General features: G+C 36.2%; 6 protein-coding genes and 1 long non-coding RNA gene across 7 annotated transcripts; all 7 read right to left on the reverse strand.

Moving 5' to 3' along the window:
- Positions 1 to 11,417: 11,417 nt before the first annotated feature.
- On the reverse strand, positions 11,418 to 12,578 carry LOC114533450. Its single transcript, XM_028554968.1, has 2 exons — positions 12,479 to 12,578; positions 11,418 to 12,051 (listed from the first exon to the last, which is right to left on the reverse strand). Exon 2 carries the CDS (start codon positions 12,028 to 12,030, stop codon positions 11,572 to 11,574), a length of 459 nt encoding a protein of 152 aa, XP_028410769.1. The 5' UTR covers positions 12,031 to 12,051; positions 12,479 to 12,578; the 3' UTR covers positions 11,418 to 11,571.
- An 11,775-nt stretch (positions 12,579 to 24,353) lies between these two features.
- LOC114533430 lies at positions 24,354 to 29,523 on the reverse strand. The gene is made up of 7 exons (XR_003688055.1): positions 29,387 to 29,523; positions 29,137 to 29,223; positions 28,684 to 28,793; positions 26,066 to 26,171; positions 25,808 to 25,968; positions 24,627 to 24,672; positions 24,354 to 24,520 (listed from the first exon to the last, which is right to left on the reverse strand). It is a non-coding gene; the product is annotated as an uncharacterized LOC114533430 (long non-coding RNA).
- A 1,543-nt stretch (positions 29,524 to 31,066) lies between these two features.
- Positions 31,067 to 32,086, reverse strand: LOC114533414 (uncharacterized protein K02A2.6-like). The gene has a single exon (XM_028554927.1). The coding sequence runs from the start codon at positions 32,084 to 32,086 to the stop codon at positions 31,067 to 31,069; it is 1,020 nt and encodes a 339-aa protein (XP_028410728.1).
- Positions 32,087 to 42,993: 10,907 nt separating this feature from the next.
- On the reverse strand, positions 42,994 to 43,752 carry LOC114533415. Its single transcript, XM_028554928.1, has one exon. The coding sequence runs from the start codon at positions 43,750 to 43,752 to the stop codon at positions 42,994 to 42,996; it is 759 nt and encodes a 252-aa protein (XP_028410729.1).
- A 255-nt stretch (positions 43,753 to 44,007) lies between these two features.
- LOC114533416 lies at positions 44,008 to 45,033 on the reverse strand. The gene has a single exon (XM_028554929.1). The coding sequence runs from the start codon at positions 45,031 to 45,033 to the stop codon at positions 44,008 to 44,010; it is 1,026 nt and encodes a 341-aa protein (XP_028410730.1).
- A 127-nt stretch (positions 45,034 to 45,160) lies between these two features.
- LOC114533417 lies at positions 45,161 to 46,119 on the reverse strand. The gene has a single exon (XM_028554930.1). The coding sequence runs from the start codon at positions 45,872 to 45,874 to the stop codon at positions 45,161 to 45,163; it is 714 nt and encodes a 237-aa protein (XP_028410731.1). The 5' UTR covers positions 45,875 to 46,119.
- Positions 46,120 to 57,850: 11,731 nt separating this feature from the next.
- Positions 57,851 to 59,294, reverse strand: LOC114533449. Its single transcript, XM_028554967.1, has 2 exons — positions 59,150 to 59,294; positions 57,851 to 58,512 (listed from the first exon to the last, which is right to left on the reverse strand). The coding sequence occupies exons 1-2, from the start codon at positions 59,277 to 59,279 to the stop codon at positions 58,046 to 58,048; spliced, it is 597 nt and encodes a 198-aa protein (XP_028410768.1). The 5' UTR covers positions 59,280 to 59,294; the 3' UTR covers positions 57,851 to 58,045.
- Positions 59,295 to 72,089: the final 12,795 nt, after the last annotated feature.

Below are 72,089 nucleotides of genomic sequence, written 5' to 3' on the forward strand. Positions count from 1 at the left end.
TATATATATATATATATATATATATATATATATATATTTATCACATACTTGTGCCTTTATCAGGGCGATAACAGGGTGACATAAAAACGATATCGTCACTGATATCGCTTTTTGTCACTGATATCGCTTTTTGTCACTGATATCGCTTTTTGTCCCGCTGCATTTGCCGCTGTCAAAACAAAGATGGCTGACTCGAGCAGTTCGAGGTTTGTTTCAGTCGATGTCGATTGCTTTATAGAAAAAAAGGAAGTATGTGATAAACAGGTTATCACAATCGGGACGAGGTGATATCAGTTTTATCGCTTTCAGGACGATATCATAAATGACCCTCGTTCGCTGCGCTCACTCGTGACATTTATGATATCGTCCCTCAAGCGATAAAACTGATATCACCTCGCCCCTCATGTGATAACCTATACATATATATATATATATATATATATAATAGTATATTATATAATATATATATATATATATATATATATATATTAATATATATATATATATATATAGGCTATAGTATATATATAATATGTTAGGTTAACCTGTAACTCAATTGACAAGTTAGTACCTATAATTTGCTTGTTGGTAATATGTTTATTTCAATATATAATAATTTAATATAACAATTTCGTACCAACAGTTTAGCATTTCAATTCGCGAACATCGCGCCATTATAATTACGCTGTTTGTCATTACGCGGTTACGCCATTACCACGCGTTACGCTGATTAAGGCTGCTTTGCACTTAAGGGCTGTTTTCCATTGTCGCGTTTTTCATACGCACGTACACGCACGTAAAAGTCTAAATGCTTATAGCCTATAAGTTATCTTTAAAAAAACGAAATTAATAAATCGAAAGTACTTAGTTTTCCGCGTAGCTTAGTATGCATTTGCTGACCTAGATGTTGAATAATAAAAAATTAAAAGCACTTAAACTTTTACGTGCGTGTACATATATACACGCACGTATATAAAGCCTAAATCCTTATACATGTTACCTTTGAGAAAACTAAGTGAATAAATCGAAGGAACTTAGTTTTCAGCATATTTTGAGTATGCATTAGTCGACCTAGATGTTAAATACTAAAATTTAAAAGCATTTAAAATTCTCCGTTTGTGTGCGTGCGTATAAAAAAGGCTGCTTTCCACTTACACGTTTTTTTATACGGATGTACACGTACGGAAAATTTTAAATGCTTTTAAATTTTTATTATTTAACATCTAGTTCGACTAATGCATACTAAAATATGCAGAAAACTAAATTCCTTCGATTTATACAGGTGTGTATAAGGATTTCGACTTTTACGTGCGTGTACGTGCGTATGAAAAACGCGTAGTGGAAAACAGCCTTAAGGCTGCTTTCCACTGTCGCGTTTTTAGCACGTACGTACGTACACATGCATGCATATTCATATATTCATTTTAACAGACTGTAAAGACAATGGATTTGAAAATAAATTAATCTTGTACAACATGAATATAATTTATGAATATGTGCCCCTTCAAATTATCCTCGTTGGGCACAAAAAAGTTTACTTTTATACAAACTAGACGTTCTCTGTGAAGAAATTTTTGACAAAAGAACAAATAACTGTCATGTTTAAAAACAAAATTTCGTTGGTTGCAATAATATTTGCTTTATTCAAACTATAGTTTCTTGGGCTAAACCCGTTCGCTTCAAGCTTAACGTTTAAAACAATTTTGAATTAGTTTCTCCATCCAACTTTTCCTTAAACGTTAACATCCACGGAGATAACTCGTCTACTACTGTGAAATTGCATGTAAATCGAATTTGCGAGATTCCGAATTCGTTTCGCAAGTTCGTTGGGAAGTTCGTCGCCTTCCGAATTTTACGATGAAAGAACAGCTGAAATAAACTGTAAATTATTATAATATTATTTGAGATGACTTCGACACTTCATGTCCAGACATATACTATGAAAAAAAAAATTCTAAAGAATTGAATAATGATTGAAGTGTGAACATACAACGGCCGCCATGCCACTCATATCTGAAAAATTCAATAAAATATACCTTTATGCTAGGATTGATTGGATAATGCTAGGATTTCGCAATCAAAGATGGCTTCCTTGTAATCCCCGAGCCGGTGCGGAGCACCGTGCGAGGGTACTAATTCCGCTCGGATTATTACACCCAGGATGTGCAAAGGCGATATCAATGTTGTCCGCAATTATGCAATGGCCTCACGCCATGGACGGTCTTCTACGTTATGCAAATGCGCAAGAGTAAACTACTAAGCTCTTGATTGGTCGATACAAATATTTGTATTTTTAAACCTGCATAACTGTCATTTCGCAAAATTTTGAAGAAACTTATAAACATATTTTCATATTATTTATATATTCATAAATATGGAATAATTATATATATATATATATATATATATATATATATATATATATATATATATATAGAAATGCATATAATCACATTTGCATGGGATTTCAATCATATTACACATCATATGCAATTCTAATTAGATTTCGAGTATCTATCTATCAATCTATCTGCGGCCAACGTTTTTGCAAATGGGTGTATATATATATATATATATATATATATATATTTTTGTAATGTGATTTATTTACGCATAGATATATTGCCAGCCATGAATTTTGCATACCCTTTCCGCAGCTCAGTTTTCTGAGCATCAATAAAGACACATTAGATTTTACGCCGTTTTGGGATAATTTTGGCTAGGAGTAATGGTTCTCCTAGCCGCTTTATTTCTGTTAAACAAAACGATATTTATTAATACATTGCATTAAAATTCCAAATATTTACGCTCAGAAAAGGGTGGAGGCAAATTACCGCCAGCACCTGTAGATACGGCTTACGACCATCACTAATTAAGATATAACGTTCCTCCCTCTATATATATATCAGCTATGGTAAATCGTCCAATGTACATAATTGTTAGCGGAGGCTTTGGGGAGGAGGTGGGTTCAACTTTCAAGGAGCTCTGTCTTTTGCGATGTCACGCTTAAACTGACCGTTTGTGGTTTGGGTATTCGGTCTTTGTTAGTTTTCGATTTGCTGTTGGCCATTCACCACCTTTCCCATATTGCGTGCCATCCATTACCTGTCGGTCTTTTAGATAGGACGCACAGCCCATAATATAAGATTTTTAATTATCGTCCCCTTGGGGGTACACCTTGCCTTAGTAGTCTATTTATAAAATCACATTACATAAATTTCTTATTTCCTTCGTAAATATTTTGTTATATATATATATATATAATTATATATATATATATATATATATATATATATATATAAAACTAAACATAAAACTTCGGAAGTCGTATGAGACGTCTGATGTTATATTTCATGGTAGAATCTTATCGTATTTTTGCCTTTTTTTCACAAAAATATGAGGATATAAACTTTGATGATTTGAAAATATACGGCCGCGATGTTGGTTGCGAGTTGCTATGACACATCCACTCTTTGTTTTTTCCTTATAATTCGCTGTCCCTTTTTGACGTGACTCCACGCAGTCCACGAAAGTCCCACGCATTGCTCCAGCAAGTGTTTTTTCGTCGCAAGTCAGTCCGGCCTCCCCGCAAATCAGTCGAGATAAGTCCGGTAAATTCAAACTGACCAATCGTAATGCAAGAAATGGACTGATTTGGCCCCCTTAAGGTGCAAATCAGTCCGGCCACCCCACAAATCAGTCGAGATAAATCCAAATGGCTTATCGACCAATCAAATGAGCCGGCTGACTTACCCGATTCTGCGAGTTTTTTGCGTTTTACCGCTGCTCTGGATAAAAGAATATTGTTTTTCTGAAACTGAACCTGTAAACTGGATATGATTATAATTCTTATTATAATCTTGAATGAGGTTAATTATTCATATTTCAAGATAAATTTGAATATTTAATTGTCATTTTTACTGCCAAAAATACGTCGTCGGGCGACTGACTGGACTTACCCTAGATCCGCCTCTGCTTTCAACAAATCTAAACCTTGATATGTTCAATTAGACACACTCAAGAGCCGTTCTTTGATGGATCACACGTGACAAACCTTGGAATCAATACGACTTAGGGGTGTCAACGAGTGATCTCGTGTCAAATCCAGTGTGGTGACCGGGGTCCAGTCTACCTGAAAAATAAATGGCCGAAGAATCCAGCAGGCAGCTCGATGAATGAAAGTGTAATGAAGGAAACCGTTAAGAACTCGTCCGTTATCGTTCGCTCCCTCATTTAGCAGAATCAAAGAGCCCACGAAGATAAATCTAGACGTAATTATGAATTTTGACCACTTCAGCAGCCTTCCGGGGCTATTGCTAGTAACAGCGTACATTTTGTGATTCATTAATAAGTTAAAATGCAAACTATCATCAAACCACCCGAGAGATATTGAAAATACAGAATCAACAGCGAAAGAGCTGACAGCATAGGAGCTAGCTAGAGGCATTTTTAGCTCGCCTGCACTTTAGTGCAAGAGAGCTATTGCTATAGTCTTGGCGTCCGCGTCCCCGTCCCCGTCCCCGTCCCCGTCCCGTCCCCGTCCCGTCCCGTCCCCGTCCCCGTCCCCCGTCCCCCCCGTCCCCGTCCCCGTCCCCGTCACCGTCACCGTCCCCGTCCGCGTCCACACTACATGATAAGTAGAATGTTAAGATGCCACTTTTATTTTCCCATTATTTTCAACTTATCTACTTAAGGAGTCTATTTGTTGAAAAAGAACCATTTACCAGGGAGGAGTGAACATTATACAACAAAATATAATGATAAGGTCAAATTGTTAACATGCTATATTTTTTCTATACTTTGGCTTTACATCAGAGGAATCATTATCAATATAAGTCATCAATATGCATTGTGACTATTTAGTGCCATTTGGTACGCATTTATACAATAATAAAGAGAGTTTTGCTCAAAATTATCAAATGATAAGGTGAATAGTTAAGCTAATTAGCATAATGATAAGGTCAATGTTAAGATGTTATATTTTTTTTTAAATATTTTGGCTTTGCATTAGATGATTCTTTATAAATATAGCTCATCGATATGTCTTGTGACTATATGGTAACATTTAGTACACATTTACACAAAAATAATGGGAATTTTGTTCAAAATTATCAAATGATAAGGTGAATGTTAAGCTAATTAGCATAATGATAAGGTCAATGTTAAGATGCTATATTTTTTAAATATTATGGCTTTACATCAGAGGAATCATCATAAATATAAGTCATTGATATGCATTGTGACTATTCATTGCCATTTGGTACACATTTATACAATAATAAAGAGAGCTTTGCTCAAAATTATCAAATGATAAGGCAAATGTTAAGCTTATTAGCATCATGATAAGGTCAATGTTAGAGTTATCCAGAGTTATCACGCTCATTACGATTTTCAGGGCTATTGTGTAGCCCTGTCTTTTTTAGTTCAAAGTTGTAGCTGAATCATATTTAACATAAGTATTTGTACAACCCTAAGCCAAATGAGAAACTTTCAAATATTTTCACCTGTATGCTACCATTTGTTTGTATTGTACATGTACAATTATAAATTATGAGATTGTGTTGTGACATGCCGTATCAAAATTCAATCGCTTAATATAGAAATCATTCAGGGAGTGAAAATATATAAAACATAGTCCAACGTTAAAGTTTAAAGAATATTGTCAGATAATTCGCAATTTCGCAATTACAAGCTTTAGCACATAAGTATTTATAAGTAAAGCCGATAGGCTCGGAATGCAAAGGCAAATGGCAACGCATGTGACATATATTTGCATATTATTTATGTAGATACACATGCAAATATATTATTAAAGCCAGTTAAATTGTAGAGAGGGCCCTTTGAACTACCTATAAGATTTATGTACATACCTTTTCGTTGTTTGATGCATAATCCTTTTTTGTGTAGATATAAAAATCCAATCTTGTTTATTTCATAAAGCTAGGCGCACACACGACGATTTTAGTCGGCCGATTCCTGTCTAGATTGTCTAGATTGATGTTTTCATCAAAATGTTGCGACTGGCAATCTATACTTGTCAGATTAGACCAAGTAGACTCGCGTACACGCGCGAGGCGCGAGCGCCGCGAGAAGGAAAACATGTCTGGGCAAGGGCTGCCTATATGACTATGTGCACACGGTAACGTTTTCGAGCGTTTTCATTTTCGTTTTCATGCCAAAACGGTTTGAATTTTGAAACACCGTCAATTTACAATAGAAGTTGAAGCTAACTTATAAGATAAAGCATATTTTTCCCTGGAACGTGTGGACAGGGCGTCAAAACAATAAAATGGGCAAAAACGATTTTGAAAACGCTTGAAAACGACGCTCGTGTGCACATAGCCTATGTCTAAACCTGAATGGACCAACTACCGTAAAATCGTTGTGTGTGCGCCCGGCTTAAAGCAGGGCCTTTTGCCTGGTCCGTTAACTTACCTGTTGATATCACGTGCGCGGATTGCGAGAAACGGAAGAAATATTGGTCACAAATAAAACTAATGTAATTCCGAGGCCAGTTTTGGCCAGTAATTCTGAGGTCACAACTAATATCTGAAGTTTGTGCTTAATATTACCTTCCAAAGCGGATTTTAGCCTTGTAATTTGTAATAAAAAGATCGGTAATTTGTGCTTCATACAGATACCTTTCATACAGAGTTTAGCCTTATTCTAGACAAACAGTGCAGGCGAGCGTTAGGTGATTTCAGCACCTCTCTGGTTATTATTATAATAATGAAATTCAAATCCCAGATATAACATAATTAGAAAGGATCGCACTAGATTTGGGGACGGTGTGGTTGTTTATATTCGGGAGCATCATTCATATTTGGAGAGAAATGTTTTAATTACTGGGTGCCATGAAATGATCTGTGTGGAAATTTCAAAGCCTCATGGGAAATCTTTTATAAGTGTTTGGTATAGACCTCCTCACTCCGAATCTGATTTGTTTGATTTATTTGAAACTTTCCTTAGTAAATGTGATGATGAGAACAAAGTGCTTGGGAATGAGGAGAACTAAACCATTTGTAATGAAAGAAACTTTATTGAATATTTCAAATTCAATAATACTACCGTATTTTGATTATCATGCTCGCCGCTGTGGTATTAATGTTACATTGTGTTAAGAGATAAACTCCAAAAGCTTCAAAACAGAGCTGCAAGAGTTATTTCAGGGGCATCTTATGAAACTCGTTCCTCTGATATCCTCCAGGCTCTGACTTGGAAAAATATTGAAGAAAGACATTACAAAACTATACGACTTACAAGTCTATTTTATTGTTTAAAGTTTTAAGTAACCGCACTGCTCCCAACGTAAGGGCGTCTTTTATTAGAATGAATGATATTCAAAATAACTATGAATTACGAAATAGGGAAACTGATTTGATTATCCCTAAACCTAAGAGCGAATATCTTAAAAAAACCTTTAAGTATAGTGGGGCTTTAACATGGAATTCCCCATCTACAGTTGCAAATAAAGCTATCAACTACTTTAAGTGCTTTTAAAAGGCATCTTGAAACCTAGTTTGATCAATCACTATTATCAAAGACCTTCTAAGAAACCTTCCATTTAAAGTTCAATTTTTTTTTGTAAATATGTTTTTATCTCTGTGACGCTTCTCAGGAAGAACATCAGTTTAAATGGTGATGAGAAATGCGTCAGTAAATAAATTGTTTATGTATGTTTATGTATGTATAAAATGGCGTATTCGACCATGGTCGAGTCCGCTGGAAAACGGCGTATCAGACCATGGGCGAGTCCGCCGGAAAATGGCGTATTCGACCGTGGTCGAGTCCGCCGGAAAATGGGGTATTCGACTATGGTCGAGTGTACTGGAGTCTGAAAAACGGCGTATTGGACCAAAATTTTTTTCTGGGCGCTATGACGTCATGGTTTTAAACATCTGCTAGGCATAAAGTACTTCAAAACGTTGTGCAAAAGTTTTACAAACAAACTTTTTTTACAAACAATATCAACATTATCTTAGAATTTAAAATAACAATGACTGTCACTCGTACTTTCGACTAGTGTGCGAATAATACACTGAGCCCAACATTTTGTAATATTAATGTGTTTTAATTTTAGGTTCTATCTTAAGTCGGGGGGTCCTTCAGGTTTGTGGCCCGTGGCAAAATGCCCCCCTGCCCCCCCCCCCCTCTCGGCGGACTTGCCCAGTTGCCATTTTTCTATTTAGGCTCTTAAAGTGTTTCATCACTATCGGTACAGAAACATGGGCAAATTTAAAAACAGAGTTTGTATGATATTTATCAGGGACAGTTTGGGCCCAAGTGACAACTTTTCTTTAAAAGTTCCAGCAATTGTGGAAAACTGATAAGAGAAACCATTTGCTATGAGCTGTTTATCGAGTACCTTCTCACCGTCTATTAATACCGACGAGCATGTATTCCCTAATGCCTATTTATAGAGCCCCACGCGATATTAAGGTTTGTTTGACACAAACGTTATGACCAAAGCTGATTTTGAACTATCTAATTAGATGTCAAAAAGGCTTTTTGGTGTTCCTTTAACTTCCACTTTTTCTTCTGAGAGACCATGATGTGATGATGAAGTTTCTACACCATGAAGAAAGGATATTTAACTACACGATTTCCCGCGCCAGAAGAGTAGTTGAAAACGCTTTCGGCATCCTGACGAATCGTTTCCAGGTTTTGTTAAATACTATGCAGCATCACCCCTCTGCGGTAAAGCTGATCGTTAAAGCCTGCATTGATTTGCACAATCTCATGAGGATTCGATACGCTACTCTGAATTACAGAACCAGCATCTTGAGCATGCAGAGAACATGAAGAACAACTTCATTCCTGAAGCACGGAGACGAGAAATTTGCTCGACATACATACAGTGGCCGAGAGAAACAAATCCATCAACAAAGGAAAGAAGCTAAGGAATCTCCCGAGGCACTGGGTCAACTCATACAGAGACAGGCGCCGTTCCATGGTAAGGCAGATTGATTTAGATGAAATTATTCGGTAAACGAAATTAAACCACAACAATCCGGGGTATACCAACTGGTGTATACCACAACAAACCGGCTACTTTAACACAACACAACACTGCTCACATGTTAATTATACATTGACTCCAACAGTTAAACTGCAAGATTTTGACTTTAAACAATGTTGTCGTTTAGACATGGGTGTTAATGTGTGTATTATGAAATTACAAAAGATTAAAAAAACTTAGCAAGTTGTTGGAAAAGAGGAATCATATGATTGATGTTGTACAGCATGTAAGCCCTGTGATGCTGAAAGAATCGGTGGTGAAACTGCTGCATGTACTGGATGGGTTGAGGCCCTCTCACTGACGATGCCATGTCATGTTGATATAGGCATGTTGGTAGGTTTCTAACAATGCTCAGAGAAGTTGGTGCTGATGAGTGCTGATCGGAGTATTCAAAATGGCGGCAAGTGAAATACTATAGCGCCTAAATACAGGAAAGCACAGCTCATTTCATTCTATATTGCATGAAGTTTATTAATGTGGATTGATGATAATTGTTTCAGTGAACTGACTGAACTCAATTTCTTTATACGTTTGATGAGAAAAGTGAGCTCACAGAAATGACTGAATTGTTTGATTCGCTGTCCTAATTGTTCACAGTCTTCAATAATATTCACCACTGGTAATTGTTGCACCCAATAATTTTTAAAATATTATGTGAATGTGTAGTTTTTTTCAGTCAGTTTTCTTGTGTTTTAGGTAAATAAGAAAATAGGTAATATCATATGCTAATTAATTCATTTTCTCGGTTTTTACATGACCTCAGTAACTTTAACTGTCTATACAATTGAAATTTAATCAGTTTGTTCATGGTTGACATAGTAATTGCGGTTGAATTTGTTCTACATCCTGTTTAACAGCATGTCAACATGTGACCTAGCACAAGAACATTGATATCAAGCTACCACAAATACAAACAACTCGTCTCGTGCACTTTTACCGGTGTATTATGCACCCGTCAATGGAATCCCCATATCAATGATACCATGACAAAATCAATGAAGGCATATTTTATATGGAGCATGATAGGAGATTCTTTTGCCAACCCGTAGTGGGGGGGGGGGGGGAGTTAGCACTGTTTACCAGGATAATTATTGCTGTCAAACTATCAATTGGATTTTCCAAAAAAGGTGGGGGGATATTATAGGAATTTTAAGAGCTTAGACGAAATATATTGGCCCATATATAGTCAAGCATTTCTTTCTGAGATTTTTCTAATAGTGTGCCCCTGTTTCCTTACAGTGTGATGGGCGGGGGGACAGCCTGGTGACATTCAATTAAAGATCATACTCCCTTGTTTTAATAGCTTTTTTACATAACTCACTTGTTTTCATAACTACAATATGACTGCAGTGTATGCATATATGGGTATTATCAATTATGTCATAATGACTGATGAAGTATATTGAAATAATTGAATTGCAATTAAAACTTTTCAATGATATAAAGTAAAACCTATTTCGAAAAAAAAGTGCATATACTAAAACACTCAAATTTTAATTCAAATTGTTTCGAATGAATTCTCTTGCATAATGGATGACTTGCGCTTTAGACTAACTTTTGATCGAAGTAACTAGAGGAAAATAAATCACCCCAGCTAGAAAGATCTTACTTAAATTAGTAAAACTGCCAAGTTTGGTTGCGAAATTTTGTAAAATACGGAAAATATAGCCATGCGAAGTTGGCAAATTGTTTATACTTTTGTATTATGTGCGGAAATGTGTAACTAATTTAGTTACAAACTTCCGGTCGTAATTCAAAAGTATTGCAAAAATATTTCATCCTGATTATTAACTTTTTAATTTATGCTGATATATTTCCATGAATATAGCAGAGGTGAATACTTGTTAAACTGATAAACGTTATGTTACAAGATGTTATTGCATCATTGCACGTGGGAGCAAAAATTTTAATTCACTTATTTCAGGTGGCTTCAATAACGATAAATCTGTGACGTAATTAACGAGAGGATCTATTAATTTGGATCGATTTTTTATAACAAAAAAATTTTAAAAGGACCTTCTAAATTTTTCTGGGCTTGTTGGTTTCTAAGGAGAGTCTTGCGTAGTATTTGCAAGGATAGCGATCCATCTTATTTTTTTGGTCGTTTTGTTAACTCAATGTTTCTAATATTAATGGCTTGTGGTGATCGTAGCTTTCCGAGAGCATAGCTTTGACATTCTTTGAAAACTACCTTAATTCAAAATAAAAACTTATAGGTACGAAGCATTTAAAGGACACAATCAAAAGTATTTTAAACCTAAGGTAGCTTGCGATATTACATAGGTTAAATTATGCATCAGCAAACACCGCATTTCCCAGTCCTTTATATAATAAATTATGTATTCGTGACGAGACACATTTAATGAAACAAGAACAGTACACGAAGCTTTTTCTATGCAGCTTTTATTAAATCATTACTTAATATTACAATTCTTGTTAATGTGTGAGCAATCACAAGAAATGTTGCCAAGAATCAAAACTACGATAATGTTTGTATATTATGCTGTTTACTTAAGTTTGAAATATGATCAGAAGTGTGGGGTGCCTTTTACTCAATATTCCAGCTCGGTTTCATCATTTGTTTTGTCGTCGCAACCAACGAGCTTACATTCGAATTCTAAACTTGATTTCTTCAACTCGTCGCAAGTGATTTTGTCATCGCCGTTCTTGTCCAAATCCTTGAAAACGGAGGCCACGTCCTGTGATGACAATTTTGTGACTTTCTCGAACTCTTTCTTGCTGATTGATCCATCTTTGTTGAGGTCGTACTCGTTGAAATCGCAGGGGAAACCAACTTCCACTTTGTCTTTGGGCAGAGGAGCGGATCGTTTACGGCCGCAGTAATGCCAGGCTGTGTGACAGAACCGCACTTTCGCTACATGGAGATTATATGGGCAACACTGTGGATACAAATACACTGTCTTCATGGCACAATGTGTGTTGTAGCATACACGAGCAGATCCCATGCCCACAGCGGCCAACACCAGCACAATCACGATTGCAAACCTCATCGTTTTTCTTTGTATACAAAGCTACCAAAAGAAAATATAAATCGCATTCAGAAAAAGGCATGGATGAAACAAAAGCAATTTGTATTGACCAAATGCAAATAGCAACGATTTAAACATTTTGCCTCAAAAATTGACTTCAAATCGCAAATAAGAATCACTAACTATATGCCAAAGACAGTTGAATTCACTGAGCCAATAAATACGAGCATTTAGGCATTTTTCGGTAGCCCAGCCGCAAGCTAACTCTAATGCGAACAATTAGTTGCACTTTTTCAAATAATACATTCTTCACGCCACCGGATTTGAAAAGCAACGAGTAAAATAAGATGGATGGAAGATGACTGAAAATAGCGAATGAGGCAAGGATTATCAGTTATATCCGAGCTTCATCTACACAAAACCTCAAAAATGAAAGGGAAAATTAAATTTTGTATGAAAAACTTCTTACCTTAATGGTATGCTTTGAATGAGCAAAGATTTTCTTTCGGATCTCTTGATTTCTTGATTATCTTCTGTCTCGTAGATATTGTGATCAATTACACGCCAGAACCACTGTTTTATGCTCTCGTGTGATGTCATCACGGAAGGATGAAATGTCCATGTGACTTTAATTTGGCCAATCATATTTTAGAATCAAAATTGTTTGAAAACACAATAGAATGAGTCTTCCTTCAGCTTGGTCCTCAAAGTCCTTCATTTACGCTAATCGAGAGTAAACAGTTTAATGCATTTAGAGACTTAACAACTGTAAAGTTCCAATCAAAATATGCCAAAATTTTGAAGTTTTGATTGCTGAATAGGAATTGAAAGAATGCACAATGTTAGCGGGCAGGAGTCTATACATTTTAACTATAATTTGCACCATTTATATGCAGTATATATGAATTGTGCGACAAAAAGGGGAATAGGGAAGTGAATGATAAAAAAATTAAACAACACATTTCTTCACAAATATATAGTGAACTATATAGATTGTGCGTACACCACGTGTGTATATGTATAATGTTGTATGTTATGTTTGGTAAGATATTATTAAAATATTACGTAACCATAGTATATTTTGATCCATAGCTTCGAAAGTTTCCTCTTAGGGATATTGTTTTTAGCTTATGTTTAGTTTATAACAAATATTAGGCTGGGGTGGAGTAAATTTGTATACAAACGTATTATTTCTCCATAATTATGTACATTGTCTTATGCCTACATTTACGTTCAAATACTTGTTTCATTACAATACAGAAACTGAGATATTTGTTCGTAATCACGAGATTGTCATATTAACGGGGAGACAAATCAAATTACAGCCCTATGTAAACATATATTTTCGTGGCGTAACAGACCGAGTTTTCATAGCAATATAGACATAAGAAATCCCTGCTCTGCACTATGTCTATGCAGAAATTGTGCACAAAAATATAGATATGTTTCAGTTCACATAAAATATTCAATAGTGCTTTATTTTACATTCTTATTCTTCCTAAAAATTAATTTGACTAGTCTTCCTCTAAAAGAATGATATTTTAGAACATTTTTAGTGGAAGCTAACATTGTCTGAGATGCAAAAATACACAATAGTTTCAGCTAAATATTTATTCTAACGAATCACTGTTTATGCAGGAAATGCAATAGCACATAATAACTTATCGTTGGATAAGAAACGTCGTTCTGCATAAAGATATCGCATGGTATTTTAATAACTAATATAATAATTTTTCATTTTTTCATCCATCTTACGGCTCCGACTTTGACTTTTACTAACTGAAGCCTAAACCGCTGTGTAAATAACGTCTGCGTTCGTAGAATTTCTTATTTGTCGTGCATCTTAAGCTCCCTAAAAAGACAACGCAACCACAGCGGCTAAAGTTAAAGTCGTTCATGTTTAAACGAATGTCAGATTTAAAAGGATGAGAGCCGTCGGCATCGCACTAAAAATTGGCGGATTAATAAGCTATTTAATTTTATACATTTATAACGGAAATAAAGAGGAACAGCATGACATAGGCTAAACAAGCGAGCGTAATTTTTATAAATTTCCCAATATACTCTATTGTATTCTACAATACGCGTAAAGTTTTCTCTAGCGAAACGTTGACATCAGGAAAAGTGTTGCCGTCTCTTTTTTAGCTCATCATAAATTCATAAACATTTGTATAATATATAATAGTATATAACATTTGTTTACAAACGTATTATTTCTCCATAATTATATGTGCCTTCTCCTATATGTCCACATTTACGAGCAAATACTTTTTTCAAACTAGCAAATATAAACCGACATTAAAATATGTCCAATTATAGTGCAACCCCGATACATCAAGGTTCAGCCAAAATAATTTGGTCGTATTAACTGAAGACTAATCAAATTACAGCCCCATGCATATGCAAACATATGTTCTCATGGCGTTAACAGAACGAGTTGTTCGTTTCATAATTATATAGACATATATGAAATTCCTGCATATGGTGCAGAAATTGTGCACAAAGATATAGATGTTTCAGTTCACATAAAATATTCAATAGTGCTTTACTTTACATTCTTATTCTTTACTAAAAATTAATTTGGCTAGTCTTCCTCTAAAAGAATGATATTTTAGAACATTTTTAGTGGAGCGAGCATTGTCTGAGATGCCAAAACACACAATAGTTTCAGCTCAATATTTACTCTAATAAATCTCTGTTTATACACTCCCCATGCATGCAGGAAATGCAATTCCATGATAATTATTATTACTCCGCCTGCGTATGCGCAGCGGAGTCTTAAAATGCCATGGTCTTTTTTCCTTTTCGTCGTAGTCGTAGTTTTGGGCGACAGAAGTTGGCATTTCTACAGGTAACCCAAAACATTTTGACCGAGAAGCCCTGGGTTACACGGATTAATTATGTACATCAGTTGGCATTTAGGGAGGTTTTGGGGTGATTTTGTGCAATGTTTATTTTTCTTCGAGTCCTTGTGCCTCGTGTTTGAATCGACGTTCCTCCCTTGTGAAAAATTGAAAAATATGAATGTCGAATTGAAAGAGCTTTCAGAACCATGTTCAACAACTACAAAGGTAAGTTGTTAAGATTTAGATCGTATTCATATGCTGTGGCGGTAATTGCATATTAGTAAACCCAAGATTTTTTGTTTTATAGTTGATTTAGTTATTCACATTGACGTAGTGTTTTAATACAAACTAGGTATATACAAAGTACTGTTTGTTCTCAGAAATTATACATACTACAAGTTTAGCGACACTGCATGCATGTTTAAGAATTCGATATTTCTATTTACTAGAGTCTATTTTAAATGTATAAATGATTATAAACCTGGTCGAATTGTAATCAGGACCCAACATTTTGACAATCCAGTCTTTGGCAGGTGACATCATCCCTTGGGTATCTAAGAAGCTTTGATTCCAGCTTTAGATCACCCCTGATGAAAATAGTAGACTGGACTGTCGAAACATTAGGTCCTGATTACAATTTGACCAGGCTTTGTGATCATTTATATAAACCAGAGTAGCGAGCGATAACAGGGTTAAAAGGGGGTATTAAAACTGTTCCTATTACAGGATTGATTTGCCAAACCTATAAAACTTTATTTTTGATTTTTGTTCTAATTTACAGGTTTTGGTGCTCATTTGCAGGAAGTTGCAAAAAAAAATTAATGTCCCTGAGTGTGAATTCCATGAATGCACATTTGAATACCAAGTCACATTAGAATACCAAGTCACATTTAAATACCAAGTCACATTTGAACTTTAGATGCCAACTTACCTTTGAATGCCAACAATGAAGTTACAATGAAAAAAGTTATATTAATTAATGAAGTTACATCAGTAAACAAAGTTAAGCAACTGAATGAAGTTACATCATTAAATAAAGTTACATCAATGAATAAAGATGCATTAATAAATAATTTCATATTAATGAATACAAAATGTATAACAAAAAATCCCAAAAGTATGACAGATAACAGTTTGACAGGCAACAGTACAAAAAGCACCTCATTTTATAACCTGTATGTTTTCTCACCTGCAGGCGGAGTAACGCCTTGAGCAGGCGTCTTGTTGGATTAGAAACGTCGTTCTGCATAAAGACATCGCATGGTATTTTTAAAAACTAATATAGTAATTTTTAGGTTTGAATTCAATATTTTTTGCCACTTTATCCATCATACGACTCTGACTTTGACTTTTATTCATTGAAGCCTAAACCGCTGTGTAAATAACGTCTGCGTTCGTGGAATTTCTTATTTGTCGTGCATCTTAAGCTCGCTAGAAAGACAGCGCGACCACAGCGGCTAAAGTTAAACTCGTTCATGTTTAAACGAATGCCAGATTTAAAAGAATGAGAGCCATCGGCATCGCACTAAAAATTGGCGGATTAATTGTATTCTACTTATTATTGTATTATTGTATTCTACAATACGCGTAAAGTTTTCTCTAGCGAAACGTTGACATCAGGAAAAGTGTTGCCGTCTCTTTTTTAGTTCATGATAAATTCATAACCATTTGTATAATATATAATTGTATTGTCGTGAATGTTAGTAGCGTCTTAGTTGTTATTAGCAAGGGAACAAGTTAATCGTTAACAAGTTAATTCGTGAGCGAACAAAAACTGACACTTGATTGACATATTAGATAGAGCAAGAGAGAGAGCGTGCGAGCAAGTGAGATTAGAATTAAAATAAACATATCTTAAACAAAAACGTGAAAATACTTCTTCAAACCAATTGTGGGAAACAACAAAATTCCCCACAGTATAAAACATTTGTATACAAACGTATTATTTCTCCATAATTATGTACCTTCTCCTATGTGCACCTTTACGAGCAAATACTTGTTTTAAATATACAGACACTCAACTATCCAATTAAAGTGCAATCGCAATACATCACGGTTAAGCCAAAATAATTTAGTCGTATCAACGGGAGACTAAAAAAATTACAGCCCTTATGCAAACATATGTTTTCGTGGCGTTAACAGAACGAGTTGTTCATTTCATAACTATATAGACATATAATTATGAAATTCCTGAACTTTGGTGCAGAAATTGTGCACAAAGATATAGATGTTTCAGTTCACATAAAATATTCAACAGTGTTTTACTTTACATTTTTATGATATAAAAATTACAGCATAGCTCACAAGCATTTGACTATTCTATTTCTAAAATGATGATATTAAACATTTTCATTAGAAGCATTGTCTGAGATGCCAAAACACACAATAGTTTCAGCTCAATATTGATTCTGTAGTTAAGGCTATTTAAACTTCGATGCATTCAGGACAATCTAAATGCATTTATTATATACACAAGCGCCGGATATGAGGTATGCTGCAATTTCATTGGTAGGCTACTAGACAGATATTAGCTCATATCTGTCTAGTAGAGAAAGTAAACAAAATGGCTGAAAGATTTGGGGAGTTGAGTGAAATAGAAATCCAAGCTTTAGTTGATAATAGCACACCAAAATGCACCGAAAGGGCAACAAAGTTTGTGCATATAATAAAACAGTACGCGCCTCGTCGGCTATCAGCTCATGCATATACGACTCGAGTTCGCAGAATAACTGTTAAATATTATAGGAACGTCGTTCTGAATGCATAAAGTCAAGATACCGCATCGTAATTATTTTGATAACTAATAATTTTTACGTTTAAATTTCATATTTTTTGTCCCATCATCTATCAGACGATTTTGAATTTAAATAACTGTAGCCTACATTGTGTAACTAACGAGACTTTTCACATTTGCATTCGTAGAATTATATATTTGTCGTGCATCTTAAGCTCGCTAGAAAGCTGGCAACACGACCACAGTGGTTTAAGTTAAACTCGTCAGCCGATGAAGTTAAACTCGTCGTCTAACGTGATAAGGCAAGAGATGTCGTACAGGAACGCAGATGAATTAAGTATAGTGTAAACAGCAATATTCAAATACAGAATTTAAGCGCTTTGTTCCGAAATATTCTGGAATCTGGCGGAATACTACCAATGACGAGGCAAATTCTTACGGAATATCACCGAATACGCCGAAATATTGTCAATAATCCGGATAATATTTGGAAATATAGGGCCCAGAATACGTCGCTTTTTGCGCGGCGATCAGAGCCAGCCAATGTCCAGCGATCAGGGCACGGTGAGGCAAATCTGCTATATAACCCTGGATTTTCAATCATTATTGGAAATAATAATCGTAATGATTCCACAAAGACTCTAGATGATAGGATCCAGCTGGGAGATGAATTATGATTCACGTCCATTAATACTATTATGATTATTTTGCTAGGACATGCATGTTTTCCTGTAATTTCGATACTTTCACATTTTCTATGAAATATCCTCGAGCCGGTGCGAAGGGCCGAGCGAGAGTACCAATTCCGCCTGCAGATTTTAATTACGCCCGGGAATGCAAATGCGAATGAAATTGAAGTTGCCCGCCATTATTATTTTCATTAAGGTTGGGCGTTTTTGTAAGTTACGCGCATGCGTGAGTTTAAGACCAGTTGGTAACTAGCGAGTTAAGTAAAATATATAACGTTGCATTCAGGTGTTGTATAGAGGTCAGTTGGAAAGAGCAAGCGCACGGGTTTTTTAGCGAGGAAGCGCCTGGCATTATGTACCTTCTCCTATGTCCACCTTTACGAGCAAATACTTGTTTTAAATATACAGACACTAAACTATCCAATTATAGTGCAATCGCACATGACTATATCGTAGAGCACTCCATAGAGTAATAATATCCTGCCGTATTTGCATACTTACTAGTAGGAAATGCGAACGCATTTTGAGAGGTTTATTCGTATTCCTTCTAGAAGCAGATTATAAATTCATCTGGGCAGACCTCGGTGGTAAGTAAAGGGTCATCATTTGACGCACAGAACTACAATAACTCTAGAATCAAAGAATGATCAGAAGACGGAACTATAGGATTTCCCAATTCCCGATGCTTTACCAAATGATTATCCAAAAGTCCCCTATATATAGGTAACGATGGCTTTTCCCTCCGAGAGACCATGATGAAGCCATGCAACTGCTCGGGTCTACACCATGAAGAAAGGATATTTAACTACCGAATTTCCCGCACCAGAAGAGTAGTTGAACGCTTTCGGCATCCTGACGAGTCGTTTTCAGGTTCTTTTAACTACCATGCAGCGTCACCGCTCTACACGAAAGCTCATCGTTAAAGCCTGCGTTGACCTGCACAATCTCATAAGTATACGATACGCTAGCCTGAATTACAGAACCAATATCTAGGCCATGCAAGGGAACATAAAAAACAACTTCATTCCTGAAGCACGGAGAAAGACAGAAATTTGCTCGACACACATACAGTTGATGGGAGAAACAGATCCATCAACACATAACCGGAGATACACATTAATTACCATAAAAGTTTATAATGCCAGGATTTCGCAATCAAATATGCTTGCGTTATTATAGCTATAATAGAGTTATACATATAAGGCACGAGACAAAATTTGAAATTAAAGGAACTTCTATCTTACATATCGCAGTTGCGGACTTCGATGAAAGACGGCAGAAACTCAGTACTTTTATAAATTTTTTTCATATTTTTATATTACCTTTAACGGATTCCCCAGTAACATGATCTCAGCAACTAACTGTTATATTATTATACTTGCAATATAATGGTTATAGTGGCTGAAATGACATTACTGGGGAGCCTGTTAAAAGTTATATAAAAATATGAAGAAATTTTCATAAAAGTACTGCGTTTCTGCCCGTCTTTAATCCAATTCTGCAACTGTAATATGTAAGACCAAAGTTGCGTTAATTTCAAATTGTGTCTCGTACCTTACGTAACTATAACAAAGCAGCCATCTTTGGTTGTGAAATCCTGGCATTATGATAATTAATGTCCTGAATTTCTCGTAATGAAAGGAAGGATGCTAAGGAATCTCCTGGAGCACTGGGTCATTTCATACACAGGCAGGTTCAGTTCCTTGAAAAGACAGAATAATATACCATAACAAACCGGCTACTTTCACAAATTACTGGCGTACATCTCAAAACACGTATTAAGTATACCTTGACAACAGTAAAACTGCAAGATTTAGACTTTAAACAATGTTGTCGTTTAGATATGGGTGTAAATATGTGTATTTGTGTTACCACAATGGTAGTCGCATTTTATACACATTTTTTACACTGAACTAGTGAAATGTCCTTGTGGGAAGACTTTGTTTTTTTTCATAATTCGGGGTTTTTTTGTTTTTTTCGACTTTCTGATGTGTCCTGAACTGTTCGAGTTGTGTTTTTCAATGCGATTTACAAAATTTCATTAGGATCCTCATTTTCAGATGAAAAATTATGATAAACATTCTGTGGACTCGCTCTGAGGCCACACAATGTGCTAAGTCCGCGTAAGGTAAGGCACAAACTTGTGGGAGCTCCCACAATGTGTGTTTCACAGATACTTGCATGTACAAGAATTTTTCCATAATGCGAACTTGCATTTTATGTCCACACAGTGCTACACCTGTAATACACGAGGACCGCACAATGCTTCTGCTTTGTTCATGAAAGATACACAATTTTATTCAGCTAGCATGGCGCAGTTAAGACATTATACATGTTTCGATCAATAATGAAATGCTGATATAAGCTTCCAAAAGCTTGCAGCATTCCAAAAGGGACCTTAAGCATGTAGGACGGGGGCACGACGACGATATTATCAATACAATAGCTCACTGAAAATAATTAAATTATTAGCCCAATATTCTTGACGTGCATCTCGATTTCAGCGATTTTTGTTGGTCAGGATTATTTTTTGAGCACACGTACCATAGTACTGCGGTTTCATCCTATACGAATGCGTAATATTCGCGATCTCAACTCGGGAAAAAATTGTCATCAGCATTCAGCACAACTATGCACGATACAATATTGTATAGTTTGTCATTATGTAAACAAGATTAAGTTTTTTGACGCGCAATATTGCCATTACTATCTGGAAGTACTACGTGTATTCATTTACAGCATTTCACTTATAATTTGTAATTCTAGTTGTGGGAGACGTAGGACGCAGTGAGCGGTACCTCGAATTAGGCTCTCAGAATTGTTCCCAAAGATTAACATAATGTTTTCAACGTTTTATACCTGAATCAATTGATACGATTGATAATATACAACAACTCTTTACCATAGTATTTATTTAAAGAAATGTCTAAGTCGCGTCCTCGTTTGCCGTCTTACATTACATGTACATGCCATTGAACTCAAAAGAACATCCAAAGAAAATTCCAAATTTGTATTTTTGAATTTTTAGAGTTTCAGCTTCCTTTACACTGATAACAAGTTTATCTTTCATGATTTGATCACCTCACCCATGTTTTTAGCCTTCTGTTTTGATCGGCGAAGCAGTTGTTGCAAATTACGTATTTTCTTTGTCAGTTTTTCCTCTAATGTATCCCTTTTTTCTTCAGGTAGAGGTTTGGCAACTTTGGCTGGTGGTACCAGGTTTTCTTCATCAAATGGATAGAATGGCCCCTTCTTCGTCTCTTTCTGTCCCCTTAATGATTCATCTGGAAGTGATGGAGCTTTGTATTTTGGATTGAGTCTTGATGGTAGCTATAGCATGATTTTTTAAACGGCATGTTCTACTTGAAGGATAGATTATTTAGTCGGTGGTTTTAAAGTGGTCACTGCATATACGGCTATAATTTGTTGCCCTCCATGATGCGTATTTATTAGCTTCTTGAACAAAACATTCCCAGTTTTCTAAGTCGTCTACATTTTTCTTTGGAAATCTAAGACGATTGCATATAAATAAATTTTGAGCTTCTATTGCCATTGCCCATATATCAAAACATTTTTGCTTTTTATTTTGCAGATTTGACTAATGATTCTTTGAATCAAAATATTGTTTTGCTAGAAATTTACCTTTGTATGATTGTATATAAAATTGAATATATGGGATAAACGTTTTGTTTCTTTTGTTTTTACTATATAATTTATTGACATGGCTGTCATTACCTGTGGAAAGCAATGGTATTTTCTTCTTCATTGTGAGAAATGCCTTTGTTTTTGCACCCATGAATGACGCATGTAAGTGGCATGTTTTTTTTTACAATACAATTTAACGCAATGGATTTTTTAGGCCTCTTAAATTGCTTTTCAGCTTTGTTAAAAATTTTTTTTCTGAGTAACTCTCCAGTAAATCTGCACTATGAGCTTCAATGAAGGACTGGGCAAGAAATGTTTATCTTTTTTTTGTTATTATCTACCATTAAAAGGTGCAAAACATAAAACTGAATTGTGGTTGGTAGTTTAATTTTTATTAGAATTCCTTTTACCAACTTTCAGAAGTAATAAGTTGAAAAATGTCTGGGGAAAATGGGGAAACACATGAATTTAACAATGCAGCTGCACTGATCGTTCGACGTTTTTCATTCAAAAAGGCAGTTAATTACGAATTCCTTACGGATAAGTTTAAAATATATCACTCCGTAGTGTTGACGGAGATTTAAAATAAAATAAAATGCCGATGGGAGTGCATTTTACGTCCACTTGACGATATTTTTTACGTCTTTCATGTTGAACCATTGTTTTGTTTTGGACATTTAAAAAACCCGCGTATATCTGTTGCGTGGAAAGAATGGACACGACCCCCAAGATTTAGCTTCAAATTTCCGGCCGGAGATAGCCTTCCAGTTCTTTTGAGTTCAATGCTCTGTAGTGATGTTAAACTGGCGTCAAAGAACATGGTCGCCATTACAATCAATGCTAGACTATCGTTATGGAACTTCATTTATTTATAACAATCATATGACATAGCTGGGGGTACTGTGGTTGGCCTGGCATTGTTGATGATATTAGAATGAATATTGACCCAAACCCTGATCTCTTAACACCCTGGAGTGACTGTCCTGTTAAACTACCTGATAAGTTGAGATACCACAGCAGTGTGCTGTATAATGATCAGTTGATAGTCTCTGGAGGTGATAATGGAAATGTTTCATCTGACTCGATCAGAGCCGTCAAGCTTGTTCCTCCCTATACTGTGAAGACCTTATCAAGAATGCCACAACCAAGAAAAGGTCACGTACAGCATGGAAATATTTGATGATAATTTGTTGATAGTTGGTGGAAAAACTGACTATAACAAAGACAACCTCAGCAGTGTCTTACTGTACGATATAAAGAAGAATGAGCTGAAACAGTTGTCACCGCTGCCGTATGAAGTGAGTGAGATGGCATCTGTGAGATGGGGAGATAACATTGTTGTTATTGGTGGCCTTGACAAACAATGGCAGCCATTAGATACAGTTATCATTTACAATATCAAGACAGAACAAAGTCACATGCTGCCTGCATCGGACATCCTCCGATTTTTTCAATCCATTAAACTATATAGCAAAAACTCACGTCTCAAACGAACGAGGTTTTCGACTATGTCGTCTCTTAGTCTTTCAAACCAATAATTCTTAGGTTTCTATATTCAATTAACTTATCTCTTCTACAAGTTCACTGTATTCTTCGCGACTATTTTTTCAACAAATACATATTTGCTGGGCAGCTTAAATAGTGTTCTATACACGCATAAATTAGCATAGGTTAAGTAAACGTCCAGCCATTGGTAGCTACACTGCCATCAATGAGATGTAAGAGGAGAGGATGTACTGCAGTTGTTATTGAAAACAACATTGTAGTCCTGGGAGAGTGGGGTGAGCCTTTAGTGCTAAAGTCAGTTGAATGTTTCAACTTTGAAAGCTATTCTTGGGAAGAACTTCCAGAAATGTCTCAAGCAAGATTGTGGCCCACTGCTGTTGTTGTGTGAACAATATGTAAAGTAACAAGTGAAAACTCCTAACATATTATGAACAATTGAAATGAACTATAAGATTTTCACAAAGGTTTAAAAATAGATTGTAGCATTCTAAGTTGATTGTCAGACATCTCCTGATTTATATTTTTGTGATAGAATTTAAATTGAGTCAGTTCTTAGAACAAAAACAAATCTTTGAAATAGATATTTTCATTGAAGAAGGTTCAAAATGAAACACCAAATAAAACATTTGAAATAAGCTTTTCTGCACACCCTCCACCTAGATTTTTCACCCCCCCCCCCCACATAGGTTTTTCAGCGACAACCCCACCCCTCCCCAGCTGGGTTCTTCTGTCCCGGTCCCACACCGAGAATCCTAACTCAGCCTCTGCCTCAAGAAATAGCTCAGTTACCTATTTTAAATATCAGCCTGTCTGTAAATGATGTCTGTGTCTGTCAGACTGCCACAGACCAAGTCATATTTTAAAATTTAACAAATAACAAGTTTTGGAGAGATAGTTTTACTCTTTATTAAAACAGAACCCTGATTAACTAATATAAATTGGTTTGTTAAGTAAAATAAAATTCTTGTTTCAAGTTTGCTCACAGATTGTTTTGTAATTTCACGTTTTCCATCGCGTCCTTGAAGGCTTTTAGTAAAAGATTTACATTATCTTTTGTACTGTTCAACCCCATCAGACCAACAACGCCATATCTGAAAAATTTCATGACAAAAAGTACGGTTTTTCACAGGGGAAAAAAATTACGATTATTGAGGGAATATCTGCGAATATGGAGAAGAAAATTATGAATATGGATACCTTTCCAGCAGATCTTCCAAGACCACTTGAAATATCCATTTTATATCTGAAAAAGAAATTGATTTTTCAATTTTAACACTCTCCCTCTTTATTGGACCTCTATGATCACCCCCCTGCAAGTGTTAAAAATGTGGCTGATAGCATGGGGGTAGTTCTTCCCAAGATTCATCACTCAGCAAGTACCGTTAATGGAAGCCACCACCCACCTGCCCATATTGAAAATGGGGCTGTTGGCAGGAGGGTGATTTCCTCCATTCACAGTACTTGCTGAGTAACGAAACCACTTATGCAAAAAACTATGGAGTTGTTCTTCTGATAGGTATTCTGTGCCTATACTTTCTTTTATTTTATTGTATTTTTATCTTCACTTGAAAGCACGACATGAAATTACCATTTAGACCTAACCCGGGGGGTGACGGGAGTCAATGACCAAATTCATTACTCATTCTGTTTCGAGAAATGCATTATAGTTTAAAATTTAGTTTAGCCGAATTCATATTAGAGGCAGGAAACTCGTCTTACAAGGTCAAGGAAAATAGGAAACTCGTCTTACAGGGAAAACTCCTCTTGGAAAGTCATCTTAGACGGGAAACTCGTCTGATGTGAATCAGGCCACAGACGGGTTTCTCGTCAGAATTTTCTCGCCGAACTTTCCCGTCTAAACAAACGGTTAATTTGAACGGGAATCCCTTCTGGACGAGGAACACGTCTTAAATTCGCATTTAGACGTATAAATCAGACGAGTTTCTGAAATATCAACACGGTCAAGGACGGAACAAGGGTAAAGCCCGCCGCACAAGAGAGCTATCAGCTGAGCTAACGACCTCGCGAGGCAGTTAACTCAGCCTGAAACTATCCGCACACGATAGAAACTTGCCTCTCGAGGCGAATTCCTCACGAAAAACTATCCGCACACGAGAGTAACTTGTTGAGCTAACAGCCTCGCGAGGTCTTTACCTCAGCTACCAGTTCTCGTGTGAGGCGCGCTTAACTGAGAAAATAAACAAAATTATTATCGTAATAATCACGATACCCTTTTTAGCATTACCCGACCCATCACACGTGAAAACTTTATATCCATTTCAAGTCATATTAAGACGGGTTTCTATAATCAACTTTCCTGTCTAAGATGAATTTCCCGTGCCTAATATGAATTTTGTTACTAATGTGAGAGAAGATACCTTCGGCTTATCAGGTTCCTTGAATATACAATCCATGGTTATATGGTTTGTTATTGTTTGAATAAGAACGTGATTTTCGTCAAATCTTCGCAGCAAATGGTGTCATGACAGAACTCCCTGGTTTGCAAATTATGTCGACACCATTGTGTGTACGAGAGCCTCTGTATAATGATAAATTCACGTTAATTTAACTGTTTTGTAAGATTATAAGAATATTATCGATTCGCTGTGTTGCTACAAGGTTACATCTGGTCTTACCTTGGTGCTCCGAAATCACCACAGCCCTGACTGTCACATCCACGGATTGAATTTCTACCATTTAAGCTGCAAAGCTGACCAAGTTTAAAACATTCAACCGCATTATCTAGAAAAATAAATACAGAAAAATACGATGAAGAATAACGAAGTGACACTTGAGAATTCTATAAACAAATATATATCACAATATGTATTCCAGTACCTGCAAAGACTAGGAATATAACAACGACCTTAACAATTCCAAACATCGTTCATCAGCTAAAATTTAATCTTCTAGCTTGAAATGGCTTTTCATCGATATAATGACCGCACTTTACATACAGGATGTTTGAAAAAACGTAACACTTAATATTCATGAATATTTTGATACGCTATACGATCTTTTGTGATCAAAACGAAAGTATCATTTTCGAGAAGATTTCGAGAAAATACAAACACAGACTTCTCCAAGAACGAACACGGTATCTATATTCAGTCTATACAGCGAGGTTTATACTACAGAGCGACAAACAACACAGAACTTGCTTTATTATTACGACACAAGAACGACGTGAAATATGGCTTCATATATACAAGGCTACGATGAAGAAAGGTTTGTGGACAAAGTTAATCAAAATTTTCATTGCCAGATTTGCTTCAACGTCTTGAAAGAGCCAGTTATGTGTTCGAGGAACCAGCATTCTTTTTGCCGTTGTTGTATTACGAAACATCTGGAAAATTCTCAAACATGCCCAACGTGTGCTGATGAACTGACCGTAGAGACTTTGATCGAACCACCGCGAATGGTTAAAGATTTTTTGAATGAATCAAAAATTCGCTGCGTTTACATCGACAGAGGTTGTCAAGAAGTTGTAGAATTACAGCATCTTGACCGCCATGAAGTTACATGTGGATATACACCAGCCGTTTGTACAAACCAAGGCTGTGGTTTAATTGTCAACAAGCGTGATCTTATTCACCATGAAAGTGAAGTCTGTGAATTCCGAAAGTTGAAGTGTCACTCGTGCGGAGAAATAACGAAAACTTTGGCAGATATGGAGGAAAGAATGGCGAATATCGAGAAGAATAATGTAACAATTGAAACTAAAATAACAAATTTAGAGCGAAATGTTGCACGGAATATCGAGAAAAACACGGCAGATTTAAAAGCAAATATAAAAGCAGATATGGAAGGAAAACACAAAGCGGTTAACAACAAAGTTGATGGATTGAAAACAGCTTTGGTCAGAGCTTTTGATGAGATGAAGGACGTTCTTATTACGATGGAGGGCAAGATAGAAGAAAACACAAGAAAAGTAATAAATAGATCAAGTGGTGATAAGGAAAATATAATTGTTGCTGGAGGTTTTTTGACTAACTCTGTAGAGATGTTTAACTGGCGTCAAAGAACATGGTCGCCATTACAATCAATGCCAAAGGATCGTTGGGCAGCAACTTCATTTATTTATAACAATCATATGACCATAGCTGGAGGTTGTGCTGGGTCTGACATTGTTGATGATATGATTAGAATGAATATTGACCCAAACCCTGATCTCTCAACACACTGGAGTGACTGTCCTGTTAAACTACCTGATAAGTTGACATTCCACAGCAGTGTTCTGTATAATGATCAGTTGATAGTCTCTGGAGGTGATGATGGAAATGGTTTATCTGACTTGATCAGAGCAGTCCAGCTTGTTCCTCCCTATACTGTGAAGACCTTATCAAGAATGCCAGAACCAAGACAAGGTCACTGCATGGAAATATTTGATGATAATTTGTTGATGGTTGGTGGAAGAACAACTGGTGATTATAAAGACAACCTCAGCAGTGTCGTACTGTACAATATAAAGAAGAATGAGCTGAAACAGTTGTCACCACTGCCATATGAAGTAAGTGATATGGCAATTGTGAGATGGGGAGACAGCATTGTTGTTATTGCTGGCGTTGACAAACATGGCAATAGATTAGATACAGTTATCATTTACAATGTCAAGACAGAACAAACTCACATGTTGCCATCAATGAGATGTAAGAGGAGGGGATGTACTGCAGTTGTTATTGAAAACAACATTGTAGTCTTTGGAGGATCTGGTGAGCAAGGACACCTGAAGTCAGTTGAAGGTTTCAACTTTGAAAGGTATTCTTGGGAAGAACTTCCAGAAATGTCTGAAGTAAGATGGCGGCACAGTGTTGTTGTTGTGTGAACAATATGTAAGGTATTAAGTGGAAACTCCTAACATATTATAAACAACTGAAATGAACTATAAGATTTTCACAAAGTCATAGAAATAGATTGTAGCATTGTAAGTTGAATGTCAGACATATAGTGATTTGTATTTTTGTGATTGAATTTAAATTGAGCCTGTTCTTAGAATTATATATATTAATTAAAGAACAATGACAAATGTATGAAATAGATATTTCCATTCAGGAAGGTTTAAAATGAAACATCAAATAAAAGAATTCAAACCATAGGTAGGCGCATGAGTGAAAAAAAAAATCATTAAATATTGACCATGTTGGATCAGAGTTATTATAGTTTCTATTAACTGCGGTTTGGATTTAAAAAATTCAACTTTTCTAGAAGCATAAATATTTCTGAGAGGAGACATAAAATGAAAGGGTAAACTTACAATATTTCAGAGCATGTGATGCAGGGTATATTTCTGATGTTAGATTTCAACATTGATAATGTTGCTTGTTCATCTCTACCATGATGTTCCCCACATTTGAAATAAAATTCCTTTGAAAGAACAAGAAGTTTGTGACCTACTTTAGTAATTTACTCTGTCTAATGCCAGATGATTTTACACATCAGTGGAAGAGTACTGTCAGTTAATAAGTTAACAAAACGATCTGTCTGTGTCTCTTGTTAACCCATTAGCTTGCAATGCACCCAGATGTGGCCTACTTTAGTATTTTACTCTGTCTAATGTCAGATTATTTTACTCATTAGTGGAAGAGTACTGTCAGTTAATGAGTTAACAAAACTATCTGTCAGTGTCTCTTGTTAACCCATTAGCTTGTAATGCACCCAGATGTGGCCCACTATTGTATTTTAGGTGCATAATAGGTGAATAACTTACAGCTGTTGTTCCCTGACAGTTTGTATTGGATTCACATTGTCCCTGCATGCAGCTTTTGGTCAATGCATCGTCCCAACCATTTGGACCCTTGCAAGAAACCAAAAATATTGTGTAAACAAGATGTTTGTTTACATTCAAAAGCTTTCACAGCAACCTTGTAAACAAGTTGTAACAATGTCGACATTTTACAAAGTTGCACATAAATCTGCTGTGGTTTTTTACAAGTTGTTCATAAGGAAACAGTAAATACCTTTGATAGAACAAAGCATCCTTCCTTGCAATTTGAACATCGACATCGCAATTTTCCTCGTGTTAGTTTCTTGCAAGTTTTACAGTAAACAAAGAAGAAACTTTGCTTGCCTGAGATGATAGAAGACGAAAAATATGGATTATTAAAGAAGCCCTGGTGTTAGAGAGATGAGTTTATTAAAAAGAGCGGCCTAATATTAGAGAGAGGGGCTTATTAGAGAGAGAGGGGCTTATTAGAGAAATGGGGCCCTATTAGAGAGAGAGCAGCTTATTAGAGAGATAGGGGCCTATTAGAGAGAGAGAGGGGCTTATTAGAGAGAGAGGGTGGGGCTTTATGGATGAAGTATAATAAGATTAGGGGGAAAGCCAGGGTAGAGAAAGCCCCACCCAGGGGTTTCTCCATGAGGAAAATGCAAGGGTATCAAGCTGGGGATAGGGGTTTATTGGAGATGGACAATTAGATAAGTGGTACATTAGGTACTGTATTAAAGGACATCCAGGTAAGGGGGTATGGGCAAGGGGTTAATTAGGAAAAGGGTTTTTAGAGAAGAGGCATATTAGAAAGGGGCATGCTAGTAGGGAAGAGTATAGGGTATTAGCTATAGAGGGTTAATTAGAGAGGGAAATAAGAAAAGAGGTACATTAGGGAGGGGCATACTATTAGGGAATAAAATAGAGAATGATTTGAGGGTTAATTAGAGAGGAATATTAGAAAAGAGGTACATTAGGGTAGGGCATTATGAGAGAGAGGAATAGAAAGTTATTTGAAGGTTAATTAGAGATTGCTATTGAGAAAGGGTTATTGGAAAAGAGGTGTATTTGAAAGGGATAAAATACAAGGAACAGACATGAAAAAGAGGTTATAGTGGATTAACTAGAGAGAGGTTTATCAGGAAAGAGGTTTATTAAATCAGGTCATGAACGTTGCGGGAACATACTGGAGGTATTTATTGAGGGTGTGAAATTAGGAAGGTGAGTAAACAGGGCGGGGTCACACTATTTAGAGATTTATGAAAGATCTCGTCACCATCTGATTGTTCAGATTCACCTCGTCATCTTGTGTCAGTTTGACTTTCGTCAAATCATCATTTGCATTGTAAGTTGCATTAACTGAGAGCTGACCAGATTTCTGAACAGCATGAATGACGCTGTGGTTCATCTCTGCATTCTAGAAAAAAAACACAGTTTCAGATCTCTGAAGGCCAGACTGATTGTCGACTGATGGCAATTTAAAGACTGCTTTCCATTAAGTTAACTTTGCCTGCATGGGTGAAGCAACCTTCGGAAAAATCTGCAGGTGCAGTTGTGACATGCCTCAAGAAAGAGCAGGCAGCGCCGTAGCTAGAAGCTTAATTGACCTTTTTCATAATGACGTCAAAGGATGAAAGTCTAATGTTACAACGAAGTTTCATTGGTTCAATAGTTTTGTGGAGCCAAATGTATTTTATGTTGTATTTCTTTTTTCTTATACTTCCAAAAAAGTCTAGCTACTTGAGATTTACATTTTAAAGATCGCCATCTTGAATTCTATCCATCTAATGTTCCCCCGCGACCCTTTTTATCCTTTCACAAGTTAATTATCATAAAATTACAATATATATAAATAAACATACATTATCCCCTATTTTTTGCTAGATTTTTAAAATATTTAAAAGTCCATTTAATAATATTAATATTTTCTCTATTTGTATTTTGGATTTGGTTTTCTTATTCGTTGACTACGTCTTAATGGAGGTACAAGTTCGTTCTTTTCGAAATAGCTATTTCCATCAACTTCCTCATCCATCTCTGCCCACATAATTTCTTCTGGCGCTTCCTGATCATTCTGCTTACATAATTTAAACGGCTTAATATCGTCTGGGTGACGGCACAGCGTTAACCCGCTTTCCTCTTGCTCTACGATAATCTTGTTTCCTGCTTCATTTATGTCAACGATCGTATATGGTTGTTTGAGGAAAACAGGATCAAATTTTGCCGCTTTGTTGTAATTTCTAACCAGAACTTTTTCGCCAATATTAAAGTTGGATTTCTTCCTATATTTGGAGCCGTTGACATCTTCTTCAAGATCAGATTTTCTATTCCTATCTTCTTCTCGTGCTTTCCTAACATCTTCCTCGGTCACATATCTTCTTGGAAAATCTGAACGTTGCCCGTCTCTGAAGAGCATGGCCGCCGGAGGAAGACCAGTTGCTGGATGGGGTGTTTGTCTATAATTATTCAATGCTCTTCTTAGTGTTTCTTTTTCTGGGACTCCATTCTGATACCCGATCTTCATCGCCTTGCCCAAAGGTCTCATAAACGTTTCAACAGGGTTCGAAGAGGGATGAAGAGGAGGTGTGTTCTGCAGCTCAATGGATTTATCTGCTGCGAACTTCTGCATCCGAGAACTATTAAACGGGGGACCGTTATCCGATATTTGAACCTCTGGATATCCATATGTTTCATAGATTTCATTTAATGCGGGTAGAACTTTGTCTGCTTTCGTCGATGTGACTAATTTCGCTGCAGGGAATCTCGTTGCTAGGTCTTGTACAACGACGACATGTTTCGATGACGGCATCGGCCCAAATAGATCGACTGCGACCGTGTCCCAACATTTTTCTGGGACTCGATGTGATTTGATCGGCTCTTTGGTCTTCTTATCAATAAACAAAGCGCAGCCATCGCATGAATTAACAAATTGTTCCACCTTCTTATTCATATCGTGGAAGAAGAAGTGGTATCTAAGTCGTATTTCCAATCCACTTTGGCCGGGATGATTTCCTCTATGCGCGATTTGGATTGCTAGATCTTGGAGTTTCTTTGGCAAAACAATTCTTTCATCTTTAAATATTATGCCATTTCCTGTGATCGTCAGCTGCGGTAAGATGCTCTTAAAACGCTGCACTTCAATTGATTCTGTCTTTGGGATCCAAGTCAAATTTTGATTAATGAGCTCCCCTACTTTCACAAGGGTTGGGTCGTCTTTGGTAGCCTGTGCAATAGCAGCGATAGTTATGCAATCATGACTGGAGTAGTGTGCAGCATGTATAACAGATTGTTCAAATCTTCTGTTTCCTTTTGTTCCCCTTTTGGTAGCTTCTCCAGCGGTTTGGCGTGTCGTGATAAATAGTCGGATTGGTTAATTTTCCCTTTCTGGTATGTGACAGTAAACCGAATATCCTGGTGTCGTAACTTGATCCTCTCCGTTCTGATTGATCCTTGTCGTTTGCCATTGAAGATCGCGCATAATGGCTGATGGTCGGTTATCACTTGTACTTTGGTTGGAGAACCAACAATGTAGTTGCGGAATCTCCTCAAGGCAAAGTCAATGCCGAGAGCTTCCAAATCTATTTGCGGATATCTTTTCTCTGAGGAATTTGTTGTTCTTGATGCTATTGTCACGAGTCTTGCATTCTCAACGCTGTCTCCCTGTGCTAACATTGCTCCAACTCCCGTCTTGTGGGCATCGGTAAATATGAAAGTTTGTTTACTCATATCGAAATATTGGAGCAACGTCATTGGAGCAAATCCTTCCAACAGAACCTCGTAAGCAACTTGATGTTCTTCGGTCCATATGAATCGCGCGTTTTTCTTCGACAGCTCCCTCAATTTTGCTGCTTGTTGTGCAAAGTTTGGGATGAAATCTGCGTTTGATTGCATCATACATAGAAAACTTACTAGATCTTCTTTGGATTTGGGTGGTGATATGTTGTTAAGTGCTTCTACCTTCGCCGGACTTGGTCGTATTTCCGTTGAACCGATACGTAATCCCCAGAATTCAATTTCTGATGCTCCAAAAGTACACTTATTTGGATTGAGTGTTATACCAGCAGTAGATATGACTTTCATTACTTCTTCAATTACCTTGTTATGCTCTGCATGATCCCTCGTTGCCACTATCAGATCGTCGTGTATGAGATGTGCTTGCGGAATATTGGCAAACAAAGGTTGAAGGGCGACATTAAGCTCTCCTTGGGCTGACTTCACGCCCATTGTAAGACGTTTATATCTGTATAACTTGTCATTCGCATGGAAAACTGTTAGATATCTCGAGTCCGGATCAAGCTCGATTTGCCAGAATGCCGACTTAAAATCCATTTTCGAAAATATTGTGGCACCACTAAGCTTAGCTTTGATGTCCTCTTGTCTCGGTATGGGTAAATTAGAGGCTTGAATAGCTTTATTGACATTACGAGCATCAAGGGTCATACGTATTGATCCGTCAGGTTTCGGCGCAATCACTGTGTTAGAAACCCATGGTGCTGGCTCTACAGATGGATGTTCTTCAATTACATCTTGCTTTACCATTTCTTCAATTACTTTCTCCACTCGTTCTTTGAGATGATACGGTACCGATCTTGCTGGTGCTGCAACCGGCTTAATTTTCGGGTCTACATGTAACTTAACTTGATGGTTTCGTAACCTCCCCAAGCCAACGAAATTCTCTGGATAGTTTTTCAAGATGTCTTGAAGAGCTTCCTTCTCATCTGATTGTATCATTCGTACTGGTTGAAAAACGTCGGGCTTCTTCTCGAACTTAATTATTCCTAAATGCCTTGCTGTATGTCCTGCGAGCACCGGTTCACATGAACTATTAATGATATGCCAATCCACAGGAACAGAGGAGTTACCAAAGCTTACAGCACATTTAGAAATTCCTACAACAGGTATCGTTGCACTGTTATATGGTTTGATTTTTGTGTTTGTGTTGACCATCCTCTGTACAAGATTCCATCGTTCTGCCTTTTTAATTCCACATACACTAATGTTTGCTCCAGTGTCTGCCAGAACAGTAGCAAGACTGTTATTAATAACCAATTGGACTTTAGAGTCATCCTTAGCTTGTTGGCTTTTTTCTGTAATTCTAAAAAGGTTGATATTATACACTTCATCTTGCTGAACTTTTTCTGGTTCGTCAGATTTCACTTCATTTACTGTTTTCTTTTTTCTACATACTAATTCGTAATGCCCAACAGCATTACAGAAATTACATTTGCTTGTCTTAGCCCTACAATTCTTGAGATGCTCAATTACAGACCCTTTTATTTCTTGACCACAGTAATAACATGCTCGTGGTTTTCCTGTAACTGTACGCGGCTTCTTGTTCATGTTCTTATAGGAGTACTTGCCCATCTTGTTCACCATATTCTCACCACTAAGCTCTTCAACACCTTTCGCCGCACTTTCAATATGCATGCCTTCTCTGCGCAGCTCTTCTAGGCCCCATGCATTCTTAAGTGCTTCTTCTCTTATTTTGTCGTTAATTGTTCCAATAATGATTTGGTCTCTGATAGCTGTACTTTCTGCCGTACAGTCCTCGTGCTCACATTTAAAGTTACAATGTTTTGCTTCCTTGCATACACGATTGTAGAAAGCTGGGAACGTTTCATTTGTCGCTTGTGTCAGTGTACGAAATTGATGATTTTTCAGCGTAAGATTTTCCGTTGGTTTGTAATACTTCTGAATTTTATCGACGAACTCTCTCCATGTTGTTTTCTTTCGGTTTTGTTCATTTGGTTCTGCGACTTTCCAATCTTCATACATTCTTTTTGAGGAAAACATACCAAGTAATTTTGCGACTTTATCTTTCGATCGCCATTCCTCTCTTATCACATCGTATTGTTCGAGATCGAATTTCGTATCTGGATTTGTAAATTTCCAGCGTTCAATAGCTGAATCGAGGGAGACTTTTGGTGGGTCAGGATACTGAACTCATATGATTGAATAAACTCATTGAAAGCTTTTAAAGTATCATCCGGATGACTATCAGGGTCAAAATAAAGCGTTGCTGAACGTCCATTATCTCAGTGGCCATTATGAAGCAAGCAAGTATGAACAAACTTTATACGATTATTTTTGTTCTTTGACCTTAGCTGCTCGAACAATTTTCATAGGCAAATAATATCTTCTTATGAGAAAAGAATCCTCGTCGCCAAATGTATTTTATGTTGTATTTCTTTCTTCTTATACTTCCAAAAAAGTCTAGCTACTTGAGATTTACATTTTAAAGATCGCCATCCTGAATTCTATCCATCTAATGTTCCCCCGCGACCCTTTTTATCCTTTCACAAGTTAATTATCATAAAATTACAATATATATAAATAAACATACATTAGAGCCAATCAAATTTCGTGCAACATAGGGCTTTCTGTGTTTGACGTCAGTATAAGAAAGGTGCATATTGTGGGCGTACATTCATATATTTGTTTATCCCCAACTTATTTCTTTTGTAATTGCTATTGTTGCTATAATATGTAAACATGAATGTATAAATATACACCCTCCAATTAAGCTGTCTAGCCATGGCACTGAGGCAAAGTTAATGTAATGAAAACTACCTTCAGGAATACAAATATTTCATGTTCTGAAACTACACTTTCTGATGCAAGTTTAGAAGGCAAAGCAATTGACAAAATGGTTAAAATTTGTAGATCTTTCACTCAAACTTGCTTTCAAATCAGGCTACCATATAAAAGCCAACAAGATTTCTCTCTTATTTAAAAGCCCAGCATTTTAATTCCAGCAGTTTTGACATTTATCTTCCGAGCAATTTCGCGTTTTAGTTGAGCGATTGTCCAGGATGGTTGAAAACGAAGGTTAAATTATCTGCCGTTAAAGTTTACGGTCACGTCGTGCGACATATTTCGCTAGAAAAGCTCGTGTATTCCCTTGCAATTGAGAGAAAATTATTCAAAATATTTTGCTTCGAAACGAAAGTTTGGAAAAGAAATGTTTGAAAACTGAAAGTTTAAAACGACGGTTGCTTCCACTTACCAAAACAAACCTCCTCTTTTTCCTTGAAATTTCACTCCCGGAAAGTTTTCTGATCTCTAGATACAATGGAATATTCAGCGTTTTCTAAGTTGGCAATCAATATAATTTTAGGGTTAAATTTAGGATTAAGTTTAACTCTATTTAACAATAAACCTAAAACCTAATCTTAACCCTAATCGTAACATAATCTCATATAATCAATAAGTCTGACGGATAGTTTTTTTAACTCACTAACTGCCAAAACAAACTTCCTCTTTTCCTTGAAATTGCACTCCCTATCAGTTTTCTGACCTCTTGGAACACTGGAATGTTTAACGTTTTCTATGTTAGCAGTATTATTCCATTTAATCCTTAAGATTCGGTTAGGATTAGGGTTGAATTTAGGATTAGGTTTAACCCTATTAAACTATAAACCTAGAACCATGACCTAGAACATAATTTTAACCCAATTCCTGAGATAATCCTAAAGATTAAATTCGTGTAGTTAGGATTTAGTGAACATGGAGTTTTATATTAAAAACTATCGCAGCATCGTCAGCACTTTTGAAAGTGTAAATTCGCATTTTAATAGAACAAGTTAAAGCTTTTAGAGTCAACTTTAAATTACTGCGAAGACTGTATCTATATTCAGTCTATACAGCGAGGTTTATACTACAGAGCGACAAACAACACAGAACTTGCTTTATTATTACGACACAAGAACGACGTGAAATAGGCTTTCATGATTGTTTTACACTAATACTTCAAATATCTCGCGGTAATGAAAATGTAGCTGGTCTCTATGCATATTATCACTGCAATTTTTGCAATAATATTTAGAGAAGCTGCAATCTTCGCAACGAGTTTTTACGGCCTCAGAACAAGTTGACTCGCTACATTTTGACGGAACAAAACCTTCAATTGCTAGTGATGTCCGCAGTAACTGCAGCCTTTTCCCCTCCCAATTTGACGATAACCGTTCTCTGCGCTTCTTGTAGATGACTCTAGACGGTAACTTGCTTGATTCATCGTCACTATCGTGTTCTGATAAGTCGTCAAAGTCCGTGGTGTCACAAGGCTCGTTCTCGTCATCATAGCTTAGCCCGTGCAGTTGTACAGTTTCATCGCACGTCTCGGCCTCTTCGGCTGTTTCCAAACAACTTGCAACGGGAAGACTAACGTTTGTCCTTCTCCTACTCCTCGCATCAACACTGAACTTCGATGCTAGAGTTGGCTTTCCTTTTACCTTTTTGAAAATACATTTTTAAACTTGTGTATTTTCAACTCTTCCATCGTCCGTCATCTCATTACAAAACCTTACTTGCCCTCCCCCTACTATTATTATTATTATTATTATTATTATTATTATTATTATTTAATTATTATTATTATTATTATTATTATTATTATTATTGAAAAATTACACATCAAATCAGTAGCTATTCTAAAAAGCTAAATTGCGATGCATATTACAATATTATGCTAAATTGCGATGCATATTACAAAAATACTATAAGCTAAGTATTGCAGTTAAAATTTGTCCTATCATATCTTATAACTATAAAAATTGGAATATTATATATTAAGATCGTAAAGTATTAAAAAGTTATTATATCATACATTAAAAGAGTTATTAATAGAAATATTTAAAATTTTATATCATATATTAAGACAATTATTAAAAAGTTCGATTGAGGAAACAATTGGGCTGTTCCTAAAACGTTCAGTTTTGCAATAGTAATTATAAAACAAATCACCATTCTGCCTTGTGTCCCTTTGCCGTGTCTGGCAAAGTTTATTTGGGAGTAGATGATGCAATTTGTGTTGAGGATTACACATTTTAGTAATAAGATCAATGCACATCGCATTTCGACGCTCCTGAAGTGTTTGCAGCCCAGCTTTTAGCAATGTTCTTTCATAGTTCTTTTCGGAGTAGATTATCCTCAAGGCTCTTTCTTGTATTCTTTCGATACGACTACTTTGTGCTTTAGTAAGTCCCCCGTGCCAAACTTGCGCCCCATATTCGAGTGTGGGCCTGATGGCTGAGGTGTAAAATCTTTTCATATCTTTGATGTCCGCGCCGTATTTCTTTAAAACCTTTAATAGAAAAAGTCTTTTTGATGCCTTCCTTGTTATGTAGTCAGTATTTGTGTCCCACTTTAAATTATCATTCACCCATAAACCAAGTAATTTGAATGTAGAGACCCTCTCCAAAGTTATATTATTAAATGTAAGTGTCGGGATGACCGTCTTATTCTTACGAAAGTCCAACTGCATTTCTTTGCATTTCTTAAGGTTTAATTCCATTTTTTGAGACGAAGCAAAATCCATGATTTTTCTAACATTATCATACGCACTACCAACTTGTGATCCCGAGATATGGTCGCTGACGTTAATGATTTCCGACATTGTTGTGTCGTCCATAAATAAAGTAAGATCTTCATCATTATCGTTAGCACCGGTGTTCCGATCATCATTAATCACCGTTTGCAAATCATTAATATGAACGATAAACGCTAATGGACCGATACGACTACCTTGGGGCACTCCTCCATTGACCGTACAGCGTGTAGAAATTTCATTACCAAACCTTGTCGCTTGTGTCCTGTTACTCAAATAAGATCCAAGCCAACTGATTAGCCCAGGTCGAATCCCTATTTTGCAACAGTTATCCAATAATACATTGTGATCAATTATGTCGAACGCTTTGCGGAAATCAAGGAAGAAAATTCTTATTACTCGTTGTGGTAGCTCTAAAGCTTGACTCCATTTATGCACAAGGTAAACGAGTGCAAGGATCGCTGACGAACCTGGAACACCACCATATTGATCTTTACAAATTTGGGGCCCTATGTCAGTATACATCCAATCGACAACATATGACTCTTGTATTTTTGAAATTGTACTAGTAAGAGCTATTGGTCTTATTTCATCCAGTTCAATACATGGTTCGACTTTTGGTATTGGAGCTAAGTAGAATTCTTTCCATAATTTAGGGAAGACTTTCTGTTCAAATGATGCATTAAAAATGTTAGCTAACGGAAGTGCATAGAAATGGGCAAACATTTTGATTATTTTGAGGCAGGGGTCGTTTGGGCCGGGAGCTTTGTTAGGCTTAATTAACGAAAGCTTGGTTGCAACGCTTTCCGGTGTGATAGTTGGTAGGGTATCGCACTGGCCATAGGATAACCATTTGGACTGAACTGGCGGGAAATCCTTTGTTAGATTAGCGAAAAACGAGTTGATCATATTTGCAGCGTCATTATCTTCAATAGTAGTGCCAGATCCCGGATCACTGAGATTTATAGGCGTTCTTTTCTTTCCAGTAAGTTTCCAAACCTTCTTCCACCATGTTCGAGCGTTGCCTTCACTATTCTGTCCTCTAATATTCTTTTCATAGTAGTTCTTCTTTGCCCTACGGATTTCTAGTGCTACTCTATTTCGTAGTTCCTTGAACTTAGATGAGCGTCCCTGTTTATATGCATTATCACGCTTCTTTAATAACCCTTTTATTTTTACTGTAATGAAAATTTGTCGTCAGAATGTATCCTAACTGTTTTCTCTGGAAAATAGTAATTAATCATATCACTGGTAGATCTGGTAAAAAAGGCAACCTTTTCGTTTACATCTTGTGCATTTAGCAAGGGTGACCAATCAAACTGGGAAAGACTAGACGTGAATTGTTGTAGCCCATAACTGCGTATTGGACGAAATTTGATTTTATTCACAGTGTTTGTGACATCCTGCTGCACTTTTGCTTTCCAGATAATCATATTATGGTCAGAGGTTGACAGTGGTGCAATTACTTCCGGGCACTGATAATTTGACCCAATGTTGGTAAAAATTAAATCTAAAATATTGGTATTACGTGTGGGATCCTTGACCACTTGCTTGAAATTAGTGTCACAGTAGTTCGAAATACACTTAGGGTCGAAACCGTTACTGCAGGGGTTAAAATCTCCGGCCACAATAAATCCTGTTTCTGGGCTCTCAGACGATACAATGTCATAGCATGAATAAAAGTGATTGTTGCAGAATCTTTCGTTTATTCTGCCTTTCTGGTTCATCAAACGTTCACACTCGAAGGGACTGTATATTCTGATTTATTATCGATAGATTACATTTCATTTTGCTATATATACAATGGGTCATTATTTGGTATATCCCTATATCATATTACAATTACTAGTTAGATCACATTACCCAAATCAGATATTTTACATAAAGTTTTACTACATATTAACTCGCGCTCCGTGGACTGGTGATCTGCGCTGGGAACTTACGACACCCCACCCACCTTGATTCATACACGTCTATGAATCAAGCATCGCCTTTGTTTTCGCTTTTGAAATTATGGCTGCCGCTCGTCTTGTTCGTTCATGCTGGTCTCCCTCTGGCTTAGCTGTAGGGATGTCCCTTTCCTCCCTTTCCCCACCCGGTCGAGATTGAACTTCCAATGGGAAAAGCTTCTCAATTGGTCTGTTTAAGAAGCGTGGTTTTCCTTTACCTGCAAGCCTAACCTTTGCTCCTCTAACTTCCTTATCCTTCCCTACAATTAACTCTTCTACTACTGCTAACTTCCAGGTACATCTTTTCTCGCCTTCTCCGAACACCGTCACTACATCTCCTTTCTGGACCTTCCTTAACTTTCCTCCGTTTGTGCACTTGTGAAACTCTCTAAGTCCCGCTAAATATTCGCCCTTCCATCTTTTCCAAAAGTGCTGCAACTTTAACGTTACATATTTAAATCTCTCCCCACAGCTACTCGCTCCTATGACTACCTCATTCTGTGGGATTAAATGGATTGCTCTACCATATATGTGAAGGAGTTAACACTTCTCCTTCTAGCTCTTCAAATACTTCTGTTAATGGTCTCGCATTCAATGTGCCTTCAACTTCAACTAACACTGTGTTCAGCTCATCAAGGTTCAACTTTGCATTCCCTAACACCTTTCTAAGACACCTTTTCACACTGCGCACCATCCGTTCAAAGAAGCCTCCCCACCAAGGTGCTCTCTCTAAGTTGAATCTCCATGTTATTCGTTTGGCTCCTAATTCCGATCTGACTTTCGGCTCATTACAAATCTTCCTCAATGCTTTCTCTGCTGCCTTGAACGTTTTAGCGTTATCGGAAACTATAAGATTGGGTGCCCCTCTCCTAGCTGCAAATCTTCTCAAACAGCATAAAAACGTATCCGCTGATAAGTTGCACACTAATTCTAAGTGTATTGCACGGGTCACGCAGCATGAAAACAAGGCAATATACACTTTGTTCGAACAATTACCGGACTGTTTGACAAAAAGCGGACCTGCAAAGTCGACTCCGACTTGCGAAAACGGCGCAGCCTGTCTGACTCTAAATTCTGGCAAGTCTGCTTGTGGTGCTCTGCTATACGCTTTTCCTTCCAATCTTTTGCAAGTTACACACTGGCTCACAATTCGTTTTACCAACTGCCTTCCCTTAACTACCCAGTATTTAGTTCGTAGCCTGCACAGCGTAGCACGTACACCCGAATGGTGCACTTCCTGATGGCATTTTCGGACAATCAACTCTGTCAGTCTATGTTCTTTTGGCAGGATAATTGGAAAACAGTTGTCAATTTCTAAATCTGAATTTTTTAATCTACCTTGGCTCCTAAGGATACCCTCCTCTTCCTTCAACCTTAAACTCACACTGAGTTGGGTGAACTTCTTTTCAGTTTTTAGTTCTGCCTGTGCTTCTTTAATCCAAATTTTTTCGGCTTCAATTATTTCGGCAACTGAAAGAGCCCCAGACTGCCTATCGACTCTCTTTACTCCTTGCGCTAGCATTACGTAGGAATCTCATCACGCATGCTGTCACTCCAAAAAGCTTCTCTGAACTACTAAATTTGTTAATATCAATCACATCTTTCACACTACATTGTCTGTCTGCCTGTACAATCATCGTTGCTACCTGGCGTTCTTCCTCTACCACCGTCTGACTCTTCCCCGCACTCTCAAACTTAGGCCATTCTTCTTTGGGCTTTGTAAGCCATTTTGGTCCAGACCACCACAACTGGTTACCCTCCAGTTGTGTACCTAATTCACCCCTTGAACCTACATCGGCTGGATTCTCTTTACCCGGACAATGTCCCCAGTCTCCTTTCGTTGTCAGTTTTAAAATCTCATTCACACGATGAGCTACGAATTGCTTCCATTCACCTCTATTCTTTATCCAGTACAGGGCTGTCATGCTATCAAGCCAGTAATAAGTAGAATCTATCCTAACCTGGTTTTCAAATGCTTCCTTAACTGATTTCACTACTTGTGCAAGGAGTCGTGCTGACATCAACTCTAGTCTGGGTATGCTTGTTTGTTTCAAGGGTGCTACCCTAGCCTTGGAGGTCAATAACCGAACATATACCCCAAACCTCGTTTGACACACAAAATAAACAACAGCGCAATATGATTTTTTACTTGCATCCCCAAACCCATGTAAACTACACTCTAAAACCTCCTCTACTGGACTGGCATACATACAACGGGGTGTACTTATCTCCTTAACTTCTAGAAGGTCTTTAACCCAGGCTTCCCATTTCCTACGCGTTTCCCCGGCAAATTCCTCATCCCAATCAATTTTTTCCTTACAGACTTCTTGAAACAAAATCTTTGCATACACAATTATTGGACTAATTATGCCAAGCGGATCAAACAGACTAGCTAGTACACTTAACAAGGTGTAAAGTCAGGTGAAAAGGCAAAGGCATTGTTGGTGGCAATGCCTTTGCCTTTTCACCTGACTTAAATACTTCAAATTTAAATTCATCCTCGTAATTATCCCATACCTGCCCCAAACTTTATGGCATTTAGAGTCGGCCCCCTTTGTTCCTAATGAAAACTTTGCATAAGTCTCACTCTCCCCCCCCGCTATCTGGGTTTGTCTTATCTATCCCTCTCTCTTTCCGATCAATCTGATCACTCAATGCTTTGCTATTTGTTAGCCATTTCCTTAGATTAAACCCTCCTTCTGCCATCCTAGTCTTTGTATTCTCATACAACTTAAATGCTTTTCCTTCACTTCTCTCTCCACTGACCAGGTCATCCACATAAAAGCTTTCAAGAACCTTACGTACAAACTCTGGGTCTATTTCTTTGTTCTTTGAGACATGATGCCTCAAGGTGGCATTGAGTAAAAATGGCGATGAGTTTAATCCGAATACTACACGACAAAATCTGTAAACCATTACCTCCCTATCGCTGCTTGCAATCTCATTCACCCATAAAAACCTCAGAGAGTCTCGGTCTTCCTTGTCTACCTCTACATTTAAAAATGCCTTTTCGATGTCTGCTACTAATGCTACTCTATTTTCTCTGAAACGTAACAATATACTGTAAAGCAATGGATTGAGCGATGGTCCAACATGCAAACAGTCGTTAAGCGATGTTTTAGATTTTATTCCTTTCGAGGACGCGTCATACACTATGCGTACCTTAGTTGTCACTGCATCTTTACGAATTACTGCTTGGTGAGGTAGATAATGAACTTTGCCTGCTTTCTCAAGACTTGGTACCTGCTCTATGATTCCCTGCTCTGCCTGATCTCTTATTATCCTATCGTACTCTTTCAACAATTCTGGCTCCTTTTCCAGTCGTTTCAACTGGCTTTTCATTCTAGCAAGACTATTCATGTAATTGTCTGGAAGATTGTCATGATCCTCCTTCCAGGGCAGTTTTACGAGTATCGATTACCTGTGAATGATATTCCATCAAGAAATGTTTCATGAACTGTGTCCTCTTCAATTATACCCAATCCTTCAAAACTCCAAAGTTTTTCCACATTACTTTCTAAGCTATCTCTGTCCCATTTCGTTGTTTGCCCCACAAAGTTCACCTGAGTCACTCCGCACCTTCTATCTCTCTTCCCCTTAAGGTCCTGACAACACCCATCCCAACTCAGTTTGTATAGCTACGGGCTCCCCTGTCTTACCTTTCTTTGTCTCACCTGTTTGGAAATTCCAAAGATAGTCTGCCCCTATCAAAACGTCTACCTCTAATTCTTCCTGAAAATTCACCACATCTGAGAACCATACCCCCTCTAGATGCGAATAATTCTTTCTAGCTAATTCTACGTGACTATTCTGCACAGTGCAAATTTCTGGTACCACATATGCTTCTATTGAGATAATCTTATCCCCATTAACAGGCTGAAGTTTAAGCTCGACCACTTCCCTTTGTTCAGCCTTCGTGCACTTTTGACCGAACGTATTAATGCCTAGAAATTCCCTTCTTAAACCCCGTGGATTAACAAGACTCGCTGCATGCGATGTAACGAAAGAGCGATGACTTCCCCCATCAAAGAGTACCCGGACCTTAGCCACCCTCTCACCCCTTAATACCCCGCGCGCAGTTTGCAAGGCAACCAGACCACCTGTCCCGGCAAGCAAGTTATTACATGGGCTAGCTACATTATTGTTAACCTTAGTTGATGGGATTTCTTCATTCTTACAGGTCTCTTCGTCTTTCGGAGACGCATCGCATAGGGCGACATGATGCATTCGGTCGCATTTTCGACACTTAATTTTAGAACTACAATTACTGGCTCTATGGCCCTTAATTAAACATTGAAAACATCTACCATACTTTAAAGCTAGGGTCTTACGTGTTTTTGGATCCTTGACTCCATCACATTCGTCGTGCGCGTGGTTCTTTAAACAGAATGCACAACTCTTTTTCTCTTGACCAGCCAGCAACGCCGCCGCTGTCGAGTTATCTAGACCCCCAGTTGGTTTCCTGCTTTGATTTCTTTCATACTCCCGTTCCGTTTTAGTCGCCACCGCTTCGTGCGCCTCTCGCAGTTCTAACTCCTTCTCAAACGCATCCAACATTTCTTGCATCGTCCACTCAATGAAATCAGTTCCTCGGGTGATCATAAGCCGAAATTGTTCAGGCATCTTCTCCAATATGGCCGGTACAACAATAGTGGAATACGATTCTTCTCCCACGCCTAAGGCTTTCAACGCGCGGTTGTGGGCTTCGCAGCTGTCATATAACTTCCGCAGCCTTTGAGTGTCCCTTTCTCTAAAAACCGCAGGCAGTTGAATAAGGACATTCATGTGTGCGTTGAATTGCACTTCTTTTCTCGAATCGTTTCTTAAGCAGATCCACCGCGCACTGATAATTCCTTGCTGTTAATGACAGACCAGCCATGGTCGATTTTGCCGGCCCTTCAAGGTATCCGCGTAGATATGCAAATTTGTCTACGTCCGACAATTGATCATTGTTATCGATCGAACTCGAAAAACTGTCCCAGAACTCTGGCCATTCGCAAATTTTCCCCCCAAAGTTTTTCAACCGTAACTTTGGTAACTTTGCTCTTATGATTTTGCCCGTGCTTTCAACCGATGTTTGGCTTTCGTTCAGAATCTCATTGTCATTGATCGCCACGGGTTTTGTCGTTGTCAATTCTAATTTACCGAACGCGTTGTCCATTTCAAGTAAAAGGCGTTCAAGTTCTGCGATTACTTCGTCTGCTTCTTCTATCTCCTTTGCCATCAATTCATCCGCCGCTTCTTCTTTCGACTCGCTCAGGGCATCGATGATTTTCGTGTCAAGTTCTCTTAAGATTTTGACCTTTTCCTTCAAGGAGCTTTGACTCTGCTTCAGCCACACGACGTCTTTCTCTGGACTCTCATCGCTTAACTTAGCGATCGCTTCGACTATCTTTGCCACAAGCTTCTTCGTAGACGACCTTTGCCCACCTCGTACGCGTCTTTTCTTAGCTAGGTCATCCATGTGTTCGATCTAGGTCGTCTGACCTTTGTGACAATTTTCTTTTGTGCGGCGACTGCCGTGCGAGTCTAACTAACATTTCCACAATCCGCTTTAACTATCCAGCATACAATCCCGGTTCGAAGGACCACTGTGTTGCAGAATCTTTCGTTTATTCTGCCTTTCTGGTTCATCAAACGTTCACACTCGAAGGGACTGTATATTCTGATTTATTATCGATAGATTACATTTCATTTTGCTATATATACAATGGGTCATTATTTGGTATATCCCTATATCATATTACAATTACTAGTTAGATCACATTACCCAAATCAGATATTTTACATAAAGTTTTACTATATATTAACTCGCGCTCCGTGGACTGGTGATCTGCGCTGGGAACTTACGACAGTGATCATAAAAGTCATCCAAACTTTCTCGATCCATTGAAGGAGGCAAATATACGCTGGCAACAGCAATCCTCGAGACCGATCGTGGAAGCCACTTCGGACGCAGGATTAACCACTGACATTCGAAATTTTGATCGGAAAGGTCATAACGGACTTTAGCCGGAATCTCTTCTTGAACATAAATCGCACAGCCGCCTCCAAACCCACTTTTTCTATCTTTTCGTATCAAGGTAAACCTTGAAATGCTAACCACTTCATTAGGTATGTTGTCGGAAAGCCATGTTTCTGTGACGATGATAATTTCTATTTTGTGCTCACTCACATAATATCCTAACTCGTCAACTTTTCCCAAAATAGATCTTGCATTGACGACATGCACGTTAGGCAACACGCGGGATTGGTTTACATTATTATTTGTTTTAATTTGTACCAGATTACTTACATTACGGTATCTGTTCTGGTTAGAATAGCAACTGTTTATGACCGAGTTATTTTGTGGACCAGCTCTAGATGCCTGAGCCAGTCTGTCCAACGACGATGTCGAAAACCCTGACTTCGGTACACATGTCTGTGTTTATTTATTAAGAAAAATTTTCGTATTAAACAATTTCCAGTAACTTACTGGATACAATCATAGGCGGCCCAAAATTGCGCCATATTTTTTCGCGCGAAACATTTTCAGCAATTTGTCAATGTAATGTATAATATATAATTACATATTATACATTACATTGACAAATTGCCGAAAAATGCTTCGCGCGAAAAAATATCGCGCAATTTTGGGCCGCCCCTATGATACAATGTCCATATAATTAACAGTTATTCTGCGAACTCGAGTCGTATATGAGGTGATAGCCAACGAGTTGGCTATCGGCCATATACGACGGGAGTGAGCAGAATAACTGTTTTATTATATACACAAACTTTGTCGCCCTTTCGGTGCATTTTGGTGTGCTATTATCAACTAGGCTTGGATTTCTATTTTACTCAACTCCCCAAATCTTTCCGCCATTTTGTTTACTTTCTCTACTAGACAGATATGAGCTAATATCTGTCTAGTAGCCAACCAATAAAATTGCAGCATACCTCATATCTGGCGCTTGTGCATGTATATAATAATATCTATTAGTTTATTGGATACAACGTTCGGATCGGGTGTTTGTATCGTAGAAAAAACGTTGCTGTTGAATTTTTGTACTCAGTTTTGTTTTGTATTTCTTATGTTTGAGACTTATATCGAAAAAGATGTCTTTTAGAGTGATTTATAAATTATTAGGTCTAATTTGCCACACGACAGTTTATTCAGAAACAATATTAGTATGCATTGTCTGCAGTGACAAAACAGATAATGATTTCAATTTTTAACCTTGTGATTTAAACTTTACAAGACGTTTGCGTTATTAATTTAATAACTTAGCATTAATGTGGTTTACAGCGGCCTAAAATAGACAAAAACTTCCTGACGTTTCGACCTGAGGGTCTTTGTCAGGAGTGTTTGTTTAGACTCACCGAACATAATACTCCAGTAACTAGGTTACCTGCAAGGTAGAGATTGCTGCGAGCATTTTAGGGTCCAAGTGAATTGTTATATGAAATGTTATTAAACTAAATCCGTTTTAACTAATAGCAATAGCAGGTTTAAAAAACGCAAAGTGAACCTCTATTGAGCGTTAACTCGCTGGGGCTGTACATGAATGTTAACCTATTAGCGAGAACACTGTCAATGACGTCAATATTTAGGTCAATATATGCTATATCAATGCTGTCTTGCGCGTTGCAGCTCGTTTAATCAAAGTCTTTAGAAGCAGCTAGTTTTAAAAATATTTTAACATACGAATCACAACAGGAGTATTAACACTAATAGTAATATTAGGTAGAATTTTGCGCGCGTGGCGACATTTTCCCCGCAACAAAGCGAAAATACAGGGTCAGGCCCAGTAGCACATGTTTAACAAAATAGAACATTTTTTGGTAACATGGATATTTGTTTTTTAAATATGCTATTTGTCTTTGTTGTGTCCATGTAAATGTTTGACTTCATGTGAAGAGTAACAAAACATCACTTAATACTTTGAACTTTGAACGCCGCTCGAGAAGACGTGTAATCAGAAACCACGTGAAGATCCGGTAAAAGCACTAAATAACAAAAACATTTAGCTCATTGTAAAATAGGAATAAAAACATATGCCTATGCTTACAGTAGCCTAATTTTAAATAAGTCAAACATTTCACAAATCTCAGCGATTCAGTCAGGCAATTTAGACGATCAATTCAATTGCATATTTTATCTGCGACTGTGTCATGTTATTAAACACGACTCGCAAGCGTCAAGCCGCATACTTAAAACATCATTTGATGCAAAATATGGAAATCAGCAAAATAATACAAATGTCAATGGATAAAAAAGACTTTAAAGCATCTGTATGTAAGACTTGATTTGCTTCACAGCACTGACAGCTCAACTGCTAAGGTAAAGCGAATTAGCAAATTGGATAGTACATCTTAATATTCTAGAATGATTTATATAGTTCGTATATATACAGCATGAATCTAGCTGTGATCGTTTGTATGCTTTTAGCGTTTCATAAATATACCAGTTAGAATTGTAAACAACTGTAAACGTAACATATGAACGAAAGATGAGAATATCTTACCTTGAATAGTCAAAATAGAACAGAAGCTTTGAAATTTAACAAAAATTTGAAGATCCTGTATATGAGCGAGTTTAAAATGTGTGTTCTACGCATAAAAAATGCGCACGACCACAATTCCTTGCGCTAAATAAAATTTAGTTCTGAACCCCCTCTCTGCACAAATTAGACTGCTGCTACGCTCGCTCGCTTCAGGCTCGCTCGCTCCGCAGCAATTAAGCGAATAATACCATTTTTAACATCAATATAATTATATCATATTTCATACCAATACAGTGTAATCAGCAATCGTATATATATACTCGGAGATGATTTTTGACAGAAAATAAACTTTGTTAAAAAATTATATTAATCAATTATGCGAATTACTTACCATTTCATGTCTTATTTTAAAAGCTATAGATTATATTTTTTCCGTATAGCGTTGTGGCAGTTTTTACCGGACAGTGATGTAATACGATTACGTCTGTTTAATTTAACGTTCATGAGAATGTCAGGAAAGCCAATATTGAATCATTATATTAAAGTAAAATATTGAACTAAAAGCATTGTGCATGTGATTGCATGGCATTGCAGACAATGCTGAATTTGGAGTATGTTTAAAATTATAGACAAAGCATATATACTGTATGTATCCCGTTTTATTTCTGCATAATTATGTTTGGATCACGATTGAATATAATGATCGTTATGATTCCACAAAGAATCTAGATGTTAACATGTAAAGTCCAATAGTATTATAATTATTTTGATACTTCATATTATGTAAATTCGCACGGAGAGATACACGTCTTGTTTGTCTACGCGCGTAACCTCGAGTGTCTGTGAAGTGTTAGGAATATATTATTTGACTGTCAGAAGTACTAGTACTAGTGGTGAAGAAAATCAAGTATTGAAGTGAAATATTGACCTGAAACTAATCTTTATTTTGACCTTGCAGTTCATGATAATTTTGGAAGATGTTCATCACGGTCGTAGAGAAAACATATTAGAATGTACGTTAAGGCTTGCATTGATTTGTCGGATGGCAGTTTTACATTAATTATGATAAAAGCATTTCTCGATTTTAATTTTCACAGGTAATGCAAGAGTTGGGTAAAATTCGTTGTCTCTTATGTTTTGAAGCTCGGCACGACTTCGCCACATTCCGTATCGTGACGTTATGTTATTGCCAATTACAACGGCTTTGTACTATTTTTCACATTTGGAAATATTTGTAAAATTATGTTTATTGTTCAAACAAAATGTTTTAATGCAAGTGTCGAAGAAGGACTTTGTACATGGCTCCTGAGAAAATTGAAATTTATTTGGTGAAATTTATAAGGTGGTTCTAGTGAAACACTATAAAATTAAAACTTCAATGAAATTAGAGGAAAGGTTATTTAATGCCGTTCGCTGTTTCAATATCAGTAATGTCTCCTTCCTTTGAAGTTTTTTTGGAGAAAAGATTTTCAAAAATTTTACATGCATTACCAAGCAGCATTTTTCCTGCCATTTAAACAAATACGATGTAAAATTATGTGTTCGTGATCAGACATACTTTAATGAATCGAGAACAGAACAGGGAATTTTTCTATGCAACTTTTATTAGTTTATTACTATATATGGTATTGTTTGAACTATCACAAGATCCATTACCAGGAAACAAACCTACAATATTTATCACTATTGTTTGTATAATGCTCTAGTTAGGTTATAGTTAAGTATGAAATACGATCAGAAGTGTGGGATGCCATTTACTCAATATTCCAGGGCTCATCATTAGTTTTGCCGCAACCAACGAGCTTACATTCGAATTCTAAACTTGATTTCTTCAACTCGTCGCAAGTGATTTTGTCATCGCCGTTCTTGTCCAAATCCTTGAGAAGGGTAGCCACGTCCTGTGATGACAATTTTGTGACTTTCTGGAACTCTTGCTTGCTGATCGTTCCATCTTTGTTCAGGTCGTACTCGTTGAAATCGCAGGGGAAACCAACTTCGACTTTGTCTTTGGGTAGGCGAGCGGATCGTTTACGGCCGCAGTAATGCCAGGCTGTGTGACAGAACCGCACATACGCGTAATGGAGAGAATATGGGCAACACTGTGGATAAAAATACACTTTCCTTATGGAACAATGTGAGTTGTAGCATATACCAGCAGATCCCATGCCCACTGCAGCCAACACCAGCAAAATCACGATTGCAAGCTTCATCGTTTTTGTTTCTATACAAATACACGAAAAGAAACTTTTAATTGTATATTCAGAATAAATCCTGGTTAAAACGAAACATATTTACCTTGGCCATATGGTACAAGTTTAACATCCCCCCCCCAATTTTTAATTACTTCCGCATTGCAGAATGGCAGAATCACTAGCTATATGCCTTTAAATAAAAGCCACTTGAATTCACTGAGCGAAAATCGAATGAATAGGAGCATTTAGGCATTTTCGATGCAACCCATCCCAAGCTACCAATAATACGAACAAGTTGCATTTTCTCTACATTCTACACGGTGACAGGTTGAATTGGAAAAGCAACGTGTAAAAGTTAGAATAATGTATAAAAAAGCGATTGAGGCAGGTTTATTAATTTATATCGTAACTCTTTCTACACAAAACCCGAAAATAATATGGAATTAATGTTGTATAATAAACGTTAAAATTCCTACCTTAATCGTATGCCTTGAATGAGTCAAGATTTGATTTGAAATCTTCGATTTCTTGATTATCTTCTGTCTTCCAGATAATATGATCAATTACACGCCAGTACCACTGTTTTATTCTCTCGTGTGATATCATAACGGAAGGATGAAATGTGCATGTGACTTTAATTTGGCCAATCAAAATTGAATAAAAATTGAGTTTTTAGAATCAAAATTGATAGAAAACACAATAGAATGTGTCTTCCTTCAGCTTGATCCTAAAAGTCCGTCATTTACGCTAATCGTGAGTAAACAGTGCCATCCATTTACCAAAGAGTTTCACTATAAGACTCCATTCAAAATCTGTCAAAATCTTGAAGTTTTGATTGCTGAAAGGGAATTGAAAGAATGTAAATTGTTTGGCAAAGTATAAACACTTTAACTATAATTTGCCCCCATTATGCAGTATAGTTGAATTGTGCAATATAAAAAGGCGAAATGTTGGAGCGTTAGTAATAAATAATAATAATAATAATATATTCTACACAACACATTTTTTCACAAATGTAGTGAACTACGTATATAGCGGAATATTGTGCGTACGTCATGTAATGTTATATAATGTTAGCTACATTTGGTATGATATTATTGAGTATTACGCATAACTTTACTGTGGGGTAACTTAGTTTGTTCACACTTTCATTTCTTATAAATACCTGCAGCAATTTTTAAAAGATAGCTCTAAACGAAAATATGCCTAAAATATGCTACACTCATAATTATAGGCGCTGCTTTTGGTCAAATAATTTTGACAGCTTTATAAAAGATTCTTGTATGATGAAGTTATTTGCGTAATGTTGTGATTCTGTGAGATAAATTTGTAAAGAAAGAGGTTCCTAGTGAGAAAACGGGGGTTTAAATAGAATGACACAAATCATTTTGCACAAATCTGCACAAAATTGTGTGGCATTTATGCGAAACATCCATCGCCATATCCAGTACATTCTGTTTGTTCTTTGTTAATGACATTAAACATATTAAAATTGATCAAAAGTCAAACACATGCATCCATGCATGCGCACTAGTTTTAGCATGTTATTTATTAAATTACTCATTCATTTCCGTTTTCCGGTTTAAACCTCTTTAATTGCGCCCAATCGGACCTTAAACAGTTCGTCGTGTCGTTGAAACTTTCGCGTAAAGCGAAGGTCTCCATTGTGAAAACAGCATGCATGTCTTGCAGAATATTACATATGCATCAATAATTATTCTATGTTTTTACAACAATGTTTGATAATAACAATTCTAGTATCATCTAAGTGTAATACGTAATTATGCTTCAAAAAAATAAACTGAGAAGTCTGAACGATTGCTTAAAATTCAAGAGATCTTAATGCCCAAATGGTTTAATTATTAAACAAGTCTTCTCTTTTAGTGCATGACATTGGCGAAATTTCAAAGAAGCATAGAGTAGGCTTAATGCCATCTGTCTTAACCTATAATGCCAACATATAACCAGGGAGCAGCGTGGTGGCGTCTTAAAAATTTAATGACTTAGCGTCAACCAAATGTGGTAAAACAACTGCCTCCTAAAATAGACACATTACAAGGAATTTGCGACATGATAATTTGCATTTATACTAATTTGCATTTAACTTTCAGCATACAACAGCCTTCAACTTTTACTACTAAATACATTATAGTAATTATACAAAATCTGAAAATGCCGTTTCCCTAGACCTTGCCCATATACTGTTTGCCATGCAACCTCTGGGTCAATAGAACGGCCGTTTCCCAACGTTTTAATGATCGAATTACTTACCTTAGGTATTTCTACGTTCGGCCAACTGATTGTGAACAAATGTATATTTTTTTATAAGCCTTCGTATTGTTCAAGTTCCTGATAAGACTGATAATATTGTTTAAAGTGATTGCAGTGAAAATCCCAGCCGTACAGAAAAGTTTATACACAAATACGAAAGACATTATCTTTAACAATATTTTTTGGTATATTACACGTCAATTCATCAACTACCTGAATCGAAATATTCGAATCAATGTGAGCGATTTTATAAGTTCGTTGACAGAACACGGACAAAACTACCGATCTAAAGGTGGGCAAACAGTAGGCAAGGTCTGGGGCAACGGCATTTTTATAGGTTTTGTATATTTACTATATGTATTTATTAGTAAATGTTGAAGGCCATTATGCTGAAGTTTAATGCTAATTAGTATAAATGCAAATTATCATGTAGCAAATTTCTGGTAATGAAACACTTCTCGACGTTTCGACCTGAGAGCCTTTGTCAGGAGAGTTAGTTTAGACTCACCGAACATATCATACTAAAGTAAGCGAATAATAATATAATTTCTAACATCAATATACTTATATTACATTTCAGACCGATTCAGTGTAATCATCAATAGTATATAATATATACTGAGAGATAATTTTTGACAGAAAATGAACTTTCGTAAATAATTATATTAATCAACTATGCGAATTACTTACCATTGCATTTCCTATTTAAAAAGCTATATAGGTTACGTTTTTCATATAGCGTTGTGGCCGTTTTTAACGGACAGTGAAGTAATACGATTACGTCTGTTTAATTCAACATTCATGTAATTCTCAGAAGAGTCAATATTCAATCACTATAAGTCAAATATTGAGCTGAAAGGATTGTGCATGTGATTGCATGGCATGTATTGAAGACAATGCTTAATTGGGAGTATGTTTAAAATGATAGAAAAAGAATATAAAATTATGTTAAATTTGTCGCCCTATGACTTCCACAAAGCTTATTTCATTAACTTTTGGAACATTTTGATCTGAACTGAAGCATCTGTCTTTGTGGTGTAGGATTTCAGTTTGTTAGGCCACTTTCCATGCGTAGGTAAACGGTATATCCTGAATTGTTTGAACTCGTTTCTTAGGGAAAATTAAGGTACACGGACGAAAGATTTCGCAGAAAAAATGGTTTGTACGGAAAGAACTTCCTTAATGTTTTTATGGATAAGGACGAAATCTTTCAATCCCGTGTTCTGAGTCTGAAAATTACGAGATCTTTTCACGTCAGTGTTGGTAAATATATATAATTTTTAATTTGGTGTACCTTTTAAGCTCAATAGAACGGCAACGCGACAACAGTCGCTAGAGCCGATTTTAAAAGGGTGAATTGAACTATCGCACTGAGATATATGAGATTTATAAACATGCATATAGCGGTAAATAAGGAGGAACAACATGACAAAGGCTAAAAAGCAAGCGTATATTTGTTGAAAAATTTTAAATAATAACGAACGATGTTTTGGTGAACAAATTTCTGAATATATATTTCGTGATATTAAGAAAATTTCTCCTAATATTTGAATCACATGCATGCATGCATGCATCTTTGACGTTTTTAAATATAACTATAAGAATAGTATATGGTATATAATATAGAAATAGTATATAAAGCCAGAAAGACACGCGGCAACACCGTCCCTGTTATCTAAGTTTATCGAAAAAAACCTTACGGTAATGGCAGCAGAACATAATATTGATATTTATTAGCGGGGATTACTCGACTATCACCTATGTTGACAAAGGCGCACGCCTTCTGTTTTGTCCGCTATAATATCATGTTATTTTTCTGTTATTAAATATTTATCTATTGCACATAATTTTCAAGATAAATGTATTATTTACCCGTAATTATGTCTGGATCATGATTGAATATAATCATCGTTATGATTCCACAAAGAATCTAGATGTTGAGATGTAACGTCGAATAGTATTATAATTATTTTGATACTTCATATTATTTAAACTGATTCGCACGGAGATGCACGTCCTAATTGTTTGTCTACGCAGGTAACCTAGAGAGTCTGTGAAGTGTTAGGAATATATTATTTGACTGTCAGAAGTAGTGATGTAAATCAAGTGGCGAAGTGAAATATTGAGCTGAAACTATTGTTTGTTTTGACATTGCAGTTCATTATAGGGTATGGACGATGTTCAGGCATGGTCATAGAGAAAACATATTAGAATATACATGAAAGCTTGCTGGCATTGATTTGTCGGATGTGAATTTTATATTAATTAAGATAAAAGTATTTCTCTATTTTAATTTTCACAGGTAATACAAGAGCTCGGTAAAATTCGTTGTTTCCCAAGTTTTGAAGCTCGGCACGACTTCGCCACATTCCGTATCGTGACGTTATGTTATTGCCAATTACAACGCCTTTGTACTACTTTTCACATTTAGAAATATTTGTAAAATTTCCATGGCCAGAAAATTCGGACGTAATTAGCATTCTACTTCCGCCTAAATTTGCATATGGTGTCAAAATAAAGCTTCGTGTAACTTGCACAGTACTAAACGCTAAAAATACACCTTTAGGTAGGTCGATTATAATTTGCCTTAATTGCTCGTTGCAGAGCAAGTTAATCTTAATATTTTTATATAGTATTTCAAAATGTTTTATCAGTATTCGTCCTGCATTATCAAAACAAAGTTTTGGTCATTTATCACGTTGAATACCATATAAAACGAAAACCGTAATAGCGTAGAAATGAAATAAAAATGCAGAGCCGACATAAACCTTTACCAGAAAAATATTACCTCAGGATCTTTAATATGACACGAATTACAAGAAACAACCAGGGCAAATTGCAAAGATGCAATGATTTTCCTAAATTTTGCGAAATTTAAGAATGCGCAATATAATTTATAGTTCTGCAAAAGAATAATATTTGAACAGATATGCAAATTTGCTACGGCAATCAGCATATTTCATGTTCGCAATTTCTGGCCATGGTCATCTGTCACTATATATATTATATAATTATATATGTACGAGATCGTTCCAAACGAACATTTTACTGCGAAACTGTTCGTTTCTATACCTTCTTTCTCAGCTAATAAACGAGTTCCAATTACGATATCGTCGATACAAAATTAATGTAACGCAATGGACAGAGTCGCCTATAAGAAAATCTTAGCAACACAAAAGACACTCGCACGTCACAGAAATATTGCGAAATTAAACTGTATCTTACTATTTTACACTAGTGCATATAAAAGTAGGTATTTGACTATCCTTCTTCCACAAGTTTGACATTGAATATTTGCAACAGCAGCATTGTCTACATTGCCAAAACACACAATAGTTTCAGCTCCATATTTATTCTAGTTAAGCACTGTTTAGTTTGCACTCCCCGGGACATGCGATATGCGTGTAAATTGGGAAAATTTTGACGTATAAAAGTATCGTATGACTTGTTGATAATATTTGCGAGATAATATAATTATTGTTTATAAAATTGAAAGATAACTCTGGCCGGAGTGAACGATTGTTTAGGCGTCTTGTTAAGTTTAAATCACCGCGTTAAAAATTGAGATAACTATGTGTTCTTCCATATTGCAGACAATGCGTGCTAATATAGATTTTTATTGTAATTGAGAAAGCATAGTGAGTGCTCCCAAAGCCATGCAACTGGACTTAATTTGGTCTAATGATGTGAGACCGAAATCTCTTTGATTACTGCATGCTATATAATATACAGGAGCACAACTGCCTCCCTTGGTTTATGTATTTTTTCAAAGTTTTTCCGCCTGTTACCGTGTCGTCATCATTGGGGTAGATTAAGTTTTGCATTAAGATCTTTTAGAATTCATTAAAAATTAGTCTCCGAAGATAAGGTCATTTCAAGCTACAGGTGGTGAAAACTATGACGAAGGCGAAGTGAATACATAAGCGTCTTATAATCGAGGTTGTTAAGAACGGTTTTCTTAAGCTCGTTCTCGTATCCTGGTTTATGTGAATGATGTTGGCCACACGCAAACATAGTTTTCCTGTTGTGGGGTGGGGGGTTGTGCGCTATTGTTCCCACGGTATATAAGTATGAATATATGTTAATATACACCCCCCAATTAAGCGGTCTAGCTTCGGACCTGGGTTCATGTGATGATGTTTACCACACGCAAAGATAACATTCATGGTATGTTTATTGTTCAAACAAAATGTTTTCATGCAAGTGTCGAAGAAGGACTTTGTACATTGCTCTTGAGAAAATTGGAATTTATTTTATTTAAGTTGGTTCTATTGAAGCAATCAAATTATGATACAATAAAATTAGAGGAAAGGTTTCTTAATGCCGTTCGATGTTTCAATATCAGTAGTATAATGTTCTTTCCTTTTGAAGTTTTTTTTACGGAAAAGATTTTCAAAAATTTTACATGCATTACCAAGCAGCATTTTTCCTGCATGCATTTAAAGAAATACAACATAAAATTATGTGTTCGTGACCAGACATATTTTAATGAATCAAGAACAGAACGGGGACATTTTCAATGCAACTTTTATTAGTTTATTACTACAATTCTTAATAGTAATGTTTGAACAATCACAAGAACTATTACCAGGAAACAAACCTACGATATTTATCACTATTGTTTGTGTAATGCTCTAGTTAGGCCATAGGTAAGTATGAAATATGATCAGAAGTGTGGGATGCCATTTACTCAATATTCCAGGGCTCATCACTAGTTTGGTCGCAACCAACGAGCTTACATTTGAATTCCAACCTTGATTTCTTCAACTCGTCGCAAGTGATTTTGCCATCGCCGTTTTTGTCCAAATGCTTGAAAATGATATCCACGTTCTGTGATGACAAATTTGTGGCTTTCTTTAACTCTTCCTTGCTGATTGATCCATCTTTGTTGAGGTCGTACTCGTTGAAATCGCAGGGAAAACCAACTTCGACTTGGTTTTTGGGCAGGGCAGCGGATCGTTTACGGCCGCAGTAATGCCAGGCTGTGTGACAGAACCGCACATACGCGTAATGGAGATTATATGGGCAACACTGTGGATAAAAATACACTGTCCTTATGGAACAATGTGAGTTGTAGCATATACCAGCAGATCCCATGCCCACTGCAGCCAACACCAGCAAAATCACGATTGCAAGCTTCATCGTTTTTGTTTCTATACAAAGACACCAGAAGAAAATTTGAATTGTATCCAGAATAAATCATGGATAAAACGAAACATATTTATATTGGCCATATGGTACAAGCTTAACATTTTGCCCCCCCCGCCCAATTTTTTAATTACTTCCGCATGGCAGAATCACTAGCTATATGCCTTTAAATAAAAGCCGCATGAATGCACAGAGCGAAAATCGAATGAATAGAGGAAATTGCAGTTTTAATTAAAGTCCATTTTCAGGAGTTGTTTTCTTTTGAATCATCGGCAAATTAACTTACTTAGGTATGAAAACCACTGCACGCCTGCCTGTCACATGAAATATTGAATTAAAGAAGGCACGTTGTCTTCCTAGTATTTGTTTTTTTTTAGATTTTCAAATATGATAGATTTGCAGAATGAGCATTTAGGCATTTTCGATGCAACCCATCCCAAGCTACCAATAATACGAACAAGTTGCACTCTCTCTCCATTCTACACGGTGACGGATTGAATTGGAAAAGCAACGGGTAAAAGTTAAAATAATGTATAAAAAAGGGATTGAGGCAGGTTTATTAGTTTATATCGTAACTCTTTCTGCACGAAACCTGAAAATAAGATGGAATTAATGTTGTATAATAAACGTTAAAATTCCTACCGTAATCGTATGCCTTGAATGAGTCAAGATTTGATTTGAAATCTTCGATTTCTTGATTATCTTCTGTCTTCCAGATATTGTGATCAATTACGCGCCAGAACCACTGTTTTATTCTCTCGTGTGATATCATAACGGAAGGATGAAATGTGCATGTGACTTTAATTTGGCCAATCAGGTTTTTAGAATCAAAATTGATGGAAAACACAATAAAATTGTCTTCCTTCAGCTTGATCCTCAAAGTCCGTCATTTACGCTAATCGTGAGTAAACAGTGCCATCCATTTACAAAAAAGTTCAACTATAAGACTCCATTCAAAATCTGTCAAAATCTTGAAGTTTTGATTGCTGAAAGGGAATTGAGAGAATGTAAAATGTTTGGCAAAGTAACTTAACCATAATTTGCCCCCATTATGCACTATAGTTGAATTATGCAACAAAAAGGAGGAATGTGGAAGCGTTAATGATAAATAATAATAATAATATATTTTACACAACACATTTTTTCCCAAATATATAGTGAACTACGTATAAACAGCGGAATATTGTGCCTACGTAATGTAATGTAATGTTATAATTATAATGTTATATTTGGTATGATATTATTGAGTATTAAGGCGGATTTCCTCTTACAGCAAAATCGTTCGCCATCGAAATATTAGCATATTTTCTTTTGAATTTAAACAGCATTAATAAATTAGTGCGACTTGAGTGTTCTCAATTCAAAAGAAAATATGTAAATATTTCGCCAGCGAACGATTTCGCTGTAAGTGGAAATCCGCCTTTACGTGTAACTTTACTGTGGGGTAATTTAGTTGTTCACAGTTTCATTTCTTATAAATATCTGCAGCAATTTTTTACAAATAGCTCTAAACGAAAATATGCCCAAAATATGCTACACTCATAATTATAGGCACTGCTCTTGGTCAAATAATTTTGACAGCTTTATAAAAGATTCTTGTATGATGAAGATATTTGCGTAATGTTGTGATTCTATGAGATAAATTTGTAAAGAAGAGGTTCCTAGTGAGGGAACGGGGTTCAGATAGAATGGCACAAATCATTTTGCACAAATCTGCGCAAAATTGTGTCGCATTTATGTCAAACATCGATCGCCATATCCAGTACATTCTGTTTGTTCCTTGTCAATGACATTAAACATATTAAAATTGATCACAAGTCAAACACATGCCTTCCTTCGCACTAGTTTCAGCACATTATTTATTAAAGTACTCATTCATTTCCGTTTTCCGGTTTAAACCTCTTAATTGCGCCTAATCTGACCTTAAACACTTCTTCGTGTCTTTGAAATTTTCGCGTAAAGCGAAGGTCTCATGATCAAAACTGCATGCATGTCTTGCAGAATATTACATATGCATCAATAAATATCTTATGTTTTTACAGCAATGTTTTATATAGCAATTGTAGTATCATCTAAGTGTAATACGTATTTATGCTGAAAAAAAAACGAGATGTCTGAACGATTGATGAAAAATTCAAGAAATGTTAATGCGCAAATGGTTTAATTATTAATCTTCTCTTTTAGTGCACGACATTGGCGAAATTCCAAAGAAGCATATAGTAGGCTTTATGCCATCTGTCTTAACCTATGATGCCAACATATAACCAGGGAGCAGCGTGGTTGCGTCTTAAAAATTTAATAACTTAGCGCCAACCAAATGTTGTATAACCACTGCCTAAAATAGACACATTACCAGAAATTTGCGAGATGATAATTTGCATTTATACTAATTTGCATTTAACTTTCAGCATAATGGCCTTCAACTTTTACTACTATAAATACATATAGTAAATATACAAAACCTAAAAATGCCGTTTCCCTAGACCTTGACAATGTCCACTGTTTGCCAACCTCTGGGTCAATAGAACAGCCGTTTCCCAACGTTTTAATGATTGAATTACTTACCTTAGGTATTTCTACGTTCGGCCAAGTGATTGTGAACAAATGCGTATATAGCCTTCGTATTGTTCAAGTTCCTGATAAGACTGATAATATTTTCTAAAGTGATTCCAGTAAAAATCCCAGCCGTACAGAAAAGTTTATACACAAATACGGTTTATACGAAAGACAATATCTTTAACAATATTTTTTGGTATAATATTACACGTCAATTCATCAACTACCTGAATCGAAATATTCGAATCAATGTGGGCGATTTTATAAGTTCGTTGACGGAATACAGACAAAACTTTGAGTAATATATTTCTAAACTTGGCAGATTGCAGAAATGCCCAAGCTAAAAAATTCGGTCACCAAACCTAAACAGCTGCTCTACCGATCTAAAGGTCAGCAACAGTAGGCAAGGTCTAGAGCAACAGCATTTTTAAGTTTTGTATATTTACTATATATATTTTATAGTGAATGTTGAAGGCCATTATGCTGAAAGTTAAATGCTAATTAGTATACATGCAAATTATCATGTCGCAAATTTTTGGTAATGAAACACTTCTCGACGTTTCGACCTGGGGGCCTTTGTCAGAGAGTTCGTTTAGACTCACCAAACAGTCATATAATACTACAGTAAGCGAATAATAATACCATTTTTAACATCAATATACTTATATTACATTTCAGACCGATTCAGTGTAATATATATATACGATTCAGTGTACTATATGATAGAGATGATTTTTGACAGAAAATAACTTGGTAAATAAATATTAACCAACTAGGCGAATTATACTTACCATTGCATTTCCTATTTAAAAAGCCAGAGATTACATTTTTTCGTATAGCGTTGTGGCCATTTTTAACGGGCTGTGAAATAATATGATTACGTCTGTTTAATTTAACATTCATGTAATTGTCAGAAGTGTCAATATTCAATCACTATAGATAAGTCAAATATTGAACTGAAAGGATTGGGCATGTGATTGTATGGCATTGAAAATAATGCTGAATTTAGAGTATGTTTAAAATTATATACAAAGCAAAGATATATATGTTAAATTTGTCGCCCTAATGTGACTTCCACAAAGCTTATATCATTAAATTTTGGAAAATTTTGATGTGAACTGAAGCATCTATCTTTGTGGTGTAGGATTTCGGTTTGTTAGGCCACTTTTCATGCGTCGGTAGACGGTATATCCTGAATTGTTTGAACTCGTTTCTAGGAGAGAATTAAGATACACGGACGAAAAATTTCGTAGAAAAAAGGTTTGTACGGAAAGAACTTTCTTAATGTTATTATGGGTAAGGATGAAATGTCTAATCCCGTGTTCTGACACTGAGAATAACGAGATCTTTTCACGTCTGTGTTGGTAAATGCATATATAATTTTTTATTTGGTGTACTTCTTAACTTATGATCGATAGAATGGCAACGTGACAACAGTAGCTAGAGCCGATTTTATAAGGCAGAATTGAACCATCGCACCTAGATATATGAGATTTATAAACATGCATATATATAGCGGTAAATAAGGAGGAACAATATGACAAAAGCTGAAAAGCAAGCGTACGCGTATATTTGTTGACAAATTTGAAATAATAACGAACGATGTTTTGGTCAAAAAATTCTTGAATATATTTCGTGATATTAAGATAATTTCTCCTAATATTTGAATCACATGCATGCATGCATCTTCGACGTTTTTAATAACAAAAGATAACATAATATTATAGCGGACAAAACAGAAGGCGTGCGCCTTTGTCCACATAAGTGATGGTCGAGTAATCCGCTAATACTGATATCAATATTATGTTGTGCTATACCATAACCGTAAAGTTTTTTTCGATAAACTTAGATAACAGGGACGGTGATGCCGTGTCTTTTTGGTTATATTATATAATACTATTTCTATATATTATACTACTATTTCTGGTTATATATATCTATTGTATAAAATTTTCAAGATATAGGTATATTATTTCCCCGTAATTATGTCTGGATCATGATTGAATATGATCATCGTTATGATTCCACAAAGAATCTAGATGTTAAGATGCAACGTCGAATAGTATTAAAATTATTTTGATACTTCATAATTATTATGTAAATTTGCAAGGAGATACACGTCTTGTTTATCTACGCGCGTAACCTCGAGAGACTGTGAAGTGTTAGAAATATATTATTTGACTGTCAGAAGTGGTGAAGTTGTAAATCAAGTGGTGAAGTGAAATATTGAGCTGAAACTATTCTTTGTTTTGACATTGCAGTTCATTATAGGGTATGGAAGATGTTCAGGCATGGTCATAGGGAAAACATATTGATTTGTCGGATGTAAATTTTACATTAATTAAGATTCGCCACATTCCGTATCTTGACGTTATGTTATTGCCAATTACAACGCCTTTGTACTACTTTTAACATTTAAAAATATTTGTAAAATTTCGTCATCTGTCACTATATATATGCACGAGATCGTTTCAAACGAACTTTTTACTGCGAAACTCTGTGTTCGTTTCTATACCTTCCTTCTCAGTTAATAAACGAGCCGATATAAACGAGTCCAATTACGATATCGTCGATACAAAATGTAACGCAATGGACAGAGTCGCCCATAAAAAAATCTTATGCAATACAAAAGACACTCGCACATCACACAAATATTGCGAAATTAAACTGTATCTTACTATTTTACACTAGTGCATATAAAAGTATATTTGACTATCCTTCTTCTATAAGTTTGACATTGAATATTTGCAATGGCAGCATTGTCTACATTGCCAAAACACACAATAGTTTCAGCTCCATATTTATTCTAGTTAAGCACTGTTTAGTTTAAACTCCCCGGGATATGTGATATGCATGTGAAATTGGGGAAATTGTGACGTATATAAAAATATCGTATGATTTGTTGATAATATTTGCGAGATAATAATTATTGTTTATAAAATTGGGAGATAACTCAAGTCGAAGTGAACGATTTAGTAGGCGTCTTGTTAAGATTAAATCACCGGTTAAAAATTGCAATCATTATGTGTTCTGCCATATTGCAGACAATGCGTGCTAATATAGATTTTTATTGTAATTGAGAAAGCATATAGTAAGAGCTACCAAAGTGCAAAGGACTGCATGGACTTAATTTTGTCTAATAATGTGGGTTCCTGTCTTTAAGGCTTAAATTTCTTTGATTATACTACATACTAATAATTATACAAAAGCTCAACAGCGTTCCCTTGCATGGTTGCTGTTTTTTTCCTTATGTTTTTCCGCAAGTTACCGTGTCGTGTCTTCATGATTGGTGTAGATTAATAAGTTGTGCATTAGAATATTTTTAAATTAGTCGCCGAAGATAAGATAAGGGGTCAGGTTTTCTTCTGCTCGTTCTCGTATCCAGGTTCATGTGACTGATGTTTACCACACGCAAAGATAGTCTTCCTCTTATTGCCGTTTATTGTTCAAGCAAAACATAAAAGAAAATGTTTTCATGCAATTGTCGAAGAAGGGCTTGTACATGGCTGCTGAAAAAAAGTTAAATTTATTTCATTTAAGGTTGTTCTCAAATCAGGGCAGTAAAGATATATGTGATAGAATAAAATTAGCGAAATGGTTTCTTAATGCCGTTCGATGTCTCATCATCTGCGATTTTTGTTCCTTTTGCAGTTTTTTGGAGAAAAGATTTTCAAAAATATTACATGCATTTTATCAAGCAGCGTTTTTCCTGCTATTTAATAAACAAAAACAATATTATGTATTCGTGTCGGACATATTTTAATGAATCAAAAAAAGGACAGGCAATTTTTCTATGCAACTTTTATTAGTTCATTACTTACTACAATTCTTGCTAATGTTTGAACAATCACAAGAATTACTACCAGGAAGCAAAACAACGATATTTATCGCTAACGTTTTTGGTCTACTTAAGTCTGTAATATATAATCAGAAGTGTGGGATGCCAATTACTCAATATTCCAGAGCTCATCATTTATCGTTGCAACCAACAAGCTTATATATTCGAATACTAAACTTGATTTCTTCAACTCGTCACAAGTGATTCTATACAATCGCCGTTCTTTTCCAAATCCTTGGAAAGAGAGGCCACGTCCTTTGATGACAATTTTGTGACTTTCTCAAACTCTTGCTGACTGATTGATCCATCTTTGTTCAGGTCGTACTCGTTGAAATCGCAGGGAAAACCAACTTCAACTTGGTTTTTTGGCAGGGGAGAGGATCGTTTACGGCTGCAGTAATGCCAGGCTGTGTGACAGAACCGCACATACCCGTAATGGAGAGAATTTGGGCAACACTGCGGATAAATCCTTATGAAAATGCGGAATTCCTTTGTAAATGCATGTTTACCAACAATTAGCATAGATTAAAGGACTTCAAGGACCAAGCTGAAGCCAGTTCGTTATTCAATTGTCATATTTTCTTTAGTCTTAATGGTGGGGTATCTGATTGGTCAAATTGAAGTCACATGCACATTTCGTCTTTCCGTTATTGTATATCACCCGAAAGTAGCTACAAAACAGACGTCCCGGTCAAAAATATAAGCAAAATATTTGCAGGACAGGTGACAATCAACGCAACGAAGATTTCAAATCAAACTGGGCTTAAACAATTAAGATACAATTTCAGCAATATTATACAAAATTTGCTACTTCGCATGGCTATATTTTCCGTAATACCCGACAGTTTGCGGCAAAACTTGGCCATTATACTCGTTTTGGTATGCACTTTTAGCTGTGTGGACTTATTTCTGGGAATGTTGTTCGATGGCGACATTCAGAAGCACATCGTACTTCAAAATTATAGAAGTTGATTTGTTTAAAAATGTAAATAAACTGCATGATACGTTCACTTTGTTTTACATGCACTTTGGAATACGTGCTTGTATTAAATCTTCAATCCTGTGCAAACTGCGACGGTCAAGGCGCCCATACACGACCACATCTTGTTAAGCGGCGAAATAGCAGCAATATTATTAAAGTAGGGCTAGAATTTACATGTATTAAATATATTCTTACCCCAAATTAGATCTAAACATAATCAAACAGCATCAAAAGAACGGTTTATCTGTTCCTCTTGGAAGAATTGCCGTATCATGCGAGCGAAATCGAATCGCCCACCGAAAATTAATCGTGAAAGACTGACACTTGGCGTGGATAAAATGCCCCCTGCCCCCTCCTCTCGGTAGCACTGATTATACTATAGACTTTTAGAATGAAAAGTTAGAGTTTAGAACAGCAAACCAAAAGTCGCGGGTTTGATTCCCGCCGTAGTCAAGCTAATTTTCAGCTTATCCGGTTAGTGACTCTGAGCAGCTTCATCATTATTCAGTTTCCACTGGTTGTGACACACCCAACCCAAGCACCCTCGCCTTTTTTCAGCTGACCTCTATACAATAACTGAATGCAACGTTATATATTTTACTATTAAAGCGTTTGGATACAAGGCTGATAAAGCTGCCAAATTTGTTTTAACGGATCATTTCGAAATTCGGGCAAAAGATAGATATTTAAACATTCACTGATCCGATGGAAAAGGCGTGCTATATCAACTCAATATGCCACCGCTTAATATGTTATAAAAAGTAATAGGCAGTGATGTAAGTATTGCAAGGGAAAATAAATATTATGTGGCATCATCATGTCGGCATGAATTTATGCAAAAACAGTATATGGGCATAATTTTACGCTATATTTCGTATGCAAATTGTAGCTGGTTGGGAAATAAATCGTTTATATTTTAGGGTTTTATATTACAGGCCGCAATTTGCACATAATTCTTGATCAATCTTAAGATAAAGGCACGCTTAGGAGCGCTTAAACGTCTTTTCACAGAAAACAGACTTTGCATGTATTCTTGCAGTGGTTTGTGAAATAATATACTATAGCGCTATACTTTACTGGCTTTGTCTTCAACTACCTTGCTGTTAATTGCCTATTCTTTTGCATTCAAATTAGCCATCTATTCAGGGTAAATGTTTCATTTTCCAAGTATAAGTCCATAAATTATTCGCAACATTAACTAAGTTATTAGGAGTGGTTATAGCTATTGAAACTTTGCTTTATTAACATTGAAATTCGAATTCAAGCATTTTCGTTTTTGAAGTAGGAAATTTTCATGAACTGTTAGGTTTTCTAAGATACAAAAACGCTGTTCATTGGACGAATAATTGAACATACGTAAGACCGAATTTTCGTTTTACAAACCGGCGGTTTTTTGGAGAACAAGATCCAGAAATACGGGTTGCAGGAAATGACTTGGGCGAAGCGAGAGTTTGCGCTCTCAGTTGCAGCCAAGTCATATGTATTTCTTACTATGGTCTTCGCTTCGTCTTGTCTTGCCGATGATATTCGACGTGAATGGAAATCAGAAGGTAGGAATAGCAACACAATAATACTTTTAGTAATATTTTGTAATGTATAGATAGATGCATGGATAGATTAGATAGTTTATTGAAAACAATTACATTGCAGCTTATAATTGTGTAATTGATATACAAGTTGAGATCATAAAATATTTGGAATTACAGGAAATATTAAAAGCCTATATACATAGTTATAAAATATCTTTAATATATACAAATTGTCAAAGTGAATTGGTTATATTACACATAGACAGGATAAAGGTCCGCTTGGAATGAGAGTTGGAATGAACCCAGCCCAGCATGCTTGTCCTATAGATTCAGCTTTACTGACTTAAGACGAGTATCATATGCATGTTATCTTATAATATATATAGGGACATGCATACATTCATGCTTTGTCATTGTTCGAGCATAATCCTAAAATATATAATGCGATCAAACATATACTTTTAGAATATAAAATGCGAATTTTTACATTAATAAAAGTAAAAAGTATAAAATATGTCTATCATCACATCCGTTAACCGTAGGGAGTAGTAGTCGCCCGTGTTTTTCGACTTTGTATCACAAGTTGCACACATGCACTGATTTTTACATGTATACACAGACTGCAGGTAGAAATTGTGTATTGCGCTTATGTAATAAACGATTATAAATTGTGTATTCTAGCTATATAAGCCGTCTATGCAAACGTGAAACTGAGAGGTTAGATCGTCTATTTGCTGTGTTTATATTATAAATGGAGCAACAAGATAGATCATTTGCAAAATTTGAAACATGACATTCAGAGTTTTCAAAGAGCTTATCACGTCAATTAAAGTTGGATGATAAATAGATGAGGCTATGCTTTTTGAAATCGAACCAACTCCAACTACAAGAAGGCAAGCTGTAACTTCAAAAGCTGCAGAAGTTGCTAAACAGGCCTGTAAGTAAACTGACAGAAATCGGTAATCTATATTTCAAAGCAAACTGTCAACAAATGGAGACGACATGCGAAAAGCAGATGAAGCATACAATATATGTTCCCGGTATGCTCAATCATTTTCCTCGTAATTCAAAGCTGCTTTGTGTGAACCAGACGGAAATGGTCACTGCTGAGCAAAAAAATACAAACCGGACGTACCCACTTAACACACGCGGAAATAAAGTTATTAATTAGTTGCGTGCGACTACTTTATTAATATCATGTTTTCTTGTATTTAAGTTGTTGAGCACTTAAAATTTAGTTTAAAGTTAAAGTGTATACAACATATCCATTCAATCTTTAGATAATAATGTACTTATATTTCACAAGACGTTCGCCGCGCGAAAAAAACTTACTTCAGTTTCTGACAATAATAGACCTGTTTCAATCGTGGCGCTTCTCACCGCGTCAAACGAGAAAGACAAAGTCGGAAAAAGGCCATAAACCTATATATATTGCAAAGTGAAAGTAAAATTCAAATTGCGATAATTTTACTCGGTCAATTATTATAACAGCGTGTGAGCAGTGAATGACGTTTTGTTTGTGAAAGGGCATACAAATAGGTAAATCATTAATATTTTAATGTGTGCATGGCCGGATTTTAATGCGCGGATTCCAACGCAACAGTTCTCACTTGAATCTCGCTTGAATTAAACAAGTTGCCATCATCCGCGTCTTGACGCCTTTTCGAAAAATACCCCAATCCTTTGGTATCCAGCAGATCGTGAAAATATTGAATCTAATCTCGACTTATGTCTTTGTTCTGAGCTATAGCCGTGTAATAAATTGACTTTTCACTTGTAAATTAGCTGATCTATTTTCTAATTAAAATACAAAAACATTATATTGACTTTGGGAGTGGCTTTATTGAAATCTATTTGCTGAATATTTAAGTGTGTTAAACCACTTTCATTTTGGCAGCAGGGGAATATGACCTGTTAGTTTTTCGAGATAGAATTTTATAACGTTACTCACGTATGCGTGAAGATACCTGATAACTGTTTTTCGTATTATCAACGGCGGTCACTATAGTGTCGCGATCGAAAATATAGCTTTAAGATCATGGCTTGGCCAAAGCGAAAGTTTGTGTGCTCAATTGCAATCAATTCATACGTAATTTTTACCACGATTTTTGCTTCGTCTTGTCTTGCCGATGATATTCAGCGTGAATGGGAATCAGAAGGTGAGGAAAACTACACATTTTATACCTTTAGTACTCCATGTTACAAAGCGCATGACATTACATATAAAAATCTAAAAGGTTAGGTAGGTCTTCCAAGAACTAAAGGGGTCGCCACTTTAATAGTTTTAGGCATACCGAAGAACAGGGCTTAGAATTGCCCAACTGTGATTTAATATGACAAAATCTGTAAAATTAATATGTAATTCATGCCTGCAACTCATGTCATTCGTGCATGTGTTTTTTCCGTTATGATCCGCAGTTTCCACGAAGAAAGTACAAGCGTACGTGGGTGGCCATACTTAACACGCGCCACGTATTAAGATCTGTATTAAAATTAATTTTGATCAACTCGAGAGTTGCCACAAGAATGCAATTAACCACTGAAACTTTGCCCGCTAAAAGTATTTTTAGCAGTTGGAAGGAGTTAGAGGAATCTGTCGTTTTATTTTGCCTCCTGATAACAATTTCATTCTGTCTTTTCTTAGTCTATATACGAGTGCGTTACTAGAGGGTTGTATATATATAACGACTTCTTCGCATCATTTCTCTGTTAATAATTTAAAGTTTCAAATTTCGTTACGAAACTCTAATCTCTAATCCAGTCAAGAGACACAGCAGTCCAATATTAATTCACCGACATCACCCGCGTAAAAGTTGCAATTAGGCTCTTGGTCTTACCCTGATCTTTCCTGATTGAGTTAAGTATATATATAGCACAAAATCGTAGTTCGTTTAAAATATAATTCACACAGTGTGACCATATATTATGCTCAAATCCAGTTAGACTTCCCCCTCCTGGTATAAATTTGGCACTCAGGTGGGGCTGCATGTCTACGTGCATCCGACCAGTTCTGGTAATAAAAAATACGAGATCTGCATGTTCACACCAATGATATATTACAATTCAACAATGATATATTATATCACATTTTTTAAGCCGTGCTTCCATACTATGTTGCAAATTGAAAGTATAAAAAAATACGTTAATTGTACTTCAAAATTAAACCAGCATGTGGACACAATGACAAATTCCTATTTTAGAAACAATATCCTATCATCTGGGCTTTAGCGCATCAATGATTTTTCGAATGAATATCAGGCGTCTGTCGCAATCAATCATGAAATGATGTTTTATTACTTTTATAATCGGCACATATATATCTTTATCCTGAAATAGTTGTGTTGGAAATCAACTATATATTCTCTTACAAAAAACAGCTTTCAATTATTTCCGTGAGAAAACACCACCATTGTTATGGAACAAATTCATGAATACATTTTTCGCAAGATTGATTATAAATCAGTTAAAGCAATATAGATACTGATTTACAGTCGATATATCCCTGGTTTTAAATGTACAAATTTTCTATCATTGTTAGTTTTTTTCAAGAAACAAAACGTTATTTATCGTACGTACCAACATAAGTTAAACCGTTTTTAGATTTCACTATACATAGGTTGGCGGCATCTTTTGAGATATAGCTTTTGCAGACACTGAATTTCCATAAGCGAAAGTTACTGAATAATAAATTGTTCGCTTTGTAAAAATTCGCCACAATGTCTCAAATTTGTCTTTTGTGATTAAATGATAATATTGAAATTGCAGGAATAAAGGTTACATCCTTATGTAAAATGATGAAATGTGCGAATATATATATCTAAGTCATTAGTCATGCAATAACTGGAAAAATATTACTATAATCATTCTGGTCACCCGAATAGCACGATGGTCTTTCATAAATGTCATGTGTATTTTTTCGGTTACCATCCGCAGTAGTTTACATACCTATAACACGCTTAAAGTATTAGGATATGTATTAAATCTTATCAACTCAAAGCCACAAAAATGCAATTTACAACTGAAACTTCAATAGTCAGAAGTGGATGGAAGTTGTTAGAAGAATCTGCCGTTTTAAAATAATTTTGTCGCCCTAAAGGTAAAAACTCCAGTCTCTCTTTTATAATCACTCTGGTCACTCGGACGGCACAACTCACAAGCGTTTTTTATAAATGTCAATTATTGTGTATGACGCCAATGGGGGTTAAAAGAGGATTGTAACCTGCGCGTCTTCATGCCCGCCAGTGCTCTGTTATTGAAAAATAAATTGAAATGCCCAATTTCCGCATGTTTGAAACTTCGCTAAAAGACTCTATTCTCCAATCGATTTATATAGAAATATAGGACAACTAAAATTGTGTTAAATAATATCGATCAGAATAAAATTATTGAAGAGACATATAGGAGTTAAATTTACTGACTTTTCCCCGAATTAAAAGTTGCAATAAAGACCTTCAACCCTCTTTAGAATTATTCCTAAATGAGTTAAGTACCGCAATATCGTAGTTCATTTAAACGATACTTTACATGGAATTCAACAATTATAAATAATTAGCTAGATCACATTTTTGCAACTAATTTATTAAGCAATGCTACAATACTATGTTGCAAAGTGAAAGTATTTTTATAAAATATGGTAATTGTACTTCATTCAAAACCAGCATGTGAGCAATTATACAT

This window comes from Dendronephthya gigantea, unplaced genomic scaffold (genome assembly GCF_004324835.1).
Source record: "Dendronephthya gigantea isolate DGI-Jeju-01 unplaced genomic scaffold, DenGig_1.0 000090F, whole genome shotgun sequence".
Lineage (NCBI taxonomy): Eukaryota > Metazoa > Cnidaria > Anthozoa > Malacalcyonacea > Nephtheidae > Dendronephthya > Dendronephthya gigantea.

Coding starts and splice junctions, on each gene's coding strand:
- LOC114533450 (XM_028554968.1), bottom strand. CDS start 12,030: ATGAGGTTTGCAATCGTGATTGTGCTGGTGTTGGCCGCTGTGGGCATG.
- LOC114533414 (XM_028554927.1), bottom strand. CDS start 32,086: ATGAATAAGAAGGTGGAACAATTTGTTAATTCATGCGATGGCTGCGCT.
- LOC114533415 (XM_028554928.1), bottom strand. CDS start 43,752: ATGAAAAGCCAGTTGAAACGACTGGAAAAGGAGCCAGAATTGTTGAAA.
- LOC114533416 (XM_028554929.1), bottom strand. CDS start 45,033: ATGCCTGAACAATTTCGGCTTATGATCACCCGAGGAACTGATTTCATT.
- LOC114533417 (XM_028554930.1), bottom strand. CDS start 45,874: ATGGATGACCTAGCTAAGAAAAGACGCGTACGAGGTGGGCAAAGGTCG.
- LOC114533449 (XM_028554967.1), bottom strand. CDS start 59,279: ATGATATCACACGAGAGAATAAAACAGTGGTTCTGGCGCGTAATTGAT. Junction 58,513..59,149: donor ATTCAAGGCATACGATTACG/GTAGGAATTTTA, acceptor GTCTTTGTATAG/AAACAAAAACGATGAAGCTT.